The sequence below is a fragment of the Hibiscus syriacus genome, unplaced genomic scaffold (genome assembly GCF_006381635.1).
Source record: "Hibiscus syriacus cultivar Baekdansim isolate YM2019G1 unplaced genomic scaffold, ASM638163v2 tig00117034_pilon, whole genome shotgun sequence".
NCBI lineage: Eukaryota > Viridiplantae > Streptophyta > Magnoliopsida > Malvales > Malvaceae > Hibiscus > Hibiscus syriacus.
Window position 1 is genome coordinate 12,789,704 of NW_024063533.1, and position 72,089 is coordinate 12,861,792.

Sequence of the window (72,089 nt, forward strand, 5' to 3'; positions counted from 1 at the left end):
AAGGGCTGAGAAATAACTAAGATTGAGGAAAGTTGTGTCGTTAAAGTTGTATTCGTTGGATTCAAATGGTTTGTGCCGAAAAAATAACAGCAAAGATGAATGTTATAACTTTACTGATATTGTATTCAATAAAAGAGATGATGCTGCAACAACTTGTTTTGTTGAGCTCAGAGTCATGATCAGTAAATATGGCTCTGTGGATGTAATAGTTGCAATTTTGGATTGAGATGAGAGATTTGAAGCTTGGTGAGTGATTGAGCGAATATATATTATGACAAACATGTGTAAGTATATATTGTCAATACAAATAGTAAAGTAGATATACTTATGCGTATAAGATGTCAAATCTTATAAAGACTGATTATATAAGAGTTTCAAAAAAGTATTTTTCTTACTCTGTTGCAGTTACAAGCAGTTAACACTTAATCATTTTTTTTTTGCGACAAGGGCAGTGGCAATGGTTGTGGCTTTGTCCGGCCACTTCCTACCATTTCTGTCCTTTTTTATTATTATTTTCTGATAGATAATTGTTCGATTTATTAGTTTTAAGTTGTATATTGTCGTATTTCTAATAATATTTTCTTTTGACCTTTTTTCTGGTAAAATGTATCATGGCTACTGGTGTTTTCGAACTCCCGGTGCAGGTTTCTTCTATTGATTTTCTTTTTGGTGTACGATTCTACATGTTTCCTTGGTTGCTTGCTTTCTTCATGTGTAGTCGTTTGTATATGATATTTTATTGGCTTTCGGATATATGTGCCAGATTAGATTACAGTTAAGGGGAGATAGATTTTTCATTCACTGTTTTGGATACTCTTCAGATTCTCCTTCTCTATGTCTGGTGCTCGGGGACATTAGAGTAATATGTCTTTTACATGATGCCTTTTATGGTTAATGCAATCAACGTATTTATTTCCAAAAAAAAAAAGACAAACAGTAAACTTATGTAAGTTGCAGGTTGAACTAAACGGGCATGACAGTAAAAATAATAACAATTGATGATTGAATTTGAAAGTAATGGAAGTAAAGTAAGATACTTAAATATGAAAGAATGAAAACTCAGTATATCAGATAAACATATGAAAACTATCAATGAATTTTTATGTAATGACACGTCTACTTGTGATCTCGACAAGATATAAGGAGTTTACTTTCCCGAGTCTCACTAAACTCACCTAACTCGTATCTCTATAGCCAGCCCTAAATGTACTTAATTTCTCACGTTGTCGAAACAATCTCAGATAACCATATCTCTATAATCCATCACAGCTCTCACTGTTACAGGAGCTCTTAAAATTCACTCAGTGATCTTCCGACTGAACTGAATTTTATAATTGAAGTTTTCACCTTTGATGCTTCCAAATTTGAAAGAAGAAGAAGAGAATGAAATGAGAAGAAGATAAAGATGTAGACAGAATGAGGGAGAATGGTTCAACATTATCTCTTTTTCTCCGACCGATTACATGTAACACACTTCCCGTATACATTACCGCATACGAGGCCAGGATGTCACATAGAATTTACAAATCAATCCTCTTTCGAAAAGTAGTAAAATTTTGTTTATTTCTAAAATAAATCAATTATTATCAATAAACTTAAAATATTTCATTTTGATAGTATTAAAAATTATTTAACTAAAATATTAATAAGCTAATCTTTATTTTAAAACAGTAATAATAAATACTACCTATTGAAACCAAATTCAAACATAACTATTTTTAAGTATCATAACCATCTAGTATACATGCCAACTAGTATAATCATCATTTCAAAAGATGTCATACTGATTATGAAGCAGATCTAATATTCAAAAGTTGATGTTGCACATAGCTCCTTACTCCGATCACCTATTTTTACCTACGAGTGAAAATCATCACATACTAAGTATACACTTAGTGAGGTATTAAGTACTATAAACTTGAAATTGATATAAATTAAAAAAATCAGTAATAAACATATTTATCAAAATATGACAGAGGTATAAAATATAAGAACATTATATAAAAGAGTGTATATGATTCGAAGATTCTCCATGAAACAGTTCAAATCAAAATAGAGATCTTACTGAAATTTAGCTTTAAATTCAGATCGATCAGTCTATTTCCTTTTCACAACATTTCCATAAGAAATTCACTTTATTCACTTCATAGCCCAAAGTAAACCAATGAGAATACAAGGTATGCGAGTCAAACGAGCATACACTATAATGCACAAGTATTGTAGAACATAGTTTCAATGTGCCACTTCAAAGAATACATCGCACTTTCATAACATATGTGCAAGCATTACTGTCACTTAGACGTCAGTCTTGTTCCATAAAATGTATTCCCGCTACTTTAGCACCATCGTCACACAGACGTTAGGTTACGTGCTAAGTACCAGCTTACCACCGTCACACAGACGTCAGGTTACATGCGCAATATCATATAATAGCACCACCGTCACACATGTGACGTCAGGTAAAATGCCAAGTATCATATAATGCTCTAACCCTATGGCATGTCAATTGTACCTATGACTCTCAATGCATTTACAATGGGCATTTCCATAATTTCATGTATCATTCACTATTTAGGGTTTGATTCAAAATTAATAAGAACAACTAACATTTAACAATATAAAATAAAGTTGTCAGTTCATACCCGAAATCATTCAAAGAAATCATTTAGCAAAACAATGTAAAATATATAATAAAACGATTTGAAAACAATTTCTTCCCAAATCATCCGACGTTGAGTCTTCGCAAGTCTTCCTCATTCCATACTTTGAAAGCATAAGTAAAATGCACTCACCTGGTAATGCCTCACTAGTAACCTTACTTAGCGTTCCTAGCTTCACTCTAACTTTTTCTTTACCTTTAAGCTTTCTTTTATCATGATCTTTACGTTTGTCATTTATACATTATATACATTCCAAAGTATATATTAGTACCTTAATAACATAGCCACAATCTAGTAGTAAAATTTATAAAAATGCTATAGATACTTATTCGATACTAAACCTATTTTGAAACGTTGATGCTTTCCATAACACTTAAAATATAACTTCAATATTCTTATCATTCATGTCAACTTATAACTTAAATAATTATTTCACCATTAAAATGAATTCTTTTAGAATTCTTCTCAATATTTCCAATTTATTCAAAACGGTCCCTTGCCATTTAGCTTCAATTCCAAACATCCAAAAATATACTCAAGCATTCTAATCAAACATTTAAACACTACTCTTCAACTTCTAATCCATTTCCACTTCGATTCTAAAATTTTCATACTCTAACAACTTGCACTACCTTTAAAGAATAACTTTTCTGTATTAAAATACACAGTGGAATTTAATTATTTTTCTTCCATTTGAAACTATCATCGAATATGAATCTAACCATATAAAGTACTCATTCTAATTCAACTTCTACAATTTATGATGAATTTTCTAATCCAATTTCTAGAATCTGTTTTGAGCAAAATCTGCTGTCTTGTTTTCTGACATATCATGGATCAAAAATTTGTATCTTTCATTATACAATTCCAAATCGATTGCCATTTATTTTAAACAAAACTATATTAACATACAAACGCAACTATATAAAAATCACCTCCAAATCATTTTTATAAAATTTATGGTGATTTTCCAAACCCACTTCCATATTCAAAAATCTAAACAGTTTTAATTATTTTGTATCCTTAATTTCTTCATCAATTCTTATAACTTGCATCTTGGTCCTTCATCATTTTTACTTAATCAAATCAATCCCACACATTCCAACTTTGTAAAAAATTATATTCAATTCAATACCTTCACATTCACATAATTACAATTCAATCCCTTATTTCCTAATCCATTCGAATTCAACCATCACACTTTACCAAATTTGAAGTTTGATCTTAAATCAACATTCTAACTTAAAATTCAGCACCCAAATATTAAATTTCAACATTTAATACTCAAAATTGAAAATTTTCACTTCAAGGTCTCATAATTCTCAAAAATTGAAAAATAGTCCTTAAACTTTAACAAATTTCCAAATTGGTCCAAATAACTTTCTAAAGCTCACATAAGCATCCATTCATTAATTCTAACCTCAAAATAATTTTACATATTTTTTCCTAATTTACTCACCATAGTTGAATATGAAGGGTCACTTTAGACTAATTTTCCAACTTGATTCAAGCATGAATTCAACTTCCAAATATCATTTCCAATCATGTACACTGAATTCCATATCAATTTCAATTCAAACAACCAATCTCCATAAAACCATAAGTTAGCCGAAATATAACACTTGAATTTCCAAGTAGATTCAATCATCATACAAGCATGAAAATGATTCTCCAACATCAACTACACCATAATCAAGCTTTAGTTCATCAAAACCTAACATCCCCTTCATCCATCAAAGTTATAAAATTCATCATCCAAGCATGATTTCCATGAAATAATTATACCAAATGATAGAGAATTTCAAGTAGAACAATTTTCTATTTCATGTCTTCATCCAAATTCCTAAGAAATTAGCTTGAAAAATCAAAAAGAAGATTTTGCCCTTACCTTTGGAAGCTTACGACAAGGAGGATGAAGATGAAGAGAAAGTCATGATTTTTCTTTATCTTTCTTTATTAAATAATGAATTAAAAATTTATTAAATGTTAAATTACCAATTTACCCTTAAAGTTAAAATATCTTTACTAAATTACCCTTGAATGATAATTACTAAATTACCATAATTTCATCATCCCTTACATCATCACTGCACAACAATCTCTCATCTTCCAATTTTTCCCTTGAAATTTTCTTAAAGTTACAATATAGTCACTTAAATCCAACGTTTCTTATTCAACATGGAAAAATCATCTTAAATCCAATGATCCACTTTAAATCCTTCCAAGTTATGATATGGAAATGACATTCTTGACCTTTCTGTATCGTCCTTCAAAATATCTCAAAAATCTAATTCGATCGATTATCCAAATTTTTCTCAAACTTTATCGCTTTATAGCTTTTAATACAAAATCTGTATGAAAAATATGATTCACACAGAAATGTCATTCTTGGGGGTAAACTATTCATTTACAGCACCAGATTATATAACTTTTAAAATTACACTTTGGTCCCTAAACATTTTCAAAGTTTATACTTTATCTACTAAACTTTCAAATTTTACATTTTGGTCACTTGCTGAAATTTTGGGGTATTGCAATTCTCCCCACTTAAGAAAATTTGTCCTCAAATTTTCAATATGTATGTGATACATAAAGATGAGGATACTACTTTTTCATATCCCATTTACTTTTCCACATAACTTTGTCAACTTCAAAATTTTTCCAAATATCCCTGACATAAACAAATGGGATGTTTAAATTCCTTAGTTCTTTAGCTCCATGTTCTAGTATCTTAACTGATTTCTTTTACCAATCAAATCCGATTGAATCTCATTTTTGTTTTTGGAAAACAACATGTGAAGAATTCTGATCAATACCTTCAAGGTATCGATACACGAAACACACTATGATTGTATCCATTTCTAGAAGTAACAATAACTGATAGGTCACCATACCATCTCCTTTCACTATCTCATATAGACCAATGAATCTTAGACTTATTTTTTCTTTCTGTCCAAATCGTAGAATCTTTTTCCAAGGTGACACCTTAAGAGACACCTTATCTCCCACTTGATATTCTATTTATTTTCTCTTTAAATTTGCATAAGATTTATGTCACTCAGCTGCAATCTTAAGATTGTCTCGTATAATCTTCCCTTCGTATTCTACTTTCTTAATCAAATCAGAGCCAATTATTTTTTGATCCTAGAATTCATATCATTTTTAAAGTATTCAATATTCTCTTCTATAAAAGACTTCACAAGTGGCCATTTGATACTTGACTGATAACTATTATTACAAACAACCTCGACAAAACATAAGTACTTTTTCCATGATCCTTTAATTCCAATTATGCACATCTTTAACATATCTTTCAGAAATTGAATAGTTCCCTTTGATTGTCTATCTGTCTAAGGATGGAAAGCAGTGCTAAAATTAAGTCGAATCTCTAAGGCATTATGCAAAAACTTAAAAAATTTTTGAAGTAAACCTTGGATCTCTATCAGATATGATTAAAATAAGTACTCTATGTGGGTATACAATTTCTTTAATGTCCTATTTAACATACTTATTCATAGAATAATCAACTGGAATTGGAATAAAGTATGTTGACTAAATCAATCTCCTCACAATCATTCAGAATGTATTTCTTCTGCTGGGTATCAAAGGTAAACCTGCTATGAAGTCCCTAGTAACTCTTCCCATTTCCACTAAGGAATAGAAATAGGTTACAATAATCCAAGTAACACCTGATGTTCTGTTTTTACTTGTTTTAGAATATCAAGCATTTAGAAACAAAACTCAACTATAACTCTTTTCATGTCTAACCATTACTATTGACTCTTCAAGTCGTGATACATCTTGTTTCCTATAGGATACCTCGTTAAAGTACTATAATGTGCCTCAAAGAGAAGTTACTTATTTAATTCCTCATTTATTGGAATACAAATATTTCCTTGATAGTACCAGCATCCATTGGGCTTAACTTCGATGCCTTTGATTTCACCTTTTTCTACTTGTTTAATACTTTACCTATACCTTTTATCAATTCCTTTAAGATCCTTTATTTGTTCAAAGTTCAGCTCCTTTTAAGTTAAAAAATACTTCAAACTTTTATGAACGAAATACATATAACATCTTTCACTATATAAGTAATAACGTTATACCTTCAAGGAAAATACCATTACCACTAATTATATGTCATGCGTAGGATAATTCCTTTCGTGTGTCTTAAGTTACCTCAAAGCATAAGTTATGACTTTTCCTTGTATTTATACGCATCCCAAACCATTATGAGATGCATAATTATAGACTACATATTCTTTTCCCTGATTCTGGTTGTACTAGCACAAGGGTTTTCATTAATATCTTTTAAATATCTCAAAGTATCTATTGGCACTTATCAATCCAACAAATGATATACTCCATACTTCAGAGACATTCTTTGGAGTTTTCCATTCCTGAATAACTTATACTCTCTTTACTGAAATTACATAGTCAAAGAAAACAACCTTGGACAATCAAAATCCACACTGCAATAGCTTAGCATATAGCCTTTTTTTCTATCAAAGAGTCTGAAAGACGACGCGAAGATATACATCATGATCATGTTCTTATTTTGTCTTAGAATAGACCAAAATATCATTGAGCCTTGGGGGAGACACTTATTATTCACAGTCATCTTATTCAATTGATGATAATCTATGCATGATCACATAGACTCGTTCTTCAATTACACAAATTAAATAACATTAGTGCACGCCAAGGTGACACACTTGGTCTTATAAAACTTTGTTATAACAATTCCTAAAATTTTACCTTCAACACCCTAAGTTCAATAGAAACCATTCTTTAAGGTTTGAGAATTTACCACATTAACTAGGAAGGCTTGAAAACCTTATCGTAATAACTCCTTAACAGTTACTATTGAAATCACATTAATTTATTAATTACATTTGCTCCTTTACTAATCACTTATGATTTCAAAACCTTTCAGGTCCTTCAAAATCATTCGCTTTAAGCGACAATTCAAAATGGTATAATGGATGAGATAACCATTATCTCAAATTCCTTAATAAATAATTTCATTAGATTTGTCGAAAACTCAATTCCTTAAATCACTAACGGACATACTTTACAAAATATGACTCATCCTAGCACTTTGGCCTAAAGTGTTAGTTGCCACTATATCACTAGAGATAGGCTCTAACTGGATCTTTTTTTCTTTAACTAGCTTGGTGCTTATTTATGAGTTCATAAAACCAAGATCAATTAAAACGGATGCAGGTTTGTCAAAAAAGATAAAATGTAAATGTGATGATCTCTGAATCATTTTCATATTCTACGATCTCTGGATCCTCTTCATTTTCTTGAGACATGAAGACAATATTCTCTATTATTCTTTCCTTAGTTTTCTCATAAGTAAGTTGTGAACACATCACAACTTCTTCCTCGCTATAAGGCGGAGCATTTCTCCCACAAAATGGAGAAAAATCTCTCACAACACTAACCTTTCTAGGACGAATTACTAAAGTCTTATTTGATTGGTTTAGGTCAACTAAAATCTCCATCTTCTTATTATCATTTTCAAATTCCTTGTCTTTTCTCTTATCTTTAAACATATAAGTAAACACATAATTAAATCACATTAGTAAGGAGCAACATCAATCAAATCACAATCACCAGATCAGTAATGTTGACATTCTAGTGGCATGTATACACTTTTCAATTCAAAACAGACTTGGTTTAGGCCTAGAATTGGCTAAATTTGCAGATATGATACCAATAAATGTAACACTCATTTCCCATATACGTTATCGCATACGAGTCCAAGATGTAACATAGAATTTACAAATCAGTCTTTTTTCGAAAAACAAGTAAAATTTTTGTTTATTTCTAAAATAAATCAATTATTATCAAGAATCTTAAAATATTTCATTTCGATGGTATTATAAATTATTTAACTAAAATATTAATAAACTAATCTTTATTTTAAAGCAGTAATAATAAATATTGCCTGTCAAAACCAAATTCAAACATAACTATTTTTAAGTGTCATAACCACCAAGTATACATGCCAACTAGTATAATCATCATTACAAATCTGATCTTCAAAAGTTGATGTTGGGCCTAGCTCCTTACTTCGATAATTATTTTTACCTACGCGTGAAAATATCACATGCTAAGTATACACTGAGTGAGGCATTAAGTACTATAAACTTGAAATTGATATAAATTAAATAAATTCAGTAATAAACATATTTATCAAAATATGACATAGGTATAAAATATAACAATATTATATAAAAGAGTGTCTATGATTCGAATATTCTCCATGAAACAGTTCAGATCAAAACAGAGATCTTACTGAAATTTAGCTTTTAATTCAGATCGATCAATCTATTTCCTTTTCACAACATTTCCATAAGCAATTCACTATAATCACTTCTTAGCCCAAAGTAAACCAATGGGAATGCAAGGTATGCGAGTCAAATGAGCATACACTATAATGCACAAACACTTTAGAATATAGAATCAATGTGCCACTCTAAAGAATACATCACACTTTCATCACATATGTGCATGTATTACCGTCACCTAGATGTCAGACATGTGCCATAAAATGTATTCACGACACTTTAACACCACCATCACACAGACGTTAGGTTACGTGCTAAGTACTAGCACTCCACCGTCATACAGAGGTCAGGTTATGTATGCAATATCATATAATAGCACCACTGTCACAAACGTGACATCAAGTAATCTGCTAGAAATATAATGCATCCGCTAGTGGCACCACTGTCACACATATGACGTCAGGTAATGTACCAATTATCATATAATGCTCTAACACTATGGCATGCCAATTATACCTATGACTCTCAATGTATTTACAATGGGCATTTCCATCCTTTTATGTATCACTCATTATTCAGGGTTTGTTTCAAAATCAATAAAATCAAGTAACATTTAACAATATAAAATACAGTAGGCAGTTCATATATGAAATCATTCAAAAAATCATTTAGAAAAAAATGTAAAATATATAATAAAACTATTTGAAAACAATTTCTTTCCAAATCATCCAAGGTTGACTCATCACAAGTCTTCCTCATTCCATACTTTGAAAGCATAAGTAAAATACACTCACCTGGTAATGCCTCACTAGTAACCTTACTTAGCATTCCTAGCTTCACTCTTGAACTTTTTATTTACCTTTAAGCTTTCTTTGATCTTGATCTTCACATTCGTCATTTATACATCACATACATTCCAAAGTATATATTAGTATCTTACTAACATAAGCACAATCTGGTAGTAAAATTCATAAAATTCTATTGATACTTATTTGATACTAAACCCATTTTGAAACGTTAATGCTTACCATAACACTTAAAATATAACTTCAATCCTCTTATCATTCATGTCAACTTATAACTTAAATAATTTTTTCACCATTAAAATTAACTCTTTTAGAATTCTTCTCAAAATTTCTAATTTATTCAAAATGGTCTCTTTCCATTTAGCTTCAATTCCAAACATCCAAAAATATACTCAAGCATTCTAATCAAACATTTAAACACTAATCTTCAATTTATAATCCATTTCCATTTCAATTCTAAAATTTTCATACTCTCACAACTTGCACTACCTTTAAAGAATCATTTTTCTGCATTAATCTACACATTGGGATTTAAATTCATTTCTTTCATTTGAAACTATCCTTGAATACAAATCTAACCATATAAAGTACTACTTCTAATTCAACTTCTACAATTTATAGTGAATTTTCTAATCTAATTTTCTGAATATATTTTGAGCATAATTTGTTGTTATGTTTTCTAACCTATCATCGACCAAAAATTCATATCTTTCATTATACAATTCTAAATAGATACCCATTTGTCTTAAATAAAACTATATTTACATATGAACACAACTATATAAAAATCACCTCCAAATAATTTTTATAGAATTTATGATGATTTTGCAAACTCACTGCCAGATTCAAAAATCTAAATAGTTTTCATTATTTTGAATCTTTAATTTCTTCATCAATTCTTATAACTTGCATCTTGGTCCTTCATCATTTTTACTTATTCAAATCAATCCAAAATATTCTAGCATTGTTAAAAAATATTTTCAATTCAATACCTCCACATTTACATAATTACAATTTAGTCCCTTATTTCATAATCCATTCAAATTCAACCATCACATTTTACCAAATTTGCAATTTGATCTTAAATCAACTTTCTAACTTAAAATTCAGCACCCAAATATTAAATTTCAACATTTAATACTCATAATTGAAAATTTTCACTTCAAGGTCTCATAATTCTCAAAACTTGTAAAATAGTCCTTAAACTTTAACAAACTTCCAAATTGGTCCAAATAACTTTCTAAAGCTCACATAATCATCCATTCATCAATTCTAATCTCAAAATAATTTTTACATATTTTTTCATAATTTACTCACCATGGTCGAATATGAAGGGTCACTTTAGACTAACTTTCCAACTTGATTCAAGCATGAATTCAACCTCCAAATATCATTTCCAATCATCTACGCTCAATTCCATATCAATTTCAATTCAAACAACCAATCTCCAAAAAACCATAAGTTAGCCAAATTTTAATAATTGAATTTCCAAGTAGATTCAATCATCATACAAGCATGAAAATGATTCTCCAACATCAACTACACCATAATAAAGCCTTGGTTCATCAAAATTTAACATCTCTGTTGAATTATGTTTTGATTATCAAAATTTATGTCAAAATGTTTTTGGACTTGAATTGAATTTATTCAAAAAAATTCAAAGTTTTCAAAAATAATTCAAAGTCCATTTAACTTGGAATTGAGCACAAAATGCTTTTCTGGACAAGAAGTACCGATATTGTTCTTACAATATCGATACCTCATTAACAGTACCAATATTATTCATATGGCACTGATACCAAAGTTAAGGGAAATATCGATACTCAAAAGGTAGTATCGATACTACCAATATTGCTCAAATTCCAAAATAAAAAATGATATTGATACCCAAAGGGGTACCGATAGTACTTTACATAGTAGTATAGATACCATAGGCTTAGTATCGATACCGTCAGGCCCAACGGCTAGTAACAACTTGTTTTATTTAATAATAACAAAGGTAGTATCGATACTCCCTATAGGAGTTTTGATACCCTCTGTACTGGGCAGTTTTATTTTGCAGAGAAAAACATCCCCAATGACTAGAAACATTCACAAACACATTCCAACATATAAATACAAGTTGAGGATACTAAAAGAAGGGTTAGAACACCTATCCAAGCATTCAAACACAAGAGAAGAGTTTTTTATTCCTATTTTACTTTCTCTTGTAAATATTTGTTCTTGTGAGCTTTAATTCTTTATAAACACCTACCTTATAGAGGTTATCTTGTTTACATTTTTTCTTTGTTCAAATGAGATTGGTTCTAGTTTAGCCAAGTGAAAAACTAGGGAGTGTAAAGGTTATCTATTGATCCTGTAAAAAGAAAGAACAAATTAGTGAATATGTTAGAAAATCCTTGGTGAGGAGCTAAGGTAGTAGAGGTAGACTTAGTTGAGAAGTCAAACCACTATAAATCGTTGTGTCAATTTCTCTATATTTTATTCTCCTTACTCCCTAAACAATTTTTTCCAATTCACCCCCTAGTGCAATTTTCAGTTGATCAAATTGAACTTCAAAAATCCCAACAATTGGTATCAGAGCTTGGATTATTAGAAGGTTTAACAACCTTGAGACGATCCTAGAAGAAGCTCTACCGATTCCTATCGTAACCGACAAAAATATGGCTTCGACCTTCAACTCTTACTACCTTAAAGATTCTCAACTGGTCAACAAGTCACTGTATTTCAATAGAGCAAATTATGCCTACTGGAAGAATATGATGATGCTCTTAATTCAAGCTAATGATCTAGGAGCTAGGAACTAGGAACTCAATCATGAAGGGTTACTTCACTCCATTCGGTGAGATGGATGATTGGAGTGATAGAGAGAAGAAGAAGTTCTAACTCAATGCTAAGGCTATGCACATCCTCTTTTATGCATTAGGCCTGAATGAATATGAAAGAGTCTCCTCTTGTTCCAATGCCAAGGAGATATGAGATAAGCTCCAAGGCACTCATGAAGGAACCTATGAAGTGAGGGAAACCAAGATAAGCCTTCTCAACCATAGCTACAAAAATTTCAAGATAAAACCGGATGAAGATATCAAAGCTATCTATGACGAATAGATTTTTCGTGATTGTTAATGGTCTAAAGGGATTTGGATAAGTAATCCCTATCGAGAAGCTTGTGAGGAAGATGATATACCCTCTTCCAAAGTCTTGTAAATCGAAGAAGATGACGATCATTGAGGCTAAGATTCTAAAGTCTCTCACTCTCGATGAGCTGATTAGTTTTCTTCTCACTCATGAGTTGATAGTGAAGGAAGAGGAAGAAGATGAAGAGAATCAAAAAAGAATAAGAATGAAGTAGGCATTGCCTTCAAATCCACCAATGAGAGCAATCAAGATTCAAGTGAAGAGGTGGATGAAGATGATGATGAAGAAGAAGAGATGGCCAAGCTCTTCAAAATGTTCAAAAGATTCATGACTTCCAAGGAAGTGAAGCATAAATAAAGCAATAAGAATAGTCCCCCGGTGTGCTTCAATTTTCAAAGAACGGGGCATGTCAAGCATAAATGTCCCCTCCTAAATAAGAATAGATCAACCAATTAAAAGGCATTTGTGGCAGCTTGGAGTGATGAAGATGACTCCAATGATGAAGATGAAGTAGTCAACCTATGCCTCATGGCCATCAGAGAAGATTCAATGGTAACTTCTAACTCAAATGAATTAGATTCTTATTCTTTTGATGAGTTACAAGTTGCTTACAATGAGTTGTATTTAGAATTTGAGACCATGAATTCCAAATATAAGAAATTAATTTCAAAAATTAAAGTTGAAAATGATTTGGTTTTGAAAGCAAAAATTTATTTTGAAAAACAAAATGAATCTTTGGAAAATTATTTAGAGCTTTCAAAAGTCAAAATCAAAGATTTATAAAAATAAATTTTTTATTTAAAAGTTAAGCTTGAGAGCTTAACAAAAGAAAAAGAATTAATTTCTAAAAACAACTCATTGTGTTTAAAAATGGCAAAATGCTCACATTGTCATTTTCATGGTCATTTGGAACATACTTGTCCTTTGAATAAAGGAAAACGTTTTAAAAATAGACAAGTATGGGTTCCTAAGGGAACAAGGGGCATTGAAACTAACGTCCAAGGATCCAAAGCAATTTGGATACCAAAATCTACTTAAATGTCTCTTGTAGGTGTGTGGGAAAAATGATGATGAAAGTGAAGATATTGAAATGCTCTATTCACACTCGAAAAGAATGGGTAACCTATAAGTTGAAAAGCTTTTTAATTTTGCATAATTGGTTGCTCATTTAGTTTATGCATGCATGAGTTTTGATTTTAAAGGATTTCATGTTTTCTATCTCATGTATGTTGATATTATATTATGATGAACATTTTAAAGTTATGATTTTTCATAATTTTTAGTTCATCATAATGAATTTTGGTCAAAATTTGTTTTAAATGCAAATGATATCTCTATAACAATCGATATCAAATTTTCAAATGCTTTGATTTTTCAAACTTTAATTTTTTACCTAAATTTAAATGTTTATGCATGTGGTTTAAAATGAAAATGATATCTCTCTAACAATTGATATCAAAATTTTCAAATGCATAACATTTTTTTGGATAGCTTTATGCACGTGCACATAAATCCAACAATTAATATTGCATAAAGTATTTTAGACTTGGATATATTGAATTTCACGTGTTACTAATATGTTTGTTCATCTTTGTTGAAATTCAATTTTTTTAAGTGTCAAGCTTTTAAAGTCAAATTTTTGTTTGGAATGCACTTTTTGAGGGGAAGCTTTGATTTTTCAAATGTTTTTAATGTCAAGTTTAGCGCTTACTCTCCAATGTTATTTTAGAACTTTAAAGTTGAATTATTTTTTATATAACAAAAAGGAGAGAAGTATGGTTTGAAAAAAAATCAATTTCTTAAAGAAAAAGGAGGATATGAACATTTTCATAATTTTTTCAACAATTGGTATCTTTTTCATTAAATATTTTATTAAGGGGGAGTTTTGTCAAAAACATTTTGTCAAATGTTTTGTTATATCAAAAAGGGGATATTGTTGAACTATGTCTTTGTATAACAATTTATGGCAAAATATTTTTGGATTTGAATTGAATTTATTCAAAGTTTTCAAAAATAATTCGAAGTCCATTTAACTTGGAATTGAACACAAAATGTTTTTCTGGACATAAAGTACCAATATTGTTCTTACAGTATCGATACCTCATGAACAGTACCGATATTGTTCATACGGTATTGATACCAAAGGTAAAGGAAGTATCGATACTCACTAGGTAGTATCGATACTACAAACATTGCTCAAATTCTATAATGCAAAAATGGTATCGTTACCCAAATGGGTACCGATACTACTTTACATAGTAGTATCGGTATCATAGGCTTAGAATTGATACCGTCAGACCCAACAGCTTGTAACGACTAGTTTTATTTTAAAATAACAAAGTTAGTATTGATACTCCCTATAGGATTATTGATACCCTCTGTACTGGGCAGTTTTATTTTGCAGAGAAAAACATCCGCAACGAGTCCAAATCACTCCCAACGGCTGAAAATGGCCACAAACTCATTCCAACATATAAATACAAGTTGAGGACACTTGAAGAAGGATTTATTCACCTATCCAAGCATTCAAACACAAGAGAAGTGTTTTTCATTCCTATTTTACTTTCTCTTGTAAATATTTTGTTCTTGTGAGCTTTAATTCTTTGTAAACACCTACCTTAGAAAGTATTTTTTCTTTACATTTCTTTTCCTTGTGTAAAGGGGATTGGCTTTAGTTTAGCCAAGTGAAAAACTTGGGAGTGTAAAGATTATCTCTTGATCCTACAAAAAGAAAGAACAAATTAGTGAATTTTTTAGAAAATCCTTGGTGAGGAGCTAAAGTAGTGGAGATAGACTTAGTTGAGAAGTTGAACCACTATAAATCGTTGTGTCAATTTCTCTATCTTTTATTATCCTTACTCCCTAAACAAATTTTTGCCAATTCACCCCCTAGTGCAATTTTCGGTTGATCAAATTGAGCTTCGAAAATCCCAACAATCCCCTTCATCCATCAAATTTATAAAATTCATCATCCAATCATGATTTCCATGAAATAATTATATCAAATGATAGAGAATTTCAAGTAGAATAATTTTTTATTTCATATCTTAATCCAAATTCCTAAGAAATTAGCTTGAAAAATCAAAAAGAAGATTTTCCCTTACCTTTGGAAGTTCACGGCACGGAGGATGAAGATGAAGAGAAAGTCTTGATTTTTCTTCATCCTTCTTTATTAAATAATAAATGAAAAATTCATTAAATGTTAAATTATCAATTTACTCTTAAATTAAAATATATTTACTAATTTACCCTTGAATCTAATGATAATTACTAAATTACCATACTTTCATCATCTCCTACATCAGCATTGCACAAAAATATCTCATCTTCCAATTTTTCCATTGAAAGTTTCCAAAAATTACAATATAGTCACTTAAATCCAACGATTCATATCCAACAAGGAAAAATTATCTTAAATCCAATGATCCACATTAAATCCTTTCAAATTACAATATGAAAACTAAATTATTGGCCTTGCCTTATCATCCTTCAAAATATCTCAAAAATTCGATTCGATCGATTATCTGAATTTTTCTCGAACTTTATCGCTTAATAGCTTTTAATACAAAATCCATTCGAAAAATCTAATTCTCATAAAAACTTCATTATTGGGTTTAAACTATTCATTTACGGGACCGAATTACATAACTTTTGAAAATTACACTTTGGTACCTAAACGTTTCTCAATTTTATACTTTGGCCACTAAACTTTCAAAATTTACATTTTGGTCACTGGATGAAATTTTGGGTATTACATGACGTCATCAAATTATATGGAAATCAACCTTTAAAATATTTAAGGGTTAATTACTCCATTGCTCTCTACTCCTTTGCTCTCAAATTAGATCTTTTAATGGTTATTTGGGTTCAATTACGATCAATCAAGCTCAAATTTGATTCAACTTTCTAATTATCCAATTATAATCGTTCATAAACCTCTCAAATCAACCTAACATTTGTCCTGAAATCAGGAACGTCAAAAAAGTTTAAAAAAAATAAAAATTTTATAACCAAACATCTTAAAAATTAGGTCATCAAATTGATGTAGTTTATCCTAATTAATAAATGTTAGAATTTGACCTGAATTTAATCTGACTCAAATTAATAGGTATAAAATTTAAAAAAAATAAAGAAAATTAGGAAACTTGTTTTCTTTTATGTTGATTAAAAATAGAAATTCTTGTTTAAGAATATTTTTACTAAATAAATTTTCTTTGTAATTAAGTAACGATCTCTATAAAAAGATATTAGAGATTAAATTTATAAGTTGTGCATGAAGATTTCTCTTGCATTCTCCTATCTGTGATTTTTTCCAAAAACAAAATTCATGTAAAATCTTGATATCTAGTAAATCGTAGAATTATTATTTGTTTGTTATTATCTTTTAACAACAAATGTGACGTCAGATTCCTTTCATTGGTTAATGTAAATTTATTTAAAAGTATATATAACTCAAAGAATCCTTAATCGTAAATGCAGCTTTAACAAAATATCGTAGAAATCCAATATTTACAGTCTACAGGTGTTGTATAAGAAATCATAAATATATATTGCAAATTTGGCTTTAACATTAAACTTATAATTTTTGTGTCCAATTAAATAGGTAGAATGAAAATTTAGTTTCAGAGTTTTATTTAATATTTTTTTATTTAATAGGATATTAAAATTTAGTTTATTGTCTAAAATTGTTTAGAATCTTTAATTATTAAACTGAATTAAAATATATATTTGCATTCTAGTATTTAATTAAAAAAATTAAATGTCAAATTAAATCTTGAAATCTAATTTAAGAACTAAATTTTGTATTAATTTATATATATATATATAACTACAATCAGATTCAATTAATTTAACTTATAAATAAAATCATAATTATAATCATAATCAATACATCCATATAATTATGGTATGAATTAATTATCATAGGTTAGGATATACTAATATTGTGTAAACTCTTTTAGTTTCACACAGATTTAGGACAGTTGGATGAGTAAAAATTAATGGTTGAGATTAACTCCTTATTTTTTCCAATAAATATTTTTTATTTCCTACTTTTTAATCTCATACATTTATTTTTACTCATCCAACTGTCATAAATATGTATAAAATTAAAAGAGATACACAGTGTAATTAGATTTTATCCCAATTATCATAATTCATATATAATTAAGGGTAAAGTACACAAATGATCCTCTGACTATAGGATACAATTTTATGAGGTCCTTGGCTATTAAAAGTTACAAAATAGTCCTTCGACTATAGGAGTTACTTTGTTGAGTCCCTCGACTATTAAAAGTTACAAAATGGTCACTCGACTATTCATTATGTTTCAAACTGTCATTGTTCGTTAAAAAATTATCTACAGTCTGAGCTGGAGGTTAACATTCTTACTGAGATATGATAAAAATTGATTTCATAATCTCAAATGACTCATTTCTCAATCAACATGTTAACGTCCAACTCAAAAAACCGTTAATTTTTTAACGAAAAAAAGACGAGTTTAGAACATAATAAATAATCGGGTAACCATTTATAACTTTTAATAATCGATGGATTCAAAAAAAATCCAACTCCCTAAATATCTAAGTAACAAGAATATATTTTTAAAAAATGTTAAAAAAAATATTACAATAAATGAGAAATGCAACGTGTCAGCCATCCACATGGTAACTTTTGGATGGCAGAATAGAACTTGGGACTGTCTGGGACAAGAGAAAGCATATCATCATCATCATAAGGCTGAAGTAATGACGTTGACCCAAAAACAGAACAAATTCCCATAAGCAAAGAAAACAAACTATATGCTTGGATTTTGTTTACTTTGAGATTTTTTGTAAAAAGTCTAACGTATACAAAGATTAAAGAAGGAAACATATAATGTATTTTGCAGGCTTGACTTTCCCTGAAGATGAATACCTTAAGTTTCTAAGTAGTACTTAAGTTTATTCTGTAAGGTATGGCTCATAAATATAACGGTAAAGAGGACAAGGGATGGAGCGGAGTGAGCGAAGCGAACATCAACTGTCCTTACAAAGAAAGTCTCGTAGAGGGGGTTACGATTATGTTAATTTTTTAATTATGTACCAGGGTTTTCTATTATAAATAAAGATGTAACATAAACCTATGAGAATTGAATAAAATTTTCTAGCGCCGCCTAGGCACCGAGGACGTAAGCACATTACCGAACCTCGTTAAAATTCTTGTGTTCTTTCGTTTACTTTGCCCGATTTATCAACAATTGGTATCAGAGCGGCAGGAACCATACAATTATGCTTGGCGGACGAGGTTATGTATCACGTCATGCATCTATCGTCTCCAGACGAAATTTGGAGGAAGTTGGAAAGTCAGTTTATGTTCAAATCCTTAACGACAAAACTGTATCTAAAGCAGCGGCTGTATGGGCTGAAGATGCAGGATGATCATGATTTGGCACAACACGTGAATGTCTTCAATCAAATCGTTTCTGATTTGGCTCGGCTTGATGTAAAAATTGAGGATGAAGACAGAGCGATGATTTTGTTGTGTTCGTTGCCTCCCTCTTACGAACACATGGTGACTACTCTTACATATGGGAAAGAGACTATCAACGTTGAGGTGATTACTGCAGCCTTGTTGGCTCACAACCAGCGGAAGCAGAATGCAGGGGAAAACTCTCAAGCCGATAGCTTATATGTCAAGGGTAATCGAGACCGTGGACGGATGCTAGAGAAGGCAGGGTCTGGCAAGCGGAATTCCAGATCTAAATCTAGGGATAAGAAGACAATTCATTGTTACAAGTGCAAGGAGGCGGGACATATGAAGCGAGACTATCCGAAGTTGAAAAAGCAGACTGATGAGAAGCGTGATGTTTCATCCAAGTCTGTGAACGTGGTCGAGGATGACAATTCTGATTGCAGTGAGGGTGATATGCTCTCTATTTCAATGACTCAATTGACGGATGCGTGGATTCTTGATTTTGGATGTTCTTATCACATCACGCCAAATAGAGAATGGTTTTCGACATACATGTCGGTTAATTCTGGTTCTGTTTATTTGGGTGATGATCGATGTTGCAATATTGTTGGTATTGGTGATGTCAGAATTAAGATGTATGATGGCTCTGTTCGAACGTTGAGTGGTGTTCGACATATCCCAGATTTGAAGAAGAATTTGATTTCTTTGGGCACTTTGCACAAGAATGGTTTTATCCCTAAGGCTGATGAGGATAGGGAAACCATTTGGATTGTTAAAGGTGCTTTGACTGTGATGAAAGGAAAGTTGACTGCAGGAAATATTTATAGATTGTTAGGGAGTACCGTTGCAGGTGGAGTTCATTATGTTGAGTCCTGTGATTATATTACAAAACTGTGGCATATGCGTCTTGCTCATCTTAGTGAACGTGGTATGACAGAATTACACAAAAGAAATCTGTTGCATGGTGTCAAAAGCTGCTCGATTTTTGCAAGTATTGTGTTCTTGGTAAACAGACTAAAGTCTGTTTCAAGACTGCGAGGCACACAACTCAAGGGATTCTTGATTATGTGCATTCTGATGTATGGGGGCCTTCCACGACATCGTCTTTGGGTGGATCTAGGTATTATGTTACTTTTATTGATGACTTTTCACGGAAAGTTTGGGTGTATTTTTTGAAACAGAAATCTGAAGTTTTTGAGAAGTTCAAGCTGTGGAAAGCTGAGGTAGAAAACCAAACAGGATGAAAAATCAAGTGTTTGCGGTCTGACAATGGTACGGAGTACACAGATTCACAGTTCTTACACTTCTGTAAGGAGCACGGGATTAAGAGACATTTTACAGTGCGCAAGACACCACAACAGAATGGTGTTGCGGAACGGATGAACAGGTCGTTGAATGAAAGAGCCAGATGTTTACGGTTGAATGCGGGGCTTCCCAAATACTTCTGGGCCGAGGCTGTTAACATGGCGTGTTATCTTATCAACAGATCGCCAAGGGAATCATTGGCTGGGAAAGTTACAGAAGAGGTATGGACTGATCATGATGTTAGTTTTGATAACTTACGGATTTTTGGTTGTCCTGCTTATGTGCATGTACCTGCTGATGAGAGATCCAAACTTGATGCAAAATTGAAGGAGTGCATTTTTCTGGGTTACAAGAAAGGTGTCAAAGGATTCAAGTTCTAGGATCCAGTTGCGAAGAAAATTGTGATCAGTAGAGATGTTGTTTTTGATGAACAATCCATGTTGCAACAGAAGAAAGACACGACAGTGGTGGATTTCGAGCAATTTCTAGTTGAGAAACCAGAAACTTCTCAACCGACTTCTGGTGGTTCCACTACGGATGATTTGCAGGATTATAGTCTCGCCAGAGATAGGGTGAGACGGACGAATATAAAGCCTCCGAGTAGATTGGGTTTTGAAGACTTGGTCTCTTTTGCACTTATTGTTAGCAGTGATGATCCGATTAATTTTCATGATGCTGTTACTAGTCAGGAAAACGACAAGTGGATGGCAGCCATGGTTGAGGAGATGGAGTCTTTGAATCACAATCGTACATGGGAGTTGGTTCGCCTTCCTGAGGGTAAAAAGCCGATTGGTTGCAAATGGGTGTATAAGAAGAAACCAGCAGTAACAGAAAAAGAGGGGGAGAAGTTCAAGGCTCGTTTGGTAGCAAAGGGTTTTTCACAGCAGAAAGGAGTTGATTATGATGAAATCTTCTCTCCTGTGGTCAGACACACTTCAATCCGAGCAGTACTTGCATTGGTGGCCAGTTGGGATTTGCATTTAGAGCAGATGGATGTTAAAACTACTTTTTTGCATGGTGATTTAGAGGAGCAGATCTACATGCGGCAACCTGAAGGTTTCACTCAACCTGGAAACGAGCATTTAGTTTGCAGATTGAAGAAATCTTTGTACGGGTTGAAACAGTCTCCGAGACAGTGGTATAAACGGTTTTACTCCTATATGATCAAGATTAGCTACAACCGATGTGAGTATGATTGTTGTGTCTATGTTAAGAGCCTTGATGATGGTTCTTTTATTTTTCTATTACTGTATGTTGATGATATGTTGATTGCTGCGAAGAACATGGATGATGTTATCGGTTTGAAAACTTTATTGAGTCAGGAATTTGATATGAAAGATTTAGGTGTTGCAAAGAAAATTCTTGGAATGGAAATTTGCAGGGATAGAGACTCAAGGAGACTGTGGCTATCTCAACGGGGTTAAGTTGAAAAAATGCTAGAAAGGTTTGCGATGAGCAGCGCAAAACCAGTTAGCACTCCATTGGCGAACCACTTTAAGCTCTCATCAGAACAGTGCCCTAAGACAGATAAGGAAGCTGAAGATATGAAAAAGGATCCGTATTCTAATGTTGTTGGCTGCTTGATGTATGCAATGGTATGTACTCGTCCTGATTTAGCTCATGTTGTTAGTCAAGTTTGTAAGTACATATCTAAACCTGGTAAGCAACATTGGGAAGCAGTCAAGTGGATCTTTCGATACTTAAAGGGTACTGTGGGACATGGAATTGTTTTTGGTAGTCAACGAGATAATCCTTTGGTTGTAGGATATGTGGATTCAGACTATGCAGGTGACTTGGATAATAGAAGATCTACGACAGGGTATGTTTTTACTCTTGGTGGAGGACCTATATGTTGGAAGTCTACTGTTCAATCTGTAGTGGCACTATCTACAACTGAAGCTGAGTACATGGCAGCGGCTGAAGCTGTAAAAGAAGCTTTATGGCTCACTGGTTTAGTGAAGGAGTTGGGTGTTCATCAAGGTGGAGTTCAGCTGCTTTGCGACAATCAAAGTGCTATTCACTTAGCTAAGAATCAGGTATATCGTGCTAGAACTAAGCACATTGATGTACGTTTTCACAAGATCAGAGAGTTGGTTGTATCTGAAGAGATTTTGTTTCAGAAGGTACACACTGATGAGAATGCCGCTGATATGTTCACCAAGCCAGTTACGACAGACAAGTACAAGCATTGCTTGGACTTGTTGAATGTTTCAAGTTGTTAAAGAACTAACGTAACCCAACCCATATTGAATGTTTCCTAAGGGGCAGGATATTCGCCAAGGTGGAGATTTGTAAGGTATGGCTCATAAATATACCGGTAAAGAGGACAGCGGATGGAGCAGAGTGAGCGAAGCGAACACAGCAAACATCAACTGTCCTTACAAAGAAAGTCTCGTAGAGGGGGTTACGATTATGTGGGTTGGGGGTGCGGCGGCTGGGCCCCCACGGTACGGTACAGGGTTAATTTTGTAATTATGTACCAGGGTTTTCTATTATAAATAGAGATGTAACTTAAACCTATGAGAATTGAATAAAATTTTTTAGCGCCGCCTAGGCACTGAGGACGTAAGCACATTGCCGAACCTCGTTAAAATTCTTGTGTTCTTTCGTTTACTTTGCCCGATTTATCAACATATTCCTAATCTAATTTTTCAATATGTGAGGCAGACGGACATTACGATGATTTTGAGGTAGAAGAAGATGCAAGAGCATGCTTTCCATGCCCCTTCTGCTATGTGGAAATTGATATCCATGCTCTCTGCAACCATTTGCAGGAAGAACACTGCTTTGATTTGAAAAATGCTGTATTTTCTGTTTCATCTCTTATTCGCCTCATTCTAATAATCGCCTCTGGTTAATTTGAATTTATACAATGCAATATGGTTCTGTAAGTGGATTTCTCTTGATGGTTATTTCAGGTTTTTCCTCTATGTGCTGCAAATCTTGGTAAAGATATGATAGGCATTGCAACATGCTAGTTCATTAAACGTTGCTCTCTGTTTTGCATCCTCAGTAAATGTAGTTTGTTTTATGTTCAAACATGATTTTTATGCTTTGGGTTTACCTGGAAATGTTTTAATGTATTGCAGCGAAGGGGAAAATCCCAAAAGTCCAGTGTCTGGTCCGGTAGTGCTGCTATTCTCGGCAGGGAATTGACCTCGTTTATTGGATCGGCAACCGGTGGTATAGGAAATGCACAAGAATCTTCCCCCAATCCGTTTCTTTCACCTTTTCTTTGTAGTGCTCCTGTTTCAGACACCAAGGATGTTGTTCCACATGAATGGCCCGACAATGACGCCACCATTGTTTCTAATTTGAAAAGGTATATACATGGTGTGATCATGCTAAACTGCAAACTTCTATGTTAGATAAGATGTGCACTAGGAAGCTGCTTAGGAATACGAGGAAATAGTTCGAGTCTAAGGCCACATGATGGCACTAGGATTTGGTAGAGACATGCACAAATGAGTCACTTATTGCTTTCTTTCTGTTGCAGAATTGAATCCCTTTTGTTGGACAAAGATCATACCGAGAAGAGAAGGCAAAGGGCAACATTTGTTCAAGAGGTGATCATGTCAACCATATTCTAGAGTAATATACTATATAAAGGCAATATAAAGCCACAGTATAAGCAGTGTAGAAACAAACTCTACCATTATTGAAGTAAAGCTATGTTTTGTTTCTTCTTTTTTTCTGTATTCCCCTTCTTTACAGTGTCCTACGCTAAACATCATCAATGCAAAAGATTTTAGCAAGCAACAGAGACGAATAAAATCACGAATTATAACATGGCTATTAACCAACTACTTAAGCACGAGTCTGGAGCAAAAGAAATCCAAAATATATGACTGAAATCAAAGAGGTTCTAAAAATTGTGATGAAACTAATTGCATGACTTTGACATTTGACATATGAAGTTTTTTGACATCAATGTGAAGACAAATAACATTTCTTGCAACGCCAAGGTATCCAAAAATCACTCAATGATAGACTGGATAACACCGGCTCCGACTGTCTTCCCTCCTTCTCTGATAGCAAACCGCATACCTTGCTCACAAGCGACCGGCATAATAAGCTCGACTACCATCTTTACACGGTCGCCGGGCATAACCATCTTAGACTCTTCATCCTTATCATTCATAATGGCAGTCACCTTTCCAGTGACATCGGTGGTCCTCATATAAAACTGAGGCCTATAACCTGCAAAGAAGGGTGAATGCCTACCACCCTCTTCCTTCTTCAACACATAGACAATGGCGCTGAACTTAGTGTGTGGAGTGATTGTTCCTGGTTTAGCCAAAACCATCCCTCTTTGAATATCCGCCTTTTGAATACCTCTAAGTAACAAACCGACATTGTCGCCAGCCATGGCGTCGTCTAATATCTTTTGAAACATTTCCACACCAGTAACTGTGGTGTTCCTCGTTTCTTTCAATCCTACAATTTCGACAGTCTCTCCAACCTTAACGGTACCTCTCTCAATACGACCAGTGGCAACAGTGCCACGACCTGTGATGGAAAACACATCCTCAATGGCTAACAAGAAAGGCAAATCTGTTTGCCTTTGAGGAATAGGAATATAACTATCAACAGCATCCATAAGTTCATAAATCTTATCAACCCATTGGTTTTCCCCTCTTGGGATACTGGGTTTACCCATCAAAGCTTCTAAAGCTAAAAGTGCAGAGCCAGAAACAATAGGTACTTCATCACCAGGAAATTCGTAACTAGTAAGCAATTCACGCACCTCCAATTCCACAAGTTGCAAAAGCTCCTCATCATCAACCTGGTCTTGTTTGTTCAAGAACACAACCATGTTTGGTACACCAACTTGTTTAGCCAACAAGATATGTTCTTTAGTCTGGGGCATGGGTCCGTCGGCGCCGGAAACGACTAAGATGGCACCGTCCATTTGGGCAGCTCCGGTAATCATGTTCTTGACATAATCGGCGTGCCCGGGGCAATCCACGTGGGCGTAATGGCGATTCTCGGTTTCATATTCGACGGTGGCGGTGTTGATGGTGATACCACGGGCACGCTCTTCAGGAGCGGCGTCAATTTCGTCGTACTTTTTAGGGGCACTGTTCCCCATGGAAGCTAAGGCCATAGTTAGGGCGGCGGTCAAGGTGGTTTTGCCGTGGTCGACATGACCAATGGTACCGATGTTGAGGTGGGGCTTTTTGCGTTCGAATTTTCCACGGGCAGCTTTGACGGTGAAAGAGGCACGGCGGCGGGGGAAGACGGAGGTGGTGGAGACGGTGGTGATGAAAGGAGGGAGGAAAGAAGAGGAGAGGTGGGTAGGGGCTCGTTTAGAGGAGAAAACGGCAGAGGTGATTGAGGAGTGAGTAGGAAAAGGGGAGGCTTGTGGGCACCTAAGCTTAGTAGAAGTGACGGCGGCGGCTGGTGATGAAACTGCCATGTATTTGCTTCGAGGAAGGAAGGTTTCAGGCTTTGGATTTGGGTTAGGGGATGGAGAATGAGAAGGGGATTTTGGGGTTGGTTTGTTATCTTATTCTTGAGGCTTCAGATTCAGGGTCTGAGGGATGGGAGGTGTTGAAATGAACGGCTAATATCACTTGTTATTTTATCCTCTTCTGATCACTTGGGGTACTTTTGAAATTTCCCCGTCCTGCTCTTATCATCATATCTTTCCATTCCATTTACTGCTATCTTGCAACCGGTACATTCTAGTTTAAAGTTTTTAAAAAAATAAAAAATATTAAAGATGGAGTGTATTTTAAAATATTATTTTTATTAATATTTTTGGTTTAACTTAAAATGTTAAAATATATATAAATATTTCACAAATCAAGAAAATGACCTCTTAAAAAAGTTTGGGATGGGCTTACTCGACAAATATTATGGTTTAAATTATTTGAGGACACGAAAAGACAGCAAGTTTGGGAGTAGATGTTTACATAGAGTCATAGACCACTCTAGCCCCTTATCGAGCCACGTCTCTGAATCAGGATCTCAACTTCCCTTGAAGCTTCAATGGTCTCCAAATCCTCCCCTTTCCTTTTCAATAAATTAATTAGTTTTCTGTCAGAAAAAATATTGGATATTTATGTAAAAGGAAAATAAAATACACTTTTTATTTTATTAAATGTGTTCATTATTAATTTATTAAAAATAAAAAATTTTAAATTTTTACAATAATTATTTTAAATAATTAAATTTTATAAAATATATATTTAAAAATTACTTATTTTTTATTTATGGGAAGATTCCTTTTAGGGTTTATTTTATTTTTTTAACCGTCAGTAATTTTTATCTTCATTTTGTGACCGGCGACGACATCATCCTTGGTGCTAGTCACCGACCGTCGATATTCGTTGTTTTTCTTTTGCTTTAATATAGTATATCTTTGTTTTTTCTTGAATAATTTTCTTTATGACACATCTTCTTTTGTTTTTATGGACGTTTTTTTGTTGTTTGGCCATTGTTTTCATTTTTTCTATTTTCAGGTAAGATTTGACATCGTCACGACTGATTAAGATGAAGCTTATTTGTTATCATGTTGATATTGTAACATCCCAATTACTGGGTAAGTGACCAAATTGTAGGAATTTATAAATTCAGTGGTTGAATTATAATAAAGTGATAAGTTTAGTGATTTATGGAGGAATTTTGTGTGTTGGTTATTATAGCAAATATGAATGTTTAACAAGGGAAAAATGGTAATTTACAGGGGAATGATATTTTAGGATAAATATGAGGTAATGAGAGAAGAGTTGAACTCTTTCATTCTCTGCTCCTTTAATTTCTGGTTTAGTAATAGAAGGTTGGTTATTATAGAAGCTTAAGGAAAGCTTATATAGCATTAAAACAACAAGATGAGTATTTTCGAGAAGGGTTTGTAAAATGGGTTTTTAGATGAAATTTTGTTATGGATGAGTTTTTGAAGTTTGAATAAAATTTTTGACTTGTCAATAGGTTAATTAAAAGATTAGGAGTGATAGAATTGGGTAATAACATGTTTGAATGTTGAGTATGATTTGAAGATTCAAGTGTTTAAATGAGAATTTGGGATGTTTGAGAGTTATAAATGTGTACAAGTTGGTTTGAAGGTATAAAGGTGAGTTTATAAACTCAAAGAATGTGTTTAAGAGAGTTTTTGGTGGATTTTAGGTAATTTTCGAGTTGAAAATGGCCATTCTGGGTATAGTGTATCGGTACCCTTAGGAGAAGTATCGATACCTGATGAGTTGAACATGCATAATTGAATGAGTATGTATCGGTGCACTGAGGAGTGTATCGATACCCTCAAAACATCGAGTGCTATTTGTGTATCAGTACACTGAGGAGTGTATCGATGCCCTCAAAACATCGAGTGTTATTTGTGTATCGGTACACTGAGGAGTGCATTGATACCCTCAAAACATCGAGTGTCATTAGTGTATCGGTACACTGAGGAGTGTATCAATACTCTTTCCATTTCGAGTGCAATTTCGGTATTGGTATATATGTAGGTACCGATACCCCCTACGTATGAAATTAAATATAGGGTTCTTGTATATCAAGTTATTATGATTCGATATAATTGAGATGAGATTGATATTGATTCTAGATTGTTTGTGTAGTGACTGAACGCAAGTGAATTTCCAATAAGCTTGCCATTTCGAATATCGATTTGAAAAGATTTAGATTAGACTTTAGTGAGGAAAAGGTGAGTGCAACTTCCCTTTTTCGTAATAGAATCGAGGAAGGCTTTCGATAAGCCAACCTTAGTGTTTTCTATCGAAAACTTTATATTTATTTTATGATCTATTTCAATGTTTTATGAAATTTTCATTTTTACGATCTATGTGTTATAAACCTTGACAATTGAATATGAACTTTGAATAAGTGAATGTGAATATACTCTATGTCAGAGAAGTTATTTAAATAAGAAACACTTTGAATAAGGATTGAATCTAGTTATGTGATTTAAAGCCCAATGTATATGTAAGATGATTAGAGGTATAGTTGGCATGCCAAGAGTCGAGGGTCTATGTGGTCCTTCGGGACAATTATGTGGTCTTTTAGGACAAATATGTGGCACTTCAGTGCAACCCTATGTGGCACTTCAGTGTAAACTATATGGTCATTCAGGACAAATATGTGGCACTTCGGTGCAAATTACGAGCTGTGGTGACAGTATTAGTGCACAACCTCATAGTACTCAAATACCTAGATTCTCAATAGTATACTTTGGGCAATTGGAACAAAGACATACAAATTATAATTAATCATAAGTATATCTTTGATATGGAATTCAAGGAAGCTCTTTGAAAAATATTTTTAATAAAACATACAAGATTCATGTTAATAAGTTAGCACTATTTTATTGCCTCACTAAGTCATAGACTTAGTGTGTGTTCTCTCACGTGTAGGTTTGAAGAAGGTTGACGATTGATCTGGAGTTGAGGATAGTATACGTTTCTTAAGATCAGATCATTGCAAATTAAATGTAGGTTGTTGCTTATTTTGTAAACTGTTGGCATGCATTATATGTTTAATTTGAAATGCTCTGGTCGATTTTGTAAACTCTTACCTTTAAGGTTAACTATGTAAATAATTAAGATATTTTGTGAAATGATTTCCAATTTAGAATAGTATTATTTTCTTTATTTTGATTGGAACAATAAGTTTTAAAATTATGCCTATTTGTGATTTTCGTATGTTTGAAAAGTCAAATGTGGCACCTCGGATTCGTATATGGGTCGGGTACGGGTATGGGTCAAGGGTGTTACATTTAATTGTATCAGAGCTATGGTTTAAGTGATTTTAAGTTCAAAATGAATTCGTTTTTGATTTTAAAAAGAGTACATGCCAATTTTTAATAAAGTTTTCTGATCTGATAAGGGAATCAATATGCTATCTTTACTAATACCTTTAGTAATTTGATCTTAATAGATTTCGAACTTTGAAGGTTCCCGAAGTGATGTGGGAGATAGGATGGAGGATAGTAGTAACTCCCATGCCCCTAGTAGACAGAGTAAGAAACATGCACAACCTGGAGTTCCTGTTCAAGATCAGGGGATATTCTTTCAGACGTTGGACGCTATCCTGACGCGTTTCCAACAGTCTATCTCTTCATCCCCTAAGATGAATATCCCCAAAGAATTGAGAATTCTGGGAGCGCTAGAATTTAGGGGAGAAGCAGAAGAAGATCTAGTTGCTGCCGATATGTGGTTTCATGACTTGAAGGTTATGTTAGAGAATCTCCATTGCACTGAACTGGAGAAATTGGATGGTTTTATTTCATTATTAAAGGGTCAAGCCAGAATTTGGTGGTCAAATGTGACGATGCGTGCTTCAAGGGATCTGGTGAATTGGCCCTTCTTTCTGGAAGAGTTTAAGAACAAATACATAAGGGATTAGTTTATTCGGCAGATGAAGTAGGAATTCATGAATTTAAAGAAAGGGAATCACACAGTGTATAAGTTTGAGTGAAAAGTCAACAAGTTGAGTAGATTTTTTGCTGAGTTAGTTCCTACAGAGAATGACTATTGTGATTGGTTTGTGGAGGGTTTGCGACCCAGATTGAAAGAGTTGTTCTTGGCTCTTAACCTCTATTTCTTCCAAGAGGTTGTGAACCGAGCTAAAGCTCTAGAGAGAGCTCAAAATGAAAGGTTTACAGAGCAACAGACGCAATGGAATAAAAGATCTGGCGCATCGTCTAGTTCTTTGCAATCAAATAAGAGTAGAGGTTCAAGTTCTCGACCTCAGACCAAGGAAGAATCCGTAGCATCCTCGGGCAGAAGATCAAATCCGGGAAGAACAAGACAAGCTTATTCAGTGGAATCTGGAGTGGATAAGCCGAATTAATATCAATACTGTGGGAAGAACCATAGTGGAGTGTGCAGACGGGTCTCTGAAGCTTGTTTTAAATGTGGAGAGCCAGGGCATTTTATTCGAGACTGTCCAATTATGGCATGAGAGCCTACTCAGACAAAGGATCTATGACTGCACTAGTGAGAGAAAGAGGTCGAGGAAGACGAAGGAATCAATCTGAGTCAACTGCTCAACCTGAAGTACGTTCTACAACTCGGGTTTACAATTTGAAGACCAGTGAAGATTGTGATGACCCGAAAGTCATTACATGTACTTTTTAGATAGTCGATAAATCTATTTTGGTTTTGATTGACTCGGGATCGAATTATTCTTATGTAAGTAGTAAATTGGTTAAAGAGTTGAACCTTCCGTTAGAGCCTATTCGTAGTGAAATGATTGTGATGAATCCATTAGGAAATAGTCCCCGGGTAGGAAAAGTCTATAAAGGGTGTCCTATAAGGATTCAAGGAATTGAATTCCCTGTTAATCTATTGGAATTACCCTTTGATGAATTTTAGGTTATTATGGGGATGTAATGGCTTTATCATTACTATGCCAACTTGGATTGTCGATTGAAAATAATACAATTAACAAGTCTGGAGGGATTAGAGGTTAGTGTGGCTAGTGAAAGAATCTATCCTTTAAATAATATGATATTAGTAATGTCGGCACATAAGTTGATGCTGGAAGGATATCAAGCGTATATTGCTAATGTAATCGATAGAAGAGTTACTGAAAGATTATGAAGCGATCATTGATTATTATCCAGGAAAAGCTAAGGTTGTAGCAGATGCTCTCAGTCGAAAGACTTTTACTGCTTTGCGTAGTTTGACTGCTTGGTTGATGGTAAAAGAAAATGGTGCATTGATGGTTGAATTAAGGTTGAAACCAGTGTTGTTGGATCGGATGCAGGAGTTACAAAAGAAAGATGATAAATGTTTAGCTTGGTTTGATCGAGTAGAGAAAGGTGGACTTAAGAACTTTGAGGTTAAGTCAAACGGATGCTTATATTTCAAAAATCGTGTGTATGTCCCTAATGACTGTGAGCTGAAACGATATATTTTGTATGAAGCATATTGTAGTCCCTTAACGATGCACCCATGAGGGAAAAAGATGTATCAAGATTTGAAAGAGCATTATTGGTGGCCTGGTATGAAGAAAGATATTACAGAATTTGTAGCAAAGTGTTTAAATTGTCAACAATTGAAAGATGAGCATCAGGTGCCTTCCGGTTTGTTGCAACATATCTCAATTCTGCAGTGGAAATGGGAAAATATTACTATGGGCTTCGTAACGGGTTTGCCTTATTCGACGGGTAAAAATGATTTGATTTGGGTGATTGTAGATCGTCTTACAAAGACTCCTCATTTCATTCCTGTATGAACGGACTTCTCTATGGAGAAACATGTGGAGTTATATATCAAGAAGATAGTGAGGCTGCATGGTATTCCAATCTTGATAGTTTCTTATAGAGATCCCAGATTCACTTCGAGATTTTGGAAATCTTTGCAAGGAGCTTTGGGTACCTGATTAAATTTTAGCACGACGTTTTATCCTCAGATTGATGGGCAATCTGAGAGAACAATTCAGATTTTGGAAGATATATTGAGAGCCTGTGTGATAGATTTTGTTGGATCGTGGGAAAAATATTTGCCGCTTGTGGAGTTTGCATAATAGCTACCAATCCAACATAAAAATGGCATCTTATTAAGCGTTATATGGAAGAAAATACAGAACACCCCTTAATTTGTACGAGTTAAAATATCAGGAAGTGCATGGTCCAGACTTGATTAAAGAAGTGGAAGAAAGAGTTCAAATGATTCAGTACAATTTGAAAGTTACTTCGGACAGACAAAAGTCATACGCCGATCTGAAAAGAAAAGAAATTGAATTTCAAGTGGGTGATAAGGTGTTTTTGAAAGTATCACCTTGGAAGAAAGTGCTTCGATTTGGGCGTAAAGGAAAGGTGAGTCCTAGGTTTATTGGACCTTATGAAATTCTGAAAAGAGTTGGACCTATAGCTTACCAGTTAGCGATGTCGCCAGAAATGGAAAAGATTCATAATGTTTTCCATGTGTCGATGCTTCGGCGGTATCGATCTGATCCTACTCATATTATAACTCCAGATGAAATAGAAGTTCAATCTGATTTAAAATATGAGGAAGAACTGGTTCAGATTCTAGCTTTCGAGAGCAAGCAGTTATGGAATAAAACGATCCCACTAGTGAAGGTTCTTTGGTGAAACCATAAAGTACAAAAAGCTACGTGGGAACGTGAGGAGGATATGAGGAAGCAATATCCCACCTTTTTGTGTAATGAAAATTCGAGGACGAATTTTCTTCAAGTGGAGATTTGTAACATCCTAATTACCGAGTAAGTGACCAAATTATAGGAACTTATAAATTCAGTGGTTGAATTAGAATAAAGTGATAAGTTTAGTGATTTATGAAGGAATTCTATGTGTTGGGTATTATAGAAAATATGATTGTTTAACAAGGGAAAAATGGTAATTTGTATGGGAATGATATTTTAGGATAAATATTAGGTAATGAGAGAATAGTTAAACTCTTTCCTTCTCTTCTTCTTCTCACCGTGGACGCCAGTGGCAAAGGTAAGGATCTAAATTTTGATTGTTCCTTTAATTTTTGGTTTAGTAATTGAAGGTTGGTTATTATATAAGCTTAAGAAAAGCTTATATAGCATTAAAACAACAAGATGAGTATTTTAGAGAAGGATTTGTAAAATGGGGTTTTAGATGAAATTTTGTTACGGATGAGTTTTTGAAGTTTGAATAAGATTTTTGACTTATCAATAGGTTAATTAAAAGATTATGAGTGATAGAATTGGGTAATAACATGTTTTAATGTTCAGTATGATTTGAAGATTCAAGTGTTTAAATGAGAATTTGGGATGTTTGAGACTTATAAATGTGTACAAGTTGGTTTGAAGGTATAAATGTGAGTTTATAAACTCAAAGAATTTGTTTAAGAGAGTTTTGGGTGGATTTTAGGTAATTTTTGAGTTGAAAATGGCTATTCTGGGCCTAGTGTATCGGTACCCTTAGGAGAAGTACTGATACCTCATAAGTTGAACATGCATAATTGAATGAGTTTGTATCGGTACACTGAGGAGTGTATCAATACCCTCAAAACATCGAGTTCTATTTGTGTATCGATACACTAAGGAGTGTATCGATACGCACAAAACATCGAGTGCCATTAGTGTATCGGTACACTGAGGAGTGTATCGATACCCTTGCAATTTCGAATGCAATTTCGGTATTGGTATATATGTAGGTACCGATACCCTCAAGTATGAAATTAAATATAGGGTTCTTGTATATCAAGTTATTATGATTCGATATAATTGAGATGAGATTGATATTTATTCTAGATTGTTTGTGTAGTGACTGAACACAAGTGAATTTCCAGTCAGCTTGGCATTTCGAATATCGACTTGAAAAGATTTGGATTAGACTTTAGTGAGGCAAAGGTGAGTGCAACTTCCCTTTTTCGTAATAGAATCGACGAAGGCTTGTGATAAGACAAACTCAGTGTTTTCGATCGAAAACTTTATATTTATTTTATGATATATTTCAATGTTTTATGAAAATTCCATTTTTACGAACTATGTGTTATGAACCTTGACAAGTGAATATGAACTTTGAATCAGTGAATGTGAATATTCTCTATGTCAGAGAAGTTATTTGAATAGGAAACACTTTGAATAAGGATTGAATCTAGTTATATGATTTAAAGCCCAATGTATGTGTATGAGGATTAGAGGTATAGGTTGCATGCCAAGAGTCGAGGGTCTATGTGGCACTTCGGTGAAAATTACGAGCTGTGGTGACATCATTAGTGCACAACCTCATAGTACTCAAATACCTAGATTTCTCAATAGTATACTTTAGGAAATTGGAACAAAGATATACAAAGTATAATTAATCATAAGTATACCTTTTATATGGAATTCAAGGAAGCTCTTTGAAAAATATTTTTAATAAAACATATAAGATTTGTGTTAATGAGTTAGCACTATTGTATTGCCTCACTAAGTCATAGACTTAGCGTGCGTTCTCTTACGCGTATGTTTGAAGAAGGTTAATGATTGATCTGGGGTTGAGGATAGCATGCGTTTCTGAAGATCAAATCATTGCAAATTAAATGTAGGTTGTTGCTTATTTTGTAAACTATTCGCATGTATTATATGTTTAATTTGAAATGCTCTAGTCGATTTTGTAAACATATATATTTTGTATTTTGTAAACTCTTACCTTTGAGGTTATCTATATAAATTATTACGATATGTTATGAAATGATTTCCGATTTAGAATAGTATTATTTTCTTTATTTTGATTGGAACAATTAGTTTTAAAATTATACCTATTTTTGATTTTCGTATGTTTGAAAAGTCAAATGTGGCACCTCGGATTCGTATATGGATCGGGTACGGGTCAGGGGTATTACATTTAATGGTATCAGAGCTATGATTTAAGTGATTTTAAGTTCAAAATGAAGTCATTTTCGGTTTTAAAAAGAGTACATGCCAATTTTTAAAAAGTTTTTCTGATATGATAAGGTAATCAATATGCTATCTTAGATAATACTTTTAGTAATTTGATCTTAATAGAAGTCGAACTTTGAAGGCTTCCGAAGTTATGTGGGAGATAGGATGGAGGAGAGTAATAACTCCCCTGCCCCTAGTAGATAGAGTGAGGAGCAGGCATAGCCTGGAGATCCTGTTCAAGATCAGGGGACATTCTTTCAGACGTTGGATGTTATCCTGACGCATTTCCAACAGTCTGTCTCTTCAGCCCCTAAGATGAATATCCCCAAAGAATTGAGAAGTCTGGGAGCAATAGAATTTAGGGGAGAAGTAGAAGAAGGTCCAGTTGCTGTCGATATGTGGCTTAATGACTTGAAGGTTATGTTAGAGAATCTCCATTGCTCTGAATTGGAGAAATTGGATGGTGTTGTTTCATTATTAAGGGGTCAAGCCAGAATTTAGTGGTCGAATGTGACGATGCGAGCTTTAAGGGATCTGGTGAATTGACCATTCTTTTTGGAAGAGTTTAAGAACAAATACATAGGGGATCAGTTTATTCGGCAGATGAAGTAGGAATTCATGAATTTAAAGTAAGAGAATCGCACAATATATGAGTTTGAGTGAGAATTCAACAAGTTGAGTAGAGTTTCTGCTGAGTTAGTTCCTACATAGAAGGACTCTTGTGATTGGTTTATAGAGGGTTTACGACCCAGATTGAAAGAACTCCCGTTGGCTCTTAACCTCTCTTCCTTCCAAGAGGTTGTGAAGTGAGCTAAAGCTCTAGAGTGAGCTCAAAATGGAAGGTTTGCAGAGCAGTGAACTCAGTGTAATAAAAGATCTGGTGCATCGTCTGGTTCTTCGTAATCAGAGAATAGTAGAGGTTCAAGTTCTTGACCTTAGACAATGGCAGAATCCGCATTATCCTCTGGCAGAAGATCAAATCTGGGAATAACAAGACAAGCTTATTCAGTGGAATTTGAAGTGGATAAGCCGAAGCTTGTTTTAAATGTGGAGAGTCAGGGTATTTTATTCGAGACTACCCAATGATGGTTGGAGAGCATGCTCAGATAGAGAGATATATGGATGTACTAGTGAGAGGAAGAGGTCGAGGAAGAGGAAGGAATCAATCCGAGTCAACTGCTCAACTTGAAGTACGTTCTACATCTCGAGTTTATAATTTGAAGACCAGTGAAGATTGTGATGACCCAGAAGTCATTACATGTACTTTTCAGATAGCCGATAAATCTTTTTTGGTTTTGATTGACTTGGGATTGAATTATTCTTATGTCAATAGTAAATTGGTTAAAGAGTTGAACCTTCCATTAGAGCCTATTTGTAGTAATATGATTGTGACGAACCCATTAGAAAATAGTGCCCGGGTAGGAAAAGTCTGTAAAGGGTGTCCTATAAGGATTCAAGGAATTGAATTCCCTACTAATCTATTTCAAATTACTCTTTGATGAATTTAAGGTTATTCTGGGGATGGATTGGCTTTATCATTATTATGCCAACTTGGATTGTCGATTGAAGCGAGTACAATTAACAAGTGTGGAGGGATTGGAGGTTAGTTTGGTCAGTGAAAGAATCCATCTTTTAGCTAATGTGATATTAGTAATGTCGGCTCAGAAGTTGATGCTGGAAGGATGTCAAGTGTATATTGCTAATGTAATCAATAGAAGAGTTACAAGAAGTATAATTAAAGATATTTTGACAGTGAGAGAGTTTCCCGACATGTTTCTGGATGATTTTCCTAGGTTACCTCCAGATAGGGAGGTTGAGTTTCAAATTGAAGTGATGTCAGGATCAGCACCCATTTCGATAGCTCGTTACAGGATGGCCCGAGAGAGTTAAAAGTGTTAAAGGCTCGGTTGCAAGAGCTTTTAGATAAGGGATTCATTAGACCTAGTATGTCTCCATGGGGTGCTCCAGTGTTATTTGTAAAGAAGAAATATGGTTCGATAAGCCTCTGTATAGATTATCGTCAGCTTAACAAGGATCGTCAACTTACAAGGTGGCCATAAAGAACAAGTATCCTCTTCCAAAGATAGACAATTTATTTGATCAACTCAAGGGAGCGACTGTATTTTCAAAGATCGATTTACGCTTAGGGTATCATCAGCTGAAAATTCAAGAAAAAGATGTTCCTAGAACGACGTTTAGGACTCGTTATAGTCATTATGAAATTGTTGTAATACCATTCGGGCTAACAAATGCACCTGCAGCGTTTATGGACATGATGAATAGAGTTTTTCAAATGTATGTTGATCAGTTTGTGGTCATCTTTATTGATGACATCTTAGTGTATTCTAAGTCGAAGGAGGAACATGATGTTCATCTTCGGGTAGTTCTTCAAACGTTGTGAGATAAGAAGCTTTACGCGAAGTTTTCAAAGTGTGAATTTTGGTTATCTGAAGTGGCATTCCTTGGACACGTGGCTTCTCTATAGGGCATTCGGGTAGACCCACAAAAGGTTGGAGCTGTATTAGAATGAGAGATTCTGAAAAATGTGTCAGAAGTTTGAAGTTTCTTGGGTCTCGTAGGTTATTATCGGATGTTTGTCAAAAACTTTTTGATGATATCTTTACCTTTAACCAAATTATTAAGAAATGATGTACATTTTGAATGGAATCCTGATTTCCAGAAAAGATTTGAAGCATTGAAGAAAGTTCTGACTGAAGCACCGGTGTTGGTGTAATCGGAATCAAACAAGAATTTCATAATTTTTAGCGACGCGTCCCATAATGGTTTGGGATGTGTCCTAATGCAAGATGGGAAGATAGTTGCTTATGCCTTGAGACATCTGAAGCCTCATGAAAAGAATTATCCGACACATGATTTAGAGCTAACAGTTGTTGTCTTTGCATTGAAAATTTGGCGGCATTATTTGTATGGAAAACGTTGCTACATCTTCAACGATCACAAGAGCTTGAAGTATTTATTGACTCAAATAGAGTTAAATTTAAGGCAAAGAAGGTGGATGGAGTTATTGAAAGATTATGACGCGATCATTGATTACTATCCAGGAAAAGCTAACGTTATAACAGATGCTCTCAGCCGGAAGACTTCTACTTCTTTGCGTAGTTTGAACGCTCGGTTGATGGTAAAAGAAAATGGTGCATTGATGGCTGAATTAAGGTTGAAACCAGTGTTGTTGGATTGGATCCAGGAGTTACAAAAGAAAGATGATAAGTGTTTAGCTTGGTTTGATTGAGTAGAGAAATGTGGACTTGAGAACTTCGAGGTTAAGTCAACCGGATGTTTATATTTCAAGAATCATGTTTATGTCCCTAATGACTGTGAGCTGAAATGATATATTTTGTATGAAGCACATTGTAGTCCCTTAATGATGCACCCAGGAGGGAACAAGATGTATCAAGATTTGAAAGAGCGTTATTGGTGGCCTGGTATTAAGAAAGATATCACAGAATTTGTAGCAAAGTGTTTAAATTGTCAAAAAGTGAAAGCTGAGCATCAGGTGCCTTCCGGTTTGTTGCAACCCATCTCTATTATGCAGTGAAAATGGGAAAACATTACTATGGGCTTCGTAACGGGTTTACCTTATTCTCCCGGTAAAAAGGATTCAATTTGGGTGATTGTAGATCGTCTTACAAAGATTGCTCATTTTATTCCTGTACGAATGGACTTCTCTATGGAGAAATACGCAGAGTTGTATATTTAGGAGATAGTGAGGTTACATGGTATTCCAATCTCATAGTTTCTGATAGAGATCCCAGATTCACTTAGAGATTTTGGAAATCTTTGTCAGGAGCTTTAAGTACCCGATTGAATTTTAGCACGGCGTTTCACCTCAGACTGATGGGCAATCTGAGAGAACAATTCAGATTTTGAAAGATATGTTGAGAGCGTGTGTGATCGATTTTGCTGGATCGTGGGAAAAATATTTTCCACTTGTGGAGTTTGCATATAATATTAGTTACCAATCCAGCATAAAAATGGCACCTTATGAAGCGTTATATGGAAGAAAGTGCAGAACACCCCTCAATTGGTACGAGTTAAAAGATCGGGAAGTGCATGGTCCATACTTGATTAAAGAAGTGGAAGAAAGAGTTCAAGTGATTCATCACAATTTGAAAGTTGCCTCAGACAGACAAAAGTCATACGCCAATCTAAAAATAAAAGAAATTGAATTTCAAGTGGGTGATAAGGTGTTTTTGAAAGTATCACCTTGGAAGAAAGTGCTTCAATTTGGGCGTAAAGGAAAGTTGAGTCCTAGGTTTATTAGAGCTTATAAATTATGAAAATAGTTGGACCTGTGGCTTACCAGTTAGCGTTGCCTCCAGAAATAGAAAAGATTCGTAATGTTTTCCATGTGTCAATGCTACGGCGGTATCAATCTGATCCTGCTCACATCATAACTCCATATGAAATAGAAGTTCAATCTGATTTAACATATGAGGAAGAACCGATTCAGATTCTAGCTTTCGAGAGTAAGCAGTTGCGGAATAAAACGATCCCACTAGTGAAAGTTCTTTGGAGAAACCATAAAGTAGAAAAAGCTGCGTGGGAACGTGAGGAGGATATGAGGAAGAAATATCTCCACCTTTTTGTGTAATGAAAATTCGAGGATGAATTTTCTTCAGGGGAGATTTGTAACATCCCAATTACCGAGTAAGTGACCAAATTGTAGGAACTTATAAATTCAGTGGTTGAATTAAAATAAAGTACTAAGTTTAGTGATTTATGGAGGAATTTTGTATGTTAGGTATTATAGAAAATATGAATGTTTAACAAGGGTAAAATGGTAATTTGCAGTGGAATGATATTTTAGGATAAATATGAGGTAATGAGAGAAGAGTTGAACTCTTTCATTCTCTTCTTCTTCTCACCGTGGACACCAATGGCAAAGGTAAGGATCTAAATTTTGATTGTTCTTTTAATTTCTAGTTTAGTAATGGACGGTTGGTTATTATATAAGCTTAAGGAAAACTTATATAACATTAAAACAACAAGATGAGTATTTTAGAGAAGGATTTGTAAAATGGGTTTTTAGATGAAATTTTGTTATGGATGAGTTTTTGAAGTTTGAATCAGATTTTTGACTTGTCAATAGGTTAATTAAAAGATTAGAAGTGATAGAATTGAGTAATAACATGTTTGAATGTTGAGTATGATTTGAAGATTCAAGTGTTTAAATGAGAATTTGGGATGTTTGAGACTTATAAATGTGTACAAGTTGGTTTGAAGGTATAAAGGTGAGTTTATAAACTCAAAGAATGTGTTTAAGAGAGTTTTGAGTGGATTTTAGGTAATTTTTGAGTTGAAAATGGCCATTCTGGGCCTAGTGTATCGGTACCCTTAGGAGAAGTGCCGATACCTCATGAGTTACACATGCATAATTGAATGAGTCTGTATCGGTTGACTGAGGAGTGTATCGATACGCTCAAAACATCGAGTGTTATTTATGTATCGGTACTCTCAAAACATCGAGTGTTATTTGTGTATCGGTACACTGAGGAGTGTATCGATACCCTCAAAACATCGAGTGCCATTAGTGTATCGGTACACTGAGGAGTGTATCGATACCCTTTGCATTTCGAATGCAATTTCGGTATTGGTATATATGTAGGTACCGATACCCCCAAGTATAAAATGAATAGGGTTCTTGTATATCAAGCTATTATGATTCGATATAATTGAGATAAGATTGATATTGATTCTAGATTGTTTGTGTAGTGACTGAACGCAAGTGAATTTCCAGTCAGCTTGGCATTTCGAATATCGACTTGAAAAGATTTGGATTAGACTTTAGTGAGGCAAAGGTAAGTGCAACTTCCTTTTTTCGTAATAGAATCGTGGAAGGCTTGCGATAAGCCAACCTCAGTGTTTTCGATCGAAAACTTTATATTTATTTTATGATTTATTTCAATGTTTTATGAAATTTCCATTTTTACGAACTATGTGTTATGAACCGTAACAAGTGAATACAAACTTCGAATCTGTGAATGTGAATATACTCTATGTTTGAGAAGCTATTTGAATAAGAAACACTTTGAATAAGGATTGAATCTAGTTATGTGATTTAATGTCGAATGGATATGTATGAGGATTAGAGGTATAGTTGGTATGCCAAGAGTCGAGGGTCTATGTGGTTCTTCGGGATAATTATGTGGTCATCCGGGACAAATATGTGGCACTTTGGTACAACCCTATGTGGCACTTCAGTGCAAACTATGTGGTCCTTCAGTGCAAATTACGAGCTGTGGTGACAACATTAGTGCTCAACCTCATAGCACTTAAATACCTAGATTTCTCAATTGTATACTTTGAGCAATTGGAACAATGACATACAAAGTATAATTAATCATAAGTATACCTTTGATATGGAATTCAAGGAAGTTCTTTGAAAAACATTTTTAATAAAACATATAAGATTCATGTTAATAAGTTAGCACTGTTGTCATGTATTATATGTTTAATTTGAAATGCTCTGGTCGATTTTGTAAACATGTATATTTTGTATTTTGTAAACTCTTACCTTTGAGGTTATCTATGTAAATTATTAAGATATTTTGTGAAATGATTTCCGATTTAGAATAGTATTATTTTCTTTATTTTGATTGGAACAATAAGTTTTAAAATTATGTCTATTTGTGATTTTCGTATGTTTGAAAAGTTAAATGTTGCACCTCGGATTCATATCTGGGTCGGGTACGGGTCAGGGGTGTTACAAACCTTCCCTGCTTTTGACCCTCAAATTGAATTTGGATATGTGATTTGCGTTCATGGAAATCACGTTGTTCGAGTTTATTTGGTTAGGTTTTTTAACCTTTTCCTTCTTAAGTGACTCGATAAATTTGACTCGTACTTGATTATCCGAACTGATTTACCCAATCCAAGACCTGATATAGACTCACACAATATAACATAAAATTGATCCGAAACTCGGGATAACCCGAATCAAATCGAAACTGACCCGAATTTCAGTGGGACCGAAAGTAACCCGAATCGAAAATAACCCGAATTTAGTTCGCCTATATCCAGTCTAAATCGATCTTGATTTAACTTGATAATTGAATCTAAGTGAATGGATAATTTATTATTATTATTATTATTATTATCTATTTTTAGCATTAATAAATAGTAAAATGGGGTATGTTTTATTCTCATTTTATATTATACTCTGAGTTAACCATCACTTCTAGTAATAGTTTAATGGTTCAATATAATATTTCCTCAATTAAAAGATCATCTTTATATCTGATGAAATAACTTCTAGCTCTGAATTTGTACTGTGACAATATATATTCACATAAAATTCTTGAATTTAAAGATTTATTGATTCGATTGATTAAAACTAAAGCTTAGTTCTGAATTTGGTATGTGACAATATATATTCACAAAAAATTATTGAATTATAAGTAATAAAGAGCAACACCGAAAGTTATGACGACAAAGAGCAACAACGGTTGACCTGAAAATTTAAAGGTTGACCAAAATTGAAATTTATATGAATTGGCCCGAAAATCTAATGGTTGACTTGAATTAAAAACTACCGATATGATATTGACCCGACCCAAAAATCAACCGATTTGATTTTAACCTGATCCGATATCCAACTCGAACTGAATTTTCATATACCCAAGCCAAATCTAACCTGAAGTAGACTCGATCTGAATTACTCATACTCCACCAAAATAGTTAAAAGTAATTCACTAATGGACTATAAGATTTCCATTGGATGGAATTCAAAAAAGGATAATAATCTATATATACTTAATTATTTTCCTGATTGTAGTTTTAAATAAATGGAAAATTATTTTGCCAAAAATATAAATGGAAAAATATTAAAATTTACCCATGATTGATACAAAAATAATAATATAAATATTTTTTAAAAAATAATTATATGAATTTTAAAATAGTTTTTTCAAACATTAAGAAGAATAGTAAAGATCTAAACTTCATATTAGGAAAATGAATAAAAATGTAAGGAAAAATAATACTTATTCAACATAATCAGTATTTATTGTTTCATTTTATTAAAGTTAAATAATGTGGGTGATTAACTATTATAAAATAAAATAAATTTAATATTAACTTATATAAAAAAAAATATTTTCAAATATAAATAATAAGTACTTGTATATTTTTAAGGTATAAATAGGCACGTAAACGAACTGAACATTCAATGAATTGTTCGGTAGAGAGTTTGTTTATGTTCGTTTATTTACTAAATGGACAAACATGAACAATATTTTCTATTCTTTTAATCAAATGAACGAACACAAATAAAGAGTTCGTTCGTTCATTCACGTTCGTGAATGTTCGATAATCCATTAGTTTTGTGTTTACTTTTTTTGTTAAATTTATATTTATCTTTTTTTATTTATATTCTTTTAAGATTTTTTTCTTGATTTAAAAGAAATTTATATTTTATGTTCTTTCATTTACGTTTGTTTATGTCTGATTGTGTTCATTTGTCATTTTAAGTAACGAACATAAATGGACACGAACAAACTACATTCCTTAAATGAACTAACACAAACAAAAAAATATTCCATTTAGTTGTTTGTGTTCATTTATTTGTTCGGTTAAAATTAAACAAACAAATATAAACATACTATTATTCATGTTCGTTTGGTTCGTTTACGTACCTAGGTTTAAACGTATAAGTTGTAGGTTGGGATTATCCCTCAGGTTTGAAATATTAGACTGCAAATTCGGGCTGCCTGCTGGCCCATGAGGAACCCAATAGCTTATAGAGCTACAACTAGGGGTGTGTAAGAAAATCCGATCCGATTTGTTGATATAATCTCAAAATTCAGATATCCGATCTATTTTTTTTAATTTTTAGATAATTCGGATTGAATATTCGAATAAATTTCAGATAATCAAATCAAATACGAATCTTTTAACATTTAATTTCGGATTATACGAATATCCAATAAAAATGGGCTTTTAATAAAAAATTACCTAAGCACAATAATTCTAGCCAACCAGCCCGTCCCTAACCTAAAATTTAAAATGCCCAATGCTCTAACCACTACTCAGACAGTCTGAAAATTAAAATGCTCAACGCCCAGCCATCCAACCTTTAACCTTGCCTTCATGCTTGAAAATTAAATGATTGAATCAAGTGAGTTCTTTGTTTTTCCTTTTTAACCTTTTAAATTATTTGTTTTTAAGCTTTAAAATTACACAGTAAGAATTTGTTTTGATTTTCTTCAAGCATATTGAGATAAATATAATATAATAGAATATATAATATATTATATAAAGTTATAAAACATTAAATTAAAAATTTATTTTTTAAAATTTATATTCGAATTCGGATATTCGAATTCGGATTTCCAAATATCCGATCTGAAATTCTGGATAATCGAAAACTCAGATATGCGATTTTTTTCGGATCGGATACGAATAATGATTCAAATATTCGGATATCCAAATTTTCAGATTAGATAATATCTGATATCCGAAAATGCATATCCTAATTGCAAGGTGTAGCACACCAATTTTGAACTAGAACTAGAAGAAGCGTCGGGGAATGACAATAGAATAATGTAAATTTAAATATTTGTAAATATTTAATGGTTTCGTGAATTTAAATATTTATAGCTTCAAATAATATTTAAATTTAGATATCTTAATTATTATTTATACTGGATTTAAATTATATATTGTCGAAACGGTCCTTAAGCTCGGAACGAGTCTCGACTATTTTGTGAAAAATTCAATTTTTGTAAAAAAAATGGAATCGCCATCAACCTTTTGGATTAGGTACGTCGAATACCTGAAAATCGTCTTTTTAAAATGTTTTAAGAAAACATCTTTTTAAAAGCTAACACCAGTTTGCATATAATCAAAAACTCATTCTTTGAAGAAAGATTGAGTTATGAAGTCAATTACGTATGAGGAAGGATAAACACCCCACAACACCCAAAACACCCAAAATTGGTATCTCATCAATTATATGTTGTCTCTAATAACCGAAGTCTAAGAATTCAAATATAAATTAAATTATAATCCTCTTATTATAGAAATACTCACAGTTTTATTAATGGAAAATCTTAAGGAGAAAGAGAAGATATCTCATTGTATCTAATCGAAAAGAAAATAATCCCTAAAATACATTAGGATGAGTATTTCTCTTTGCAACAGAAACAAAAGAATATAATAATTTCTCTTAAGAACTCAATATTAAGCAATTTCATGAAGTCAAAACTCAAATGAGAATTTAAGCCAATTAATCACAATCACCTATCCAATTAGAAGAGACGAAGAATGTTCAATTATTTAAAAAGATCGATACCAAGTCCTTAATATGAATTAAACGAATTGTCTCGATAAGTTTAAATAAAAAATATTTCTTTTTCTCTTTTAATCTTGATAAATTTTAGGGTTAATTAATTTTTAGGTTCACTAGTTGGGTGTTAATTTGTTTTGAAATATCAAAATAGAACATTTAGTTACCTTAAGACAACTCTTTGTCAATATTTTAAAATAAATGAACATTACCTTTAATTCAATTATGAAGTTGGTCAAAGTTATGTTTATGAGGTGTCGAAATGGTCTTTTGGAATGATCGGTTCGCGAAAAAAACGTGGTTTGCAGAATCGTCACCAATCCTTGATTAGGGTGTGATTGGGCACCCAAAAATAAATTTGTCATTTTAATAACATATTACTTTTAATTAAAACAATAAACTTGGGGTCTACATTACCAAAATTTGAGTTCGGGAGTCGGTTACGTGTGGGGAAGGATTAGCACCCCCACAACACCCTAAATCGGTACCTAGTCAATTAATTAATTGTCTTTGCAATAAAATGTACAAGTTTGAGTTTAATTTAATTTAAGATCCCCTAAAATAATGTTCTTTGAATTTTTTGATGAACATAATAATATTTAATTATTTCCTATCTAGAAGAACCGATCTATCATACCTTGAAGCAATCGATTCTTAATCAAATCGAAATAAAGAAATATTAAAATTTCATTCTAAATTTCAAAATAATAACACCCAACATAATTTTAAGAGTGAAAACGATAATATTTAATTATTTCCAATTGAAAATAAATGATGCTTTGTTCATTAAACAATCGTTTATTACCCCTAATTGAAATAAAAAATATTACTATCTCGTCTTAAATTTCAATAGTAATTCGAGTGAAAATAATAATATCTATTTATTGTTTTGAAAATTTATTGGAAAACACATGCAAAAATAAAGCAGAAATCATACATCATGTAAGTATAATTAATTATTTATTTTACCAATATTTAATGAGAATAATGATGTTTAATTAATTAAATATCTCGAGAAGAGACCTTAGATTCAATCTAACAGTCTTTTCTCGATAAATTTAATTAAAAGAACACTGTCTTTTCCTCAATCCCCGAATTTTAAAATAGATTGGATTTAATTGGTGTCACTTAATGAGATATACTTTCGTTTTAAAATTATTGAAAGTAACTTTCTTATACGTTAAGACAGTTACTTTACGATAATATTAAAACAATCGAATATTGCCCTTAATCAATTTATATTGATTCGAGTCAAGTGATGCTGATGCGGGTATCATATAAAATTAATTAGGACTAAAATGAATTAAAATGCAAACAATATGCAAACATTTAAAATAAAAATAAAAGTATGACTAAAAGATAAATTATTAAATTATCATTTCAAAATTGAAATAAAATAAAATATGCAAGGTACTATAATGAACATTAATCATATTAAGTGCTAAAATTGCAAATAATAGAAATAAATAAAAATAGGGAACTAAATTAAAATCACGGGGCCGAATTAAAATAAATGAAAACATATATTAAGGCTCGAAATATAAACATGCAAAAGTACAAGGGGCTACAAAGAAAATATCCCTAAAAAATAAATATCAGGCATAAAAAGGGTAAATTATAAAAATAGTCCCTACAGGGACTAACATGCAAAAACACACTAAAGTTAGAGGGATTAAACTGATATTAGACCAAAAAACAAAGGCACGCGTAAAAATGGATAAATAGCATGTTCAGTCCCTGCAGGCGACCTTTTTGTAAAACACGCGTAAAATAAGGGGATTTAAAATGAAATTAACCCCAAAATTATTCCTATATATATAAATGTTTTGTGTTTTTTTCATTTTTCACCAAACTTAAAAAAAGGCGAGAGGGAGAGAAAGATCCCTCCCAACTGGTTTCGACCGGCCCACTGCCAGCCACCGCGAACCACCGTCAGCCACCATTTGACCGCCGCTCCGACCGTTGCACACGGTGGTCAGAATCCCCAAACTAACCCAAATCAACCCTTTCATCTAGATCTATAACCCTAGTACCATTCCTTAGGCTAAAACAACCCTAAACACCACCAAAACAAGCCCCAAAGGGTCTCGACCGTTCGACTTCTTGCATCTCCGGCCGCCGTGAAGATGAATCAGCACATCGACCCATGTAACTACTCTATATCGTTTTTTTATCTCATGCAAAGCTTTGATTTTTTTTGTTTTATTCTTATTTTTATTTCAAAATTTACAGTAAAAATATAAACAAATAAAACCGTAAAAACACCTTTAACTTTGATCTTTTATTGCTTTGTTTTCTCTTGAAAAATTCAGAAAAACCGAACCTCTATTACACTATTTTTGTTGGGTTTTATACCCATGTTTTTATATTTATAAATATAGTAAAATGTTTTCTATTGGCTAATATGTTGGTGCTTGATGATGGTTATTTCTTTGTGTTTGATGATGGCTGCTTCATGTGGGATGGACTGCTGGTGACATGGAGCACTGACAGTGTACCGCCAGAACGGCTTCGTGGGATTGGTTCGAGCGATAACACTAGTAGAGGGTTTGTTGAGTTAATCGATCGATGAATCGGCTAAGAGGGGGTGAATTGGCAATAAAAATTTTGGTGGAAGCTTTTGCAGAAAATTGAAATTATTTGCATAGCGATTTAGAGTGGCTCGACTTTCTCAACCAAAGTCTACGTCCACTACCTTAGCTATCTACACTAAGGATTTTCCAACAAATTCACTAATTTGTTCTTTCTTTTGAGGACAAAGAGTAACCTTACACCTCCCTCAAGAATTATACCCCAAATTCTTGAGAACACTCTTTCCCAAAGAGAAGAATACAAATTTCGCAAACTTACAGAAAAACCTCTCAAGGTAAGATGATTGCGCAATTCTAGAACAAAGAAAGAACACTCAGAGATGAATACAATTGAGCACAAATGGTGTTCTTGAAAGAAAAATGAATATTGAATGAAAAATAGGCTTGGAATGCTTAAAGTTGAAGTTCAAGGCTTTCTCTTTGATTATCTCTCAATTCTTGTTTCTTGTTGTTGATCAATGGCTCCTGAGCTTGTTTAAATACACCTTGGATTGATTCTGAACGTTGGGGATCATTGGTGAAGTTAATAGAGCCGTTATGGTGTGAATACCATTAAAAAATCTGTTGGGAGCGTAGGTGTATCGATACACTCTCTATGTGTATCGGTACACTCAGTGTAAAATTCAAATATTTCAACCGGTAGTTGACTTAGTTTATCGGTACATCCCATGTGTATCGGTACACTAATTACATTCGTTGTTTCTCGGAGCTAGGAGTGTATCGATTCATCTACTATGTATCGATACACAAAATGCATTCGATGTTTGGTGTGTATCGGTTCATTCAATAGTGTATCGGTACATACCTTGGTAAAAATTATTTTTGGCCCGATTAAGGTTCGAAATAATTTGTAACAATTATTTCAAAAATATTTTAAGACTAAAACACAATTTTACACTTAAGTAAGATTTAAAATTGATGTTTGAAAACTTGGAGTAATATTTTGATATTCGATTAATTTACTCGAATATTAATTTTGAAATTGAATATAAAATCTTAAAATTCAATAGGACTTTATTTGTTCTATCGAAACATCAAAATATTTTGAACAATCTCCCCCTTTTTGATATAACAAAACATTTAAGTAATTTTAAGATTTTCTTTGAAAATCATTTTTGAAATCAATTTTGAAAATTACTCTCCCCCTTACTTATTCTCCCCCTTTTTGTTAAATCAAAAAGACTCTATAAAACGTTTTTAAACAAGTTTATAAAAAATAGCCAATTGATATTTAGATAAAGTTTAAGCTACTAAGATCACAATTAAGAGAAACATTAGCCATTAGTTCATAAACAATATTTATAATCAATGTGTAATGGTAATTGGTCATATTTAACTAATGATGCAAAAATTAATAAAACCAATATAAATTAATCAAACCAAATTCAATCAATCAAAACCAAATATATATATAAGCATTCAAGTTCAAGCATCCTAACTTCCAAAATATATCAATCCAAACACATCCAAAATGTTTTAACAATTAAGTTCAACTCAACCTAAGAAAACAAAGCAAGAAAAAGGTCTAATCGTCCATCGGTGGAGAAGGAGGTGATAAATATGCCTATATATTGGCCACATCACGAGTAAGTGTGTCAACCCTTTTATCCATAGCATCGAATCGATGATTCATCTCTTCATTGTTAGCAGTTAAATGGGACTCGATGGATGCAAACCTCATGTCAAGAGTCTCCATAAACGATCGAAAGTATGGAGGCATCTGACTCTCTTGCTGTGCTGGATCGTCATCGGGTACATGATCATCAATTTCGCACATGAGTTCTTCAAGCTCTAGATCATCGTCCGCAGCCGGTGCTGAAGGAGCTCGTGAAGAGCTAACTCCCGATATTTTCTCGGTGGATCGAACCCATTGATCCTTGTCCTCGGACCATCCCGATTTCTTCAATGTTGTGAAATTTATTTGGTTCTTGAGAGGGATGGGTACATCAAGCGTGACCCTAAGGTTGAATTTGATAAACAAGTTGCTAAGAAGACAACCGTAAACTAAGGTTTCAATATATTTGGACGGGACATTGTTCATGGTTTTGACTAGCTTGGCGAAAATGATTTGTGGCAAATTTATTTTCTTATTCTTTTGGATACAATGTATCCACCATAAATCTATAACTCTAAGGGTAGAGTATATACCTTCGGATGGTCTAAACCACCAAGAGATTATCAAGTGGAGGAATGGCTCGTGATAAGTTAATAAAGTACTCGCACTCGCCTTAGCCTTATATTGGGTAGCCACAATCTCTTTTTCGTTATCTATATCATTGTTATCTAATCCAAAAATATTACTAATTGTGTAGGAGTCAATATAAACAAATTGGCCTAAGAGATAAGACCGAATACTTATGGTTTCTATACAAGACTCATTTTGGACACAAACAACATTGAAATAGAAAATGCGGACAAGTTGGTGATAAATAATTGGTTTAAGCTGAAACAATTTATCAAATTTCCAAGATCGGAGGGTAGGAAGATATTCAAATTTCATATCAACCATTTCTTGGATAGAGGAGTTTAAAATGGTCATTTCTGGTTTGTTCGGGTTTGGATTGGGAGGTGGAATAGGAGGTCGGTTTTGAGATTGGTTTGAACGACTAGATGATGACCTAGGGAGTTTACAGTGAGACATGGTTAAATATCGGAATGAATAAGGTTAGATGTAATTTTAAAACACTTGTATGAAATATAATCAATCCGAAAACTCAATATGAGTCCACAATAGTCAAGGTTCTCGAAATAATATCTTGATGGGAAAAATTTGAAAACTATTTTGAAAAAAAATGTTTGAAAAATCATATTATGTATAGTTTTCATGAAAACAATACAATTAAATAAAAAACAACAATTTTAAAATCAAAACATTTTTTATTTCAAAATTTAATTTTTTATTGACAAAATTGTGTGTTTTTGATAAAATTAGTTGTAGTTTATTGTTCTAAACTAAAATTTAACAAATGCCTGATATCTAATTCAACCTAAAACTAATCAAAACTAGTCCTAAGTTCAAAATATTAAAATATGGGTTTTAGAAAAATTACCTTGAAAAATTGGGATTGAGTGGAATGTAGTGTTGTTTGCAATGATTTGTTGATTGTAGGAGGTTTAGGAGTTGAAGTGCGAAAGAAATCCGACTTGTAATCGTTGATTTGAGCAAAATTAGAGAATAGGGCGATTTTGAGGGAGGAACGGCGTGAGAGGTTTTTGTTTTAGGTTTTGAAATAATGAGAATATTTAGGAATTAAAACCTAAAACCCGACGAGTGTATCGGTACACTCTTGAGTGTATCGATACACATTCAAGGAATGCATCCGTATACTATCATAGTGTATCGATACATAGTGAGGGTGTATCGATATATAGGTATCGATACATGGGGCACTAAAATGTTAAAATCTGTATTTAAACACTAAAATGCTAAATTAATTAGCTCTAGTGGTATTGGCAACTCATATATAAAAAATTAACAATGATCAATCATTCAAATCTATCCTTCAATTTTATTTGAACATATTATTAATTTTCACTAAAGATTATAAACTCCCTCTAACTATTATCAAATAATGCAATAAAAAATATTATTCTTATAAGCATTTTTCAAAACTAATTAAAAGTGCTAAAATTATTTTAAACACTAAGTCAAGGTAGGTTAGTTAAACCTAATTCTCTTCTAAGTGTCCAAAATATTTCTTTATCTAAAGGTTTTGTAAAACTATCCGCTAATTGGTGCAAAGTATCAACATATTCTAGAACTACATCTCCTTTAGTGACATGATCTCTAATGAAATGATGTCTTATTTCAATGTGCTTAGTTCTAGAGTGTTGGATGGGATTTTAGTGAGAAAAATAACACTAGTATTGTCACACTTGAAAGGAATGGTACCAACTTCAATTCCAAAATCTAAAATTTGTTGTTTCATCATAAAACTTGTGCGCAACAACTACCAACTGAAATGTATTCCGCTTCAGTGATAGATAATGCAACACAATTTTGTTTCTTTGAAAACCATGAAATCAGTATATTTCCTAGGAAATGACAAGTACCGGAGGTTCTTTTCCTATCTATTTTGCATACTCCATAATCCGCATCAGAGAAGGCATGCAAGCTAAAGCTAGAGTCTCTAGGATACCAAAATCCTAAACTAGGAGTGTCCTTAAGGTATCTAAAGATTCTCTTAATGGCTTTTAGATGTGATTCTTTAGGACATGATTGAAATCTAGCATATAAGAAAACACTAAACATAATGTCCGGTCTACTTGCGGTTAGATAAAGCAAAGATCCAATCATAGACCTATATAATTTAACATCTACATATTTACCTCCTTTATCTTTGTCAAGCTTTGTAGATGAGCTCATTGGAGTGGCTTGGGGTTTTCCATTTTCCAATCCAAACTTTTTGAGCATATTCTTGATGTATTTTGCTTGATTGATGAAGATGTCATCTTTTCTTTACTTGACTTGGAGTCCCAAGAAAAATGAGAGCTCCCCCATCATGCTCATCTTCAATTCACTCTGCATTAGCTTAGAAAATTCTTGGCAAAGAGCATCATTAGTAGAACCAAATATTATATCATCAACATAAATTTGAACTACTAATAAATCTTTACCTTTATCTCTTTAAAAACAATGTAGTATTATCCTTCCCTTTTGAAAAACCTTTTTCTATTAAAAATTTGAGAATCATTCATACCAAGCTCTAGGAGCTTGTTTTAAACCATATAAATCTTTTGTCAATTTAAAAACATGAGGTTGTTCCACATACACTTGTTCTTTTATAAAACCGTTTAAAAATGCACTTTTAACATCCATTTGATATAATTTAAATTCATTGAAACATGAAAATGTTAATAACATTCTAATTGCTTCCATCCTAGCTACGGGAGCATATGTTTAATCATAGTCTATGCCCTCTTCTTGAGTATAGCCTTGAGCAACAAGTCTAGCCTTGTTTCTCACTATATTACCACTTTCATCAAGCTTATTCCTATATACCCATTTAGTACCTATAGTAGATTTATTACAAGGCCTTTCAACTAATGTCCACACTTTACTTCTCTCAAATTGATTTAATTCTTCTTGCATAGCCATAATCTAATTTTCATCTTTTAATGCTTCTTGGATATTCTTAGGCTCTATGCATGAGATAAATGCAACATAATTGCATATATTTCTAAGAGAGGATCGAGTTGTTACCCCTTTGGATGGATCACCTATAATTTTACCATCCCTGACATAGTTGTATTCTCTTGGGTAAGAGATTTCCTTTTCTTTAATGGTTGGATTCTCGAGAGCATCGTGAGTTTCCTCATCTTTCATTTCTTCATTTGATGATGGTTTTCCAACGTCATGTCTAACGTCATTTGTATTTACAATACCTACATTATCATCAACATAAGAATCCTTCCTCGAAAGGGGATTATCATCGAAAACAACATGAATAGACTCTTCTACCACTAAATTTCTTTTATTAAATACTTGTTAAGCTTTAGAATTTAAGGAATAACCCAGAAAAATTCCTTTATCACTTTTAGCATCAAATTTGCCAAGATTGTATTTACCGTTGTTTAAAACAAAATATTTACATCCAAAAGGATGAAAATAGCTAATGTTAGGCTTTTTATTTCTGAAAAGTTCATATGGAGTTTTCTTTAAAATAGGCCTAATCATTACTCAATTAATAACATAACAAGTGATATTTGTGGCTTTTGCCCAAAAATATTTTGGCAAATTGTTTTTCACAAAGCATGGTTCTAACCATTTCTTCTAAAGTTTGCTTTTTCCTCTCAACAACTCCATTTTGTTGAGGGGTTCTAGGTGCTGAAAAATTATGGCTAATACCATTAGAATTAAAAAAATCAGTAAATCCAAGATTTTCAAATTCAGTACCATGATCACTCCTAACACTAATTATGGAGTAACCTTTTTCGTTTTGGATAACTTTTGAAAATGTGATGAATTTTTCTAATACTTCATCTCTAGTACTTAAGAATAGAACCCAAGTATATCTAGAATAGTTATCTACTAATACAAAATAATAATGTTTTCCACCCAAGCTAGAAGTCCTAATTGGCCTAAAAAGATCTATATGGATCAATTGTAATACTCTATTAGTTGATACATTATTAATGGATTTAACGGAGGCTCTTTTGTGTTTTCCTTTGGCACATGCATCACAGATTTTATCATTATCAAATTTTAGCTTTGGCAATCCTCTTACTAAATCTCCTTGAATTAGTCTTTGTAAAACACTCATGCTAGTGTGTCCTAGTCTCCTATGCCATAACCAACTATCATGTTCATCCTTAGCAACTAGGCACAAGTTAGTCATATTTATTGTATCTAAATGCACCTTGTAAATGTTTCCTATTCTATGACTAACAAGCATAATCCGATTAGATGCAATGTCAATAATTTTACAACCATTAGTTTCAAATAAGACATTGTATCCTTTATCACATAATTGACTAATATTCAATAGATTATGCTTTAACCCATTCACATATAAAACATTTCCTATTTGTATGGAAGAGGTATTACCTATAGTACCTATACCTTCAATGTAACCTTTTGAGTTGTCACCAAAGGTTACCACTCCTCCATTTTTTTCGTTAAGCTCTATAAACTGCCTCTTATCTTCGATCATGTGTCTTGAGCATCCACTATCAAGGAACCATGAATTTGAACTTGTATTTTGCGCCTTGTAGCAATGCTCCTTTTCCTACAAATATAGATTAATTTCTAATTTTTTGTACCCAATTTCATTTGGGTCCATATTCATTAATTTCTAAAATTCTAGTCCCCTTGGGTATCCTTTTGTGTAGGTTATCCTTATCTTTAGTAGTAATGAGTTATTTAGAAACCCATATACTTATAACGATTTTACTATTAGAGGTTCTTTGGGGACCTTTATGATTGTAGTTTTTAAAACTTTTTCTAACAAAGTTGGATTTTGAACTTTCTCCATTTTCAAAACGTTTTGTTCCAACTTTATTGAAAGAAGCTTTAAGATCATCAATTTCTTTTTGATGAGTGTCATGAACTCTTGAAAGTAAGTTATGCAAATCAATAATTTTCTTTTCAAACTCATCTAGTTTGATTTGGAAATTTTTAATCTTACTCTCAAGATCAATATTGGTCTTCGATATGAGATCATTCTCGTTTTTTCAGTTTTGAAATATCATTCTTGTATTTCAAAAATATTTTTTCATAATCCGAAGCCAACCCAGTGTATTACTTTACTAACTCATCAAAAGAATAATCTTCAAAATAAGATGAGTTAGGAGTTACCTGAGAATTCTCCTCGATGGCCATTAAGCACAAGTTTTCTACTTCTTGTTCATCTTCATCGGATTGTTCATCATCACTCCATGTAGCCACGTGTGCCTTGTGCTTCTTCTTGGATTGACCATTCTTTTTCAATCATGGACAATCGTATTTGACATGCCCCGGCTTTTTGCATTCGTAGCAAATGATGGGGTCCTTCTCCTTTGATTCAGTTTTGAAGGCTTAATTTCTTTTGAATTTTCTTCCTCTATTGGGATTCATTTGTTTTCTGAATCATTTGGCAAATAATGCCATTTCCTCGTCATCGTCATCTTCATCTGAATCGCTCTCATCTTTTGTAGATTTAAGAGCAACTTTAACTTTCTTCTTTTTCTTTGTCTCGTCCTTATTTTCGAGGTCTACCTCATCTTGAATAATCATTTCATGCGTGAGGAGAGAACCAGTGAGTTCATCAAGTGTTAAAGACTTTAAGTTTTTAGCTTCGATGATCGCCGTCTTCTTCGATTGCCAAGCTTTAGGAAGAGAATATATTAACTTCCTCATAAGCTTCACATTTGAAATGATCTCTCCATATGATTTGAGACCATTGACAATCACGAAAAATCTATCCGTCATAGCTTTGATATCTTCATCCGGTTTCATCCTAAAATTTCATAGCTATGAGTTAGAAGACTGATTTTAGATTCTTTTACCTCGTCTATGCCTTCATGAGTGACTTGTAGTTTATCCCATATTTCCTTGGCAGTTGTACATGATGAAACTCTTCCGTATTCATCTGGTCCAAGAGCACAAAATATAATATGGATAGCCTTTGAGTTGAGCTGGAACATTCTTGTCTCTCTTTCACTCCACAATCTTGAATGAGTGGATGGTATGGTGTATCCGATTTCTACGATATTCCATGCTCCCATGTCACTTGCTTGAATGAAGTACCTCATTCTATTCTTCCAATAAACATAATTAGCTCCATTGAAGAAAGGAGGCTTGTTGACGGGCATTGAATCAAGAACGAAGTTGAAGTTTGAAGTGGAGGCCATTGATGACTTGAATATCGATATAACTCTTCCTAAATCGACTCAAGAGGTAGTTAAACCTTCAAATGAGTGTAGATCTGATATCAATTGTTGATTTAATCGATCGATGAATCAACCAAGAGGAGGTGAATTGGCAATAAAAATTTTGGTGGAAGCTTTTGCAAAAAATTGAAAATATTTGCACATCAATTTAGAGTGGTTTAACTTTCTTAACCAAAGTCTACGTCGACTACCTTAGCTGTCCACACTAAGGATTTTCCAAAAAAATCACTAATTTGTTCTTTCTTTTGAGGACAAAGAGTAACCATACAACTCCCTCAAGAATTATACCCCAAATTCTTGAGAACACTCTCTTCCAAAGAGAAGAATACAAATTTAACAAACTTACAGAAAAACCGCTCAAGGAAGATGTTTGTACAATTCTAGAAAAAAAAAGAACACTCAAAGATGAATACAATTGAGCATAAATGGTGTTCTTGAAAGAAAAATGAATATTGAATGAAAAATAGGCTTGAAATTCTCAAACTTGAAGTTCAAGGCTTTCTCTTTGATTCTCTCTCAATTTTTGTTTCTTGTTGTTGATCAATGGCTCCAGAGCTTGTTTAAATACACTTTGGATTGATTTTGAATGTTGGGGATCATTGGTGAAATCAATAGAGTCGTTATTGTATGAATACCATTAAAAAATATGTTGGGAGCGTAGCTGTAACTATACACTCTCTAGGTGTATCGGTACACTCAGTGTAAAATTCAAATATTTCGACCGTTAGTTGACTTATTGTATCAGTACATCCCATGTGTATCGGTACGCTAATTACATTCGTTTTTCCTCGAAGCCACGAGTGTATCGATGCATCTACTGTGTATCGATACATAAAATGCATTCGATGTTTGGTATGTATCGATACATTCAATAGTGTATCGGTACATACCTTGCTAAAAATTATTTTTGGCCTGATTAAGGTTCGAAATACTTTGTAACAATTATTTCAAAAATATTTTAAGACTAAAACACAATTTTACACTTAAGTAAGATTTAAAATTGACGTTTGAAAACTTGGAGTAATATTTTGTTATTCGATTAATTTACTCGAATATTAATTTTGAAATTGAATATAAAATCTTAAAATTAAATAGGACTTTATTTGTTATATCGAAACATCAAAATGTTTTCAACAGGGTTCTAAAAACCCTAACTGGCTTTGATCCAGGCCATTGTATCTCTCCCATATCCAACGGTTGAGAGGGTTGGTGGATGGAGATTCTTGGGAAACCCTAGAAGAAATCCTTAACGGGTTTAGGGCTTGTTGGGTTCTGTTCTTGGGCTTGGATCGATTCTGGGCTCAGGTTATCCTCTGTTGGGCCTCCGAGTTGGGTGTATTGGCCTTCCAGGTTCTGGGCCCGATTGGCCTATTATATTTTGTGATATGTAAATAATAATAATAATAATAATAATAATAATAAAGTAAATTAATAATAATAATAATATAAGAATCATAATCATATAATAATAATATGACAGAAAACGAGTGTCGACAGTTGCCCCTCTTTTTCTATTCTTATATCAACAAGAATAGGGCAAAGACGAAGAGACAATGTGTTTTTCCTCCGGTCAATTTCAAGGTTTGAAATATAATAAGGGATCTATTCTGCCATCACTCAGGGAATATCAGATATGGGGATGTTGATCCATTTCGCTTTCACTCAGGGAAGATTGAATCGGGGCAGACTTGTTCCGCTATCACTCGGGGAATATCAAATCTTGGAAAAAAAGGATCTGTTCCGCTTCTTCTGAAGGGAATATCAAATCTGGGGGAGGTTGATCTATTGAATCAGGGCAGACTTGTTCCACTGTCACTCAGGGTGCGTTTGGTTCATAGAATGTAAGATTACTAGTGGGAATAAAAGATTACCAGGGAATATGATTACTGGGAATGTTGTATTTTGTGTTTAGTTGGTTTAGCAGGAATGTAAGATTACCGTGTTTGGTTAAAAGAATAAAAGATTATTGGAATGTATATTTGACCAAATTGTCCTTATTATATATTTGTATAATATTACAAATTGTAAAATATTTATATATTTTCTTTAAAAAATTTAATTCATAATATTTATATAATTATTTTTTACAAAATTAAAAATATAAAAAAGGTTTAATGAAAGGGTAAAAAAAATTTTAATCCCTGAACTTCATATAAATTTTAATTATAGACTTTTTTTTTTGTAAATCTAAAATAATTTAAGGATAAATTTGTAATTTAACCTTCGTAGAATTTTTATTATTCAATGACAGAAGAAGGATATTTTTGAAAAAAAATATAAATTTAAGGGTATTTTAGTCCAAAACACCGTAATCTAACAATATCTAAGGGAAGGGAGGTAATGACATTCCCGGTAATATACCCCAAAAATCTACTATTGGTAATAAAACATTACTGAGAATGAGATTCCAGGCCAACCAAACATGGGAATATGGGAATCCCACTATCCTTGAACCAAACACCCCCTCAGGGAATATTAAATATAGGAATAGAGGGACTTGTTCCGCTTCTTCTGAAGGGAATATCAGATCTAGAGGAGTTGATCCATTGAATTGGGGCAGATTTGTTCCGCTGTCACTCAGGGAATATCAAATCTTGGAAAAGAGGGACCTGTGAAAACATCCTGCCCAAAGGTCTTATAGATGGCCCGAAGGACTTATCATCTTGCTCGAAAGACTTACAGATGACTCGAAGGATTTAAGCATCATGCTCAAAAGACTTACTAATGGCCCGAAGGACTTATAAATATTGGAAATAGTTTACTCGGTAAGAAACCTCTCTTATTTTTCAAAAATTTCAATTTTCAGATTTAAATGAGAAACCTTTCTCATTTCATTTTTTACTTATAAAATAACTTAATGGTTGGGGAACGTGCCCCACTTCAAGTAATGCTTCCTCTGAGGATTGGGCCCACCATGTTCTTCAGGTTCTACCTCCTTAAACATGATTTCATGTATTTGAGGTTTGAATTCTAGCTTCCACTTGTTGGGATTTTAAAACTATGAATCTTTTCTTTTCCTTGGAAGATCTGTAAAACCCATACATTTATGTGTGAAATGCGAATGCAATGCAATGCATTTTCTTTTATGCAAATGATGTTCTCATGGATTCGTAAATGCTGATTCAGTTTTCCTTTCACTCTAAAGTGGGGAACCATGCCTTATTCCTCTTGATCATTCTTCTCTAGGGTTCACGTAGATATCGGTGTAACAGCTTGCAACTTCTGAAGATCTGCCCAATCATCTTGTGGTCTTTGTTTTCTTTCTTTATTTCAGAGGAAGTGTTTTCTCTCTCGAATTCTTACTGAGGTCAGTAATATGATCTTGATGCCCCCTTTCAGTCCTTGGCTCAAATACACTTTCAGAGTTGTTCTTCTAGGACTCTTCCATTAATTGATGCTCAGCTGATTTACTTTACAAGGTAATATCTACTCAAATTCAGAGTTTGGCCCCTGAAACTTCAAAGTGTGAGACTTTTTCTTAATGTCCTCCGTGTCTGAAATTTGCTATCTCAATATGATCTGGCTCTTTGGTCATGCCCCAAAGTGGGTATTTTCATGGCTCCTCCCTACTTGGGTGCCAAAATTCATAATTCACTGGTCGCATTCTGACCTTTTTACTAAGCACTGTGATATGTTTCCATTTCAAATAGGGCAATCATTTGCCTCTCGATGGGTTACCGACAACGTCATGGGTAAGTGCTACGAGTTCTATCCTCCAGTCCTTCTGGTCTCTTGAACTATTTGTTTTTGAGATTGGGGAATGTTTCATTAATCTAGTGTCGCCTATTATTTTCCTTTAAGAATTAGAATAACCCTCAACAGCTTTTAAGATCTCCATCTTTCGAGAAATCAACTTGTTTATTTGCCCATATCAAAATATCTAAAAGAGTCTTTGATGGGGATCAAATAGCTATCTCCACGTGGTTACGTACATGAATTCAACTAACATATCATTCCTTGGTATACACTCTTTAACAAATGAACACGAGTGTCAAGGTTTTGGGCTACTTCATATTCCATGCACTTTAAAAGATCAGTTTAAAGTAATAAAAACAAATCTTTTGTTTTCTTTTGAACTATGTTAATCTACTTATAATATGCTTATAAATGAACAAAATTGGGGTTTGAAATGATGAAATTGGAATTTTTACAAAGTCATGGCTATCATGAAAATGATAAAAATCAAGAAATAAAGTCAAATGCCTCAAGCATCACCAACATGAATGTTCTTGAACCAATCAACTTGATATAATTTGGAGCACTGAGGTAAGCTTCTGTCTAGAAGAACGCAAATGTTGCCAAAATATCTATAGTTATGAAACTCCTCTCAAAATATCAGACTCTTGTGGCTGCTTTACTTGCCTGATGTTTATCAAAATGTATTCGAGTTGCCATTTCAAATTTTCACCTCAAGTCCTTCATTTGGCTTTAAAACGATCTTGGTGGATTCTCTTCTTAAGCTCCTTTTCAATTTTCCATATTCTTTTTCTTATCTATTATTTCTTCTTCTTTTTTTCTTCTTTTTTTCTTTTCTTTTTTTCTTTTTTTTTCTAAGTGTGGCATTTCTAAACTATAATCAAAATTACTGGGCCACTCAATTTATCTTCATCGATCTTTATAAAAAATAACGCTTCTATAGAAAAGACCTTATTGATAACATATGGTCTTTCTTCCCTTAGACACCTATTTTTCATGGGAATCCTAATGAATTGGCAAGATCTTTTCAATCACCAGATCACCCTCTCAAAATTTTGAAGCTCGTTTTGTTTGCTTCTGACACATCTGTTCCTGGCAGATAGCTTCCGACCTCTTTTTTTCAATGAGGTTGAAATGATCGTGTTGAGATTGGGCTCATTTAGCTTGGTCTTATATTTATCTTTGTCAGAACTTGAAGTAACAAAATCTCAATCATAGTGAGCAAGGTTAAATAGAAGTAGCATTGTTCCTTGTTCGAATACATACTGACGTATAACATGCATACACGATGAATGAAAATTTCTTATGATAGTTCTCATTATCCTTGCCTCATAACCTCAATCATTCTCTTTATGGATGCTATTATCCTCATAGTGTAAACCTCAATTTTTTTCATACTATCAATGCTAAAGAAATCCAATCTACTAGTAAGAGGATAGTAGACGATTTTTTTGGAGAAATTAACACTGTCTCAATTCCACGTCCTACAGTAATAAATGCCTCATCTGAATAAATCTCTCAGAGTTTGTCATCTGATTCAATTTCTTATATAGTGGATATGCTTAGCAAGGACTCAGGGACTCATAATCATCAGATGCACTACTAGTCAGAAAATCTGTTTTGTCACTTTCTTTTAGTGCTTTTCAAGCTCATATATGGTGTCAAACAATATTTTCTCTCGTCAATTTTTCTGCCAAAGTTGGTGACTCATTCAAGCACTTTAGAGAAACATAAATATTCACCAAGTAGTAAGGAAACATGTATTATCTGAGCCTTCGATTATTCCATACCAAAGCACATCATGACTTTTGGATCAATGATTATCGGGTCTCATAATTGATGAGCTCTTTGCCCTAGTACTGGATGAGTCTCCCATTTTTCATGGATTTATTATGTTGCCCCACCGTACATTTTAATGAACTTTCAAAGATCATTAAATAAAAGATTAACAATTTACAACCACCTCTATATCCAATCCTGTTATGATTAATAGGACTAGGGAAAGATTATTTTGACACTTGAAGCATCTCTATCGATTATTGACAAAGTATTGCAAATCTTTAACTGTCTCTTTTCCCTTTGTTCCCAGACTCAGAATCCTGACTTCTTGTCTGTGAGATAAGACCTGAATACCTTACTTTTCCATTAGCCTCAATAATTCGTTAGAAACCTCATATTCTACCTTATTTATGGCCTTATAGGTTTCTACTAAACACAGGCTACTCAAAATTTATCTCAAGATTAGAATTTAGAAACATTCATGTTATTAACGATTGAGACACCTACAAAGAAAATTTGGAACAAATATATACATTCAGAAAAGTAACAGATGTTTGTATGGGATGAACGAAAGAATACTAATAATAATAGAAGTGTCAAAAATGATAAAGAATGTAAAGAATGACAAATAATGCGAAAATGTATAAAATGATTGCCACTTGAGAAATGAACTAAAGCATCTTTAATTGCTGAAAAGTACAATTAACATAGAAACCCTCACAAAAAAATTCCTTAATGCTCGTGGGCAAAAGCATAAAGGTTAATTCCGAATATTACTCTATACTTCATCTAAAAACTAAAAGAATATCATTCGTAGTCTGATTTTTTGATGGGAAACAAGACGAGATATCAATCACAAATTTTCATTCTCGTCATCCTCAAGTATCTTACAACTCCGGATCCTCCATTGGATTTTCTTCCTCAGTTACATCCGCCAACTGTAGTTTAGCATTAACATTCCTAAACTGGAAAGTATTCTTCATGTGCTCTAAAAGACTACATTCCCCTTTCAGGTTGGCCTCTTTCCCTTCTTCTTGCCCTTTCAGCTTTTTCTTCCCTAGTTGAAAGTTAGGCCCAAATTTAGATCCAAAACGATTCTCTTTGGTGATGATAGTTTTAGCCCGGTTCTGAGCATTTATTGCAACTGCGATTGGTGGAGTATTCCTCAGACTATCTAAAATGTCCAAAGCCCCACTAGCCATCAGGAAATCTGATATAGGTGTTTGAGGAGTTACTAGTGTTGTATTTGCCCATATCGTTCTTAAACCTGTGGGCCATTCTCAGATTATATCCATTGGAGCCCTTTTGCTTTGGTTTCTTTTCCCATCTTCTCGTACCATGTGTCCTTCACCGAATTTGACTATATTAATCTCAGTTGGGGTAACGATTTTCGAGCATTGAACCTTAACCCCTTTCTTTTTTACATTACACCTTTGAATTACTTACCTTAAAGGGTCCTGGAACTTTCCCTCAAGGCTGCCAAGAACTTTAGTTGAACAATCTAGGGTTCCAGCCTGGTTTATCCAAGGAACCTCCTTATAGGTCCACTTCTCATTCAAAGGCCATTGTGGCTGGACACATCGCGGTGTAATCAATCCAGCTGTAAGCATTTTTAATGCAATTTTTCACACGAAAAGTAGAAGGGAGGGAACTGAAAACCTTGCTCTTTTTTTTCTTCTCATCCACTCCCCCTGACGAGAGACTACTTAGTGATCGCTTTGGAGATAGAACTTGGTTATCTTGACTGGATGATTGCGAAGGGTCAGAATATCTAATCATGAGTGATTGACCATTCATAGCTTTCTTGATCAGCAATTGGTCCTCTTCTATGCCCATCTTCTTTGAGTAAAACTTATCTTCTTCATTCATTGTTGGTCCAGTGGGACCCTCTACGACTACATCTGATTTTTAGAGCTGGCTTAAGATATCTTACTCCTTAACAGGTTCTCGATCACCTATCACTGTCATTTCGGCTCCACCACTGACATTCATAATCCTATTCAAAGCCTTTTCAACGGGATCCTCCAGTGGCTTCTCCCCATAGATCATAACATTCAACATCTCCATTAACTTGGTCATATGTTCTCTTGATTCTTTATGAAACCTTCTCGCTTGATGGATAATCTCTTGTTGGGTCTTTACGAGTTTCTCCTGAATTATCTCGATCTTACTAACACGTGCTAATATTTCATTCATTGCTTTCGATCTTTCCAGAAACACGCCTTGAGTAACTTTAATTGGCTCCTAGAAACTCTGCCACAATACCCTTTTATTAATATTGGTACTTTGTTAATGAATGTGAAAATAAGACTATTAATGAATAAAATGCAATGTGAAAAGGTAAATGCAATGTGGATGTAATGTAAATGCAATGCAAGATGTTGATTCTGGAATGAATCCTTAGAATAACCTTTTATATTGGAAACGAAGTTCGGTTACGAGGCTTAAAAATATCACAGATAAATCTGAGTTATCTCTCCTAATTACTGGATGTGCCTCAGTAAATCCAAGATCCTATGAGTTTCTTTAGTCTCGGGCTCCAACCAAGCATTGAGCCACTCCTTGAGCATGCTGTAGGTAGCTTGCGATGGGGTCACTTTGACAGTAATTGATGTGTGTACCTAGTCAGATCTGAGCCAATATGCAATCTGCCTCTATTTGTTAGTTGGAACTGCTTGGACTATCTAAGAACATCTACATCGTTTTCTACCACTTTTGAATCCTTCGTTCATATTACTAGCCTATAGACATCGGTCAAGGATCAACACTATGAGATGAATAATGTAATGCACAATGGTAACAAAATTAAACAAAATGACAAGAGAAACTGGTTAGTAATCATAAATGAATTAATAAGATATAATTTGTCAGTAAAACATACCTCACATGTTGTCTACCCAATCATGCTTTAGTATATCCTACCCAAACTGGATTTCTATCCATATTCTTCGTTTAAAGATAATTATATCCTCATTCCATCTAGTTGGCATGCTTATTCAAATAATTAAACCTAACCGCATGATCTCTAGTTCACATACATTTATTCGTGAATAAAAAATTACGCTACAAAAATTAAAAGGCTCAAACAGGCTTTTGCTTGTGTACTCTCCTCAGGGGATCATATGATTTAGGCAAGGCTCTATCTGGGTTCTAAGTTTACTACATGTTGGGTTTAATTCTAAAGTAATAAGTTCTCGAATTGTCCTTGTTGGTGCCCCCTTGGGCCGTCAAACCCTCAATCTTCACCCATCACATACTTTTGGATCGAGTTCAATTCTAGGGGACACACCTCCTTATGTCAATACGGAGGTGAAAACCATCACGAGGACCATAAGGCGTGAACCCCAGGAGTGATTCACTACCCCGTACGGAGGTGAAAACTACATGAGCGAGTAGTTTCTCACTCCTACTTAAATAGAAAGGAGTGTGGTTTTAGCTCATGTAATGAAAATGCAACTGTGCAGTGTGTGAGGAAAAGCGAAAACAAAGTAAACAATAATAAACAGAAAACTCAAAATCCTGAACTATTATTTACTCTATAAATATCATCAAACAGATCAGTACAACTATTTAGTGGTTAATCAAATCATAAACACTAATTTAAACCAAACAGGGGATCAAAAACTAAATAAGAACAAACCTGTAATTTTCATTTGCAAAGACAATTAATTAGTCGTCTAATGGCATGCCTCTCTAAAAAATGTCCTTAGCAGAGTCACCAAGCTGTCGAAACGGTCTTTTGGAACGACTGGTTCGCGAAAAAAATATGGTTCGCATAGTCTCCACCAATCCTTGATTATGGTGTGATTGGGCACCCAAAAATAAATTTGTCATTTTAATAAAATATTAATTTTTATTAAAATGACAAACATGGGGTCTGTGTTACCAAAATTTGAGTTCGGGAGTCGGTTACGTGTGAGGAAGGATTAGCACCCCCACAACGCTCTAAATCGATACCTAGTCAATTAATTAATTGCCTTTGCAATAAAATGTACAAGTTCGAGTCTAATTTAATTTAAGATCCCCTAAAATAATGTTCTTTAAATTTTTGGATGAACTTAATAATATTTAATTATTTCTTATCGAGAAGAACTGATCTATCATACCTTGAAACAATCGATTCTTACTCTAATCGAAATAAAAAAAATATTAGAATTCAATTCTAAATTTCAAAATAATAACACCCAAAATAATTTTAAGAGTGAAAACGATAATATTTAATTATTTCCAATTGAGAATAAATGGCCTTTTGTTCATTAAAACAATCATTTATTACCCCTAATTGAAATAAAAATATTACTATCTCGTCTTAAAATTCAATAGTTATTCGAGTGAAAATAATAATATCTTTTTTATTGTTTTGAAAATTTATTGGAAAACACATGAAAAAATAAAAAATAAATCATACATCAGGTAAGTAAAATTAATTATTTATTTTACCAATATTTAATGAGAATAAATACGAGACCTTAGATTTGACCTAACAGTCTTTTCTCGATGAATTTAATTAAAAGAACACGGTCTTTTCCTCAATCCCTGAATTTTAGAATCGATACGATTTAATTGGTGTCACTTAACGTGATAGACTTTCATTTTAAAATTATTGAAAGTAACTTTCTTATACGTTAAGACAATTACTTTTCGAAAATATTAAAACGATCAAATATTACCCTTAATCAATTTATATTGATTCGAGTAAAGTGATGCTGATGAGGGTGTCATATAAAATTAATTAGGACTAAAATGCAAACAACATGTAAAAATTTAAAATAAAAAAGTAGGGCTAAAACATAAATTATTAAATTATCATGTCAAAATTGAAATAAAATAAAAAATGCAAGGGCCTATAATGAACATTAATCATATTAAGTGCTAAAATTGCAAATAATAAAAATAAATAAAACAAGGGAGCTAAATTAAAATCACGGGGCCTGATTAAAATAAATGAAAACATATATTAAGGCTCGAAATATAAACATGCAAAAGTACAGGGGGCTACAAAGAAAATATCCATAAAAATGAATATCAAGCATAAAAAGGGTAAATTATAGAAATAATCCCTACAGGGATTGACTTGCAAAAACACGCTTAAGATAGAAGGACTAAACTGATATTAGAACAAAAAAACAAAGGCACGCGTAAAATTGAATAAATAGCATTTTCGGTCCCTACAGGTGACCTTGTAAAACACGTGAAAAATAAGGGGGATTTAAAATGTAATTAACCCCGAAATTATTCCTATGTATATATATCAATTTTTTTCTTTTTTTTTTCATTTTTCACCAAACTTAAAAATAGGAGAGAGGGAGAGAGAGATCTCTCCCAACTGGTTTCGGTAGACCCACTACCGGACACCGCAAACCACCGTCGGCCATCGTCCGACCGTCACACGCGGAGGCTAAAATCCCCAAACTCACCCAAATCAGTCCTTTCGTCTAGAACTATAACCCTAGGACCCTTTTTAGGCTAAAACAACCCTAAACACCTCTAAAAACAAGCCCCAAAGGTTCCCCCGACCCAGGTAACTACTCTATCTCGTTTTTTTATCTCATGCAAAGCTTTGATTTTTTTTGTTTTATTCTTATTTTTCTTTCGAAATTTACAGTAAAAATATAAACAAATAAATACGTAAAAAACTTTAACTTTGATCTTTTATTACTTTGTTTTCTCTTAAAAATCCAGAAAAATCGAACCTCTATTACACTGTGTTTGTTGGGTTTTTATACCCATTTTTTTCTATTTCTAAATATAGTAAAATGCTTCCTATTGGCTAAGATGTTGGTGCTTGATGATGGCTATTTCTTTGTGTTTGATGGTGGCTGCTTCACGTGGGATGGACTGGTGGCGACGTGGAACACTGGTAGTGGACCACCAGAACGACTTCGTGGGATTGGTGCGAGAAGCGACGTTGGTAGAGGGTTTTGAAAACCCTAATTGGCTTTGATCTAGGCTATTAGATCTCTCATAGATCCAACGGTTAAAGGGCTGGCGGCTGGAGATGCTTGGGAAACCCTAGTAGAAACCCTAAATGGGTTTAGGGCTTGTCAGGTTCTGTTCTTGGGCCTAGATCGGTTCTGGGCTCGGGTTATCTTCTATTGAGCCTCCTGGTTGGGTGTATTGGGCTTCCGGGATCTGGGCCCCGATTGGCCTATTGTATTTTGTTATCTGTAAAAAATAATAATAATAATAATAATAATAAAGTAAATTAATAATAATAATAATAATATAATCATAATAATATAATAATAATATTATGACGGAAAAACAAGTGTCGACATGAGGATTACATAAATCTAATAATGTTGTGCATAACAAACATATTTAACAAAATATTTAAAACCATATTAAAGTATTTAATGGATAGTAATAATAAAAATATTTAATGAATGAATATCACATATATATACTATTTACAAACGAATATTTAATTTAAAAAATAGTAAAACATGGATCCTTGTACATAAAAGCGAGGACCAAATAAAAAAATACCTAAATTAAAGGGCTAAAGTTTAGAGACTAAAATTAATAAACCCAAATTTAAAAGTTTAATCTAGAAGCTAAGATATACAATTTAATAAAGAACTCAATCAAGCTAAATCTAAAGTTAGGTCTCTAACATTAATCCTAAACGTATTTTTTTTAAATTAATCAGATAATTGAATTAGCACCCCAAGCATGAGTGAGAACTACCTTAAATTATTCCATAATTAATTCTAAATGTGGACCTAAAAAGATAAAATACAATCTAATGGGTCCAACATAAATTAAGTAAACTAATCTAGAACTATATATTACAAGTACGGAATCGTAGATTGAAATTTAATAACTAAAAAACAGATTTAAAGATAACCGGGAACAAATGAATACACAAATAGTAAATCTAAAAGGATAATCAATTTTAAGTAAATTAAGTCATTTGAGAAACAAAAATAAAAAAGTTGAAATTAAAATCACGTTAAACAAAAATATAGGAACCAAAATGAAATGACAATCAAATTACAAGTTCAAAATAAAAACTAAAAGGGATTACACAACCAAAGCACAAATAAGCCAACGAGAGGACCAAAATAAAACAAAAAGAAAATAAGTTAGGGGATCAAAACATGATTAGCCCATGGTTCATATTTAACCTAAGTATTTAAGCCAACTTTATTATATTAGGTTATTTTGAGTCACCTAAAAAAGGAAGAAGAAAAAAACTCTCTCAATTCCTCCCTTCTCTAAACTAGCTGGAACCAAGAGCCACCACCAGCCGCCGCCTCAACTGCCGTGTTTCTTCTTTCCAACCACCACCAACGGTGGTCGAAACACCCCAAACTCACCCAAACAACTCAAAAAGTACTATTTTTCTTCTCTAAACACCAAATCTATATCATAAGGCTAGAAATAACCCCTAAAAATCCCTCGAAACTAGATCAACTCTCCGTCTTAGATCAATAATGTTCTTGGGGCCTAGGAGCCTACCTAATAAAGTTCTTGGGGTATTGGAGCCTACCCAAGGTCCAACTTAGATCAATTAGGAATTACCAACTTGATCAGAGCTGAACCTCCATATTCCAAAATCCTACCCAAACAGCATCTCAATATAATATTTCATATAATAAATAGTAAATTCCATGATCAATAAATCAGGTGTAATTATATTTTCCAGTGAAAACAAGTAACCAAAGAGCATATATCAAGCAACCATAGTTCATAAACAATACATCAATAAATAAGTAAATCATAATATCGAATAGTTAAAAGATTAAGTAAATCAGTAACTTCGATAAATCACATTTCAAAATAGATAAAACAATCATATAACATATAGGGAACACACCTCACAAACAGGGATAAGTCCGTACGTCTACTAAGCACTTGGCTCGCCACGCTCTGTAGTAGTGCTCGAAACTTATACATAATGCAACAGAGTTATCATTGGAATAATATTTTAATTCAAATATTCTTAGGGTTTAAATATCATACGTGTAATCACTAGCTCATAGGGTCAAATGGATCGAGAGTAGTTGGGTCGAGCTGTCGAACGGTTGGGAGAGTCACGAGTACCTTCAAATAACAACACACGAATTAATCATTTTCCATAATTAAAATGAGCATAAATAAAATACTTAAATACCTATTATTGTTTGGGTTTGATGGTCAATTCAGAGGCTTTCATGTTTGAGTTTGGAAAAATGGACTTCGGATTTGGACTCAGAACATAAAAAAACATCAAATATGACTTTTCAAAAAATTTAACTTTTTGGTCAAAGTTAAAGTCAATGCTGGTCAAAGTCAAAGCTAACTATGGTCAAAGTCAACGGTCAGGTCAACATTCAACAATCAGGATAGGTCAAAGTTAATGAGTTGACTTGGTCGAGTTGACTCATTCGAGTTAATTCAGTTACACTCTGTTAGGTCTGACTGGACATGGACTGATCGAGAAGCCCATGCACACCGGTGGCGTGTGGAGGCTATCAAAACACTAGGTGGCTCGATTACTCCAAAGGCTAAGACTGATCAATTTAATTCCAAAAATTACTTAACATCATGCCAAAAGTAATTCGAATGCACCAAAAAAAGAATGGAGTACTTACCATTGACGATTGGAGAAAAACAATTGGAGACATCGTTAGACCTTTTTTGCTCAGAATAGCACGAGGAGAAAGCTGGTGAAGGCGGTGTGCTGAATGGTCAGTCGGATCGATGAAAATCATCGAGAAATAGCGGCATAGTTTGTTTTTTCGCAATGATTCTTCGTGGTGACTTTTACAACGAACAACGTTGATTGGCAGTGTGTTGTTGGTCTGGGTTTTCTCACTAGACGACGGTGTACCAATGACAGTGGTGGTGCATTCAACGATGATCGGATGATTGATCGGGGATGATGAAGACGTCGGGTGGCTAAGGATTTGGTTTTAATTTGGGGATTTTAGCTTTTGATTTTTGATAAGGGATGGTTTTTAGGTGATATAACTTGTGTCATATAAAAATAAAAGATATTTTAATTATTTTATACACTAACAATGGCATAGCGTAGTTGGTAGGGAAATGGTTGGCCATACCATTGAACGTGGTCTAAATTCTGGTAGCCACCCATTTTATTTTATTTCTTGATATTTTTCATATGGTCAAAAGAAAAAGGAAAAATTTGAGCTCAAAGCCTTGGATTACTAGGAATTTATGAACTAACACTTAAGTCTCAAAAAAATTTTGATTTAACCCCCAATAATTAATTAATTAAATTAAATAGAATCTTATATTAAAAATTAGGGGTGTGACAACTCTCCCCAAAAGAAATTTCATCCCCAAAATTTTACCTAAATCAAACATATGTAGAAACTAGGTTTTTATTGATTTCTCTATATCCAAAGTAGCTTGTGCTAGACCACGATTACTATACTGAACCTTTAGCATCGATATATGCTTGCTCATAAGCACTCTCTTATCTCAATCAAAAATTTGAACAGGCTCCTCATCATAGGATAAATCTGGCCTTAACTCAATATCCTCTATCTGAATAATGTGATTAGGGTTTGGATGATAGAGCCTCAACATGGACACATGAAAGACATCATGAATATGATTGAGCTGGGGAGGCAACTCAAGTTGATATTCAATAGGCCTAACTCTCTTCAGGATACGATATGGCCTAATAAATCTAGGACTCAATTTACCTTTGCTCCTAAATCTCATTATTTTTCCCCATGGAGATACCTTTAGAAAGACTTGATCTCCAACATCAAACTCCATGTCCGTTCTCTGATCAACATAAGACTTATTTCTGTCGAAAGACTCTCTCAGGTAGTCATGGATCAATCTGATAGTGTCCTCAGCCTCTCAAACTAACTCTGGCCCCAAAGTATTTCTATCACGTAACTCACTCTAAAAGATCGAGGTACAATATTTACGCCCATACAGTGCCTTGTATGGTGCCATACGAATACTAGTCTAGTAGTTGTTATTGTAAGTAAACTCATGAAAGGGCAGAAAGTCCTCCCAATTGCCATAGAAATCAATCACATAGCTTCGCAAAACTTGAATCACCTTCTCAGATTGTTCATCAGACTGTGGGTGGAAAGCTGTACTGAAATTTAGTCTAGTACCTAGAACCTCATGCAGTACTTTCCAGACTCTCGAAGTAAATCTCAACTCTCGATCAGAAAAGATAGATATCAAAACACCATGCAATCTAATGATCTTTGAGATATACAATCTAGCTAACTTGTCCAAGGAATAATTTACCCACAGATGAATAAAATGAGCTAAATTTGTAAGCATATCGACTATCACCCAAACATAATCCTTTTTCGAAGGAGTCAAAGGCAGACCAGTAACAAAATCCATCGTAATACTCTCTCACTTCCATTCAGAGA

The 72,089-nt window shown here is 33.4% G+C and overlaps 2 protein-coding genes across 2 annotated transcripts; one reads left to right on the forward strand and one right to left on the reverse strand.

Moving 5' to 3' along the window:
- Positions 1-24,585: 24,585 nt before the first annotated feature.
- On the reverse strand, positions 24,586-26,175 carry LOC120196750 (elongation factor TuB, chloroplastic-like). Its single transcript, XM_039198478.1, has one exon. It carries the CDS (start codon positions 26,078-26,080, stop codon positions 24,638-24,640), a length of 1,443 nt encoding a protein of 480 aa, XP_039054409.1. The 5' UTR covers positions 26,081-26,175; the 3' UTR covers positions 24,586-24,637.
- Positions 26,176-36,074: 9,899 nt separating this feature from the next.
- On the forward strand, positions 36,075-36,879 carry LOC120196563. The gene is made up of 2 exons (XM_039198346.1): positions 36,075-36,407; positions 36,559-36,879. Exons 1-2 carry the CDS (start codon positions 36,075-36,077, stop codon positions 36,877-36,879), a joined length of 654 nt encoding a protein of 217 aa, XP_039054277.1.
- The last annotated feature ends 35,210 nt before the right edge of the window (positions 36,880-72,089 follow it).

Bases quoted from the DNA above. Each gene is read 5' to 3' on its own strand.
- LOC120196750 (XM_039198478.1), bottom strand. From the start codon at position 26,080: ATGGCAGTTTCATCACCAGCCGCCGCCGTCACTTCTACTAAGCTTAGG.
- LOC120196563 (XM_039198346.1), top strand. From the start codon at position 36,075: ATGGTTGGAGAGCATGCTCAGATAGAGAGATATATGGATGTACTAGTG. The intron at 36,408-36,558 runs GTAGGAAAAGTC...TGTCGATTGAAG, and splicing joins CATTAGAAAATAGTGCCCGG to CGAGTACAATTAACAAGTGT.